At 37.7% G+C, this 72,089-nt stretch overlaps 1 protein-coding gene and 3 long non-coding RNA genes across 4 annotated transcripts; 1 reads left to right on the forward strand and 3 right to left on the reverse strand.

Annotated features, from left to right (window-relative positions):
* Positions 1-12,495: 12,495 nt before the first annotated feature.
* LOC147549037 (uncharacterized) lies at positions 12,496-12,901 on the reverse strand. Its single transcript, XR_015237030.1, has 2 exons — positions 12,776-12,901; positions 12,496-12,651 (listed from the first exon to the last, which is right to left on the reverse strand). It is a non-coding gene; the product is annotated as an uncharacterized LOC147549037 (long non-coding RNA).
* A 2,464-nt stretch (positions 12,902-15,365) lies between these two features.
* LOC147549038 (uncharacterized) lies at positions 15,366-25,847 on the forward strand. The gene is made up of 2 exons (XR_015237029.1): positions 15,366-20,316; positions 21,452-25,847. It is a non-coding gene; the product is annotated as an uncharacterized LOC147549038 (long non-coding RNA).
* LOC147549039 (uncharacterized) lies at positions 18,198-26,348 on the reverse strand. Its single transcript, XR_015237028.1, has 3 exons — positions 24,458-26,348; positions 19,093-19,216; positions 18,198-18,815 (listed from the first exon to the last, which is right to left on the reverse strand). It is a non-coding gene; the product is annotated as an uncharacterized LOC147549039 (long non-coding RNA).
* Positions 26,349-51,714: 25,366 nt separating this feature from the next.
* On the reverse strand, positions 51,715-52,170 carry LOC147549040 (uncharacterized). Its single transcript, XM_086668186.1, has one exon. It carries the CDS (start codon positions 52,168-52,170, stop codon positions 51,715-51,717), a length of 456 nt encoding a protein of 151 aa, XP_086524312.1.
* Positions 52,171-72,089: the final 19,919 nt, after the last annotated feature.

Here is a 72,089-nt window from a genome sequence, read left to right on the forward strand (position 1 = left end):
TCCCTTGAATATCGATGGAACAAAGTGGTATACCACTTAAAGTTCCATATCTTAGGCTTCAGAGCCGACAAATGTATTATCCTTCTAGGGAATATTTATGGAACAATGGGTATGTCACATTAAAGTTCCATTTCTGACGCATCACAGTTGACAAAAGTTTAATTGTGCTTGAACATATTGATGGAACAATGTGGTATATACCACAATTATGTTCCATTTTCTCAGGCATCACAACCGACAAATGTATAATCCTTCCCGAAAATATTGATGGAACAATGTGGTATACCATATTAAAGTTCCATTACTTAGGCATCACAACCGACAAATACATAAGCCTTCCCGAAAATATTGATGGAACAATGAGGTACACCACATTGAAACTCCATTTCTCAGGCACCACAACCGACAAATTTATAATCCTTCCCGAAAATATTATGGAACAATGTGGTATACCACATTAAAGTTCCAGTTCTTAGGCATCACAACAGACAAATGTATAATCCTTCTCGAAATTATTCATGGCACAACGTGGTATACCACATTAAAAGCCCATTACTTGGGCATCACAGCCAACAAATGTGGAATCGTTCTTGAAATATTAATAGTTTAATGTGATATACCACATTTAAGATCCATTTCTTAGGCATCACATTAAAGTTCCATTTCTTAGGCATCACATTAAAGTTCCATTTCTTAGGCATCACAACCGACAAACTTGTAATCCTTCTTGAAAAAAAGGATGGGACAATGTGGCATTAAAGTTCCATTTCCTAGGTATCACAATCGACAAATTTAAATCCTTCCTGAAAATATCGATGGAACAATCTGGTATACCACTTTAAGGTTCCATTTCTCAAGCATCACAACCAACAAATGTATAATCTTTCTCTCGATTTTTTAAGGAACAATGTGGTATACCACATTGAAGTTTCAATTCTTAAGCATCACAACGCACAAATGTATAATTCTCCCTTTAGTATTAATGGAACAATATACGACATAGCACATTAACGTTTCTTAAGCACCACTACCGATAAATGTATAATCCTTCCCACTACAGTATGAAAAAGCTGCAATAGTGTAAATCAGATAAAAAAGATACCCAGGATTGTGGAATCCTTCCATTAATTATTGGTGGACAAATAGAATATATTTACCTGCATAAGGTAATATATAAAACTTCTATAATATAATAATATAACAAGAGGCCAGCGCGGCATCATTTTTTCACGCCATTAAGAATAAAACAGATTTTTGCTTCATTACCTCAAGAGAAATCAATTTACATCTCAAGGTCCAAATCTGATTTCGATAACTCGATCTCATTATCTCAATGTTGAAACATGAGATAACAATAAAATTGAAACCAATAATATGGCAGTTTATTCATGAAGCCTTTTATACTACAGTCCAATTTAATTTCCAATATAAGAGATATTAGTTGCTCTGTGAGTACCGAAATCTAATTTCCTAGGCCTAAAAGAACTTGATTCGGTGAATCCTTCTTGAAGACTAATACAAAAAAATATATGGATAAGCTCGCTGACTCTCCATTATAGAAGAGATATTAGGCGCTAAGCTGGTTCTTGTCTGGAATGATCATCGTATATGATCGAAGCGGTAATTGTATTTACGAATCAGATTGTCTTAGCGACGAACTAATCTCCAGTCTTAATTCCGAACATAAGATGCAAACCCCTCACATATGCTCTTGTAAAACTATTATATAAACAGATTCTCTTCATGTTTCTCAAAGAGAAGGGCATACCTCAACATTAAGTTCCACTAGCTAACTTGCAAAAAAATACCTCAAGGTATTGGTTTGGTCCCACTCTTAAAACAGTCAATTGCATTAAAACCAATCATATATGAGTTATTCTTTAAGCCTTTTATATCCACAACATTTTCTGTCATTGGAGAGAATTTTTTTTTTGAAAACTTGATTGAATATATGGGACAAAAGAGTATTTACACAGAAGCGGAAGAACGAAGGAAGAAAAAATAAGAATTTTTTTCTGTCATAGAAAGAATTGCAACTTGAAAATCAATAAATTGAAGTTCCACTTCTGTTTATACTTGATTTCATACTTACTTCTGTAATACGTGAAAGCAAATACGTGAAAGCATCTGGGTTCTCATTGTCATAAGTCAGATGATTTTTCATAAAAAGCAACGGATCAATTACGATACAAGACATTTCACGTATGAAACTTGAAAAAACTGATCTGGATATTTGAAAATTTGCAGCAAAAGACGAGAAGAAATCTACAAAGATGTCATGAAAATTCTCCTAAATCTTTCGAGTGCAAACTAAATTGCAAATTCCGGTTGAAGCAGTTAACCAATGTATAGCTGTGACAGAGACTACAACTTAGGTGAACTTTTACGCCCGAGTCCTGATAAGAGTTAAATTTCTTAAGCATCCCTGCCGACAAATGTATAATCCTTCTGTCAATTTTTGATGAAAATATATGGTATACCACATTAAAGTTCTAGTTTTTAAGCATCACAACCGACAAATGTATTGTCTTTCCCTCGAATATCGATGGAAGAAAGTGGTGCACAACATTAAAGTTCCATATCTTGGGCATCACAACTGACAAATGTATAGTCCTTCCCTCGAATATCGATGGAACAAAGTGGTATACCACTTAAAGTTCCATATCTTAGGCATCAGAACCGACAAATGTATTATCCTTCCCGAGAATATTGATGGAACAATGAGTATGCCACATTAAAGTTCCATTTCTCACCCATCACAATTGACAAATGTATAATCCTTCTCCAAAATATTGATGAAACAATGTGGTATACCATATTAAAGATCCATTACTTGGGCATCACAACCGACAAATGTATAAGCCTTCAAGAAAATATTGATGGAACCAGGTGGTATACCACATTGCAGTTCCATTTCTCAGACACCACAACCGACAAATGGATAATCCTTCCCGAAAATATTAAGGAACAATGTGGTATATCACATTAAAGTTCTATTTTCTAGGTATCAAAACCGACAAATGTTTATTCCTTCCCAAAAATACCAATTTAACAATGTGGTATACCACATTAAAGCTCCATTTCTTTGGCATCACAACCGACAAATATGTTATCCCTCTCGAAAATATTAATAGAACAATGTGATATACCACATTTAAGATCCAATTGTTAGGCATCAAAACCGACAAATATATAATCCTTCTAAAAAATATTGATTGAACAATCTGGTATACCACATTAAAGTTCCATTTCTTAGGCATCATAACCAACATATGTTTATTCCTTCCCGAAAATATTGATGGAACAATGTGGTTTACCATGTAGACAAATACAACTTACATCGTGACGGTACCAGTGTTGTCTCTCACTTATTTAACAGCTGAAGAATATGACTCATGAAAAACTTGACATGAAACTCAAAATACTAATATATAGTGCATATATTAAAAAAACAAGGGCATACACCATACAACCCACAACATTAAGTTTCACTACGAAACTTGAAAAACCATACCTTCGGCCTCAAACACTACATTGGGTGTGAAACCTAACATAAGAAGTACAAGTTCTAAATAATAAGAACCCATCTTGCTCAGCCAAAAGTAGAATAAAGGAACTTAATGGCGCTTTAAGACTCTAGTGAATGGCTACTGCAGACTTTCAATTAATCAATATGAATTTTTCAGGTTTCACCTAGCAGGCTCTTCAAGTTGTACGAAAAGAACTCTTGTGAAGCCCGTGATAGAGAGAGTTGTATTCGTGACCAAGAGGTATTTACAAAGTAAAATTGTGAAATAAACCAAGCAATCAAGACAAAATTAACTAACCTTTGGTTTGATTATCTGTAAGCAGAATCCACCTACACCTCAAGGTATTGATTTGGTCCGACTCTCAAACACTCGAGAGCATTAAAACCAATCATATAAAATTTATCCATTAAGCCAGTCCACTACATTTTATGTCATAGAATAGAATTGCCGCTTAAAAATCAGTGAAAAGAATTCCTACTTCTGGTTTTTTTTTTTGAAATTTTGAATTAGTAAAGAAAGAAAGAACAATACAGGGGGTGGGGGCGGAGACTGGTGGATCTCCCACGATAACTACCTCCCAATTTCGCACAGCTAAGAATGATATGTGACTAAAACTTAGGCAAATACTTCGCCCAACCAAAAATAATAGCTTTTACAGCATCCACATCTAAACTAGTGTCTGCATTAGCATCTTTGAAAATCTTGTGTTGCGGTCCTTCCAGATGCTCCAATATTTGGAAGACGTGAAAGCAAATACGTGGATAAGCTACGAATCCTAGGTGTCTCAATATTAGAAGAGATATTTGGTGATAAACTTGTGTGGTATGAAGGGACTGTTATAAACGATTGAAGTATGTAGGTGAATAAAATATTCTACTAACACTGTTCAGATCCAGGTATACTGACAGTCTCAGACAATGGCATGAATTACAAAACCAAAGATTAAAGAAGATTTCATAGTTACAAAATACTCAGCCAGAGTATTTTATGAATGATGGATGACTATTGAGATTATTTTACTAGTAGAGATAACTGATTAAGATGCGAGCTCATTTGTCAATCCTATTCTGTTGATATAATTTATGTAGGAAGAGAACTCGTGAGGTATTAAAACATTTTCAAAAATGACCTGCACATTTAAACATTTGAACTCATAATGATGCGAGCTCAGCTGCAAATCTTATCAAGCTATGCAGATATCAAAAAAAAATTTGGGTTCTCATAAAAGGTAACCAATCAATTACGATACAAGACATTCTCAAAAACCCATGTGGTCAAGTTCCATTTCTTAGGCATCACGACCGACAAATGTATAATCCTTCTCGAAATTATTCATGAAACGATGTGGTATACCATATTAAGGTTCCATTTTTTAAGCATCACAACCGACAAATGTATAGTCCTTCCATCGAATATCGATGGAACAAAGTGGTATACCACTTAAAGTTCCATATCTTAGGCATCAGAACCGACAAATGTATTATCCTTCCCGAGAATATTTATGGAACAATGAGTATGCCACATTAAAGTTCCATTTCTGACGCATCACAGTTGAAAAAAGTTTAATTGTGCCTGAAAATATTGATGGAATAATGTGGTATATACCACAATAATGTTCCATTTTCTCAGGCATCACAACCGACAAATGTATAATCCTTCCCAAAAATATTGATGGAACAATGTGGTATACCATATCAAAGTTTCATTACTTAGGCATCACAACCGACAAATATATAAGCCTTCCCGAAAATATTGATGAAACAATGAGGTACACCACATTGAAACTCCATTTCTCATGCACCACAACTGATAAATTTATAATCCTTCCCGAAAATATTACAAAAAATTTGACTAGCCACTAATTGCATCATTTGAACCACCACTGCATTGTAATTACCAACTACAAAAAATTGTAGCTGCATTGTGTATTTTGAAATAAATTAAACGAGCATACAAACACGCTGTATAACAATCAATACCCACTGGTAGAACTATTTGAATTTACAGTTCAAAATATAGAATGACACTTGTGGACTATTTCGAAAACAATAAAAACTTATTACTACTCAAATTAACAAGCACAGGAATACACTTAATATAGCCCCATGTAGACAATAAGACAAATACAACTTACACCGTGATACAACCAGTAAGGTATCTCACTTATGTGATAGCCCATGCAGTTATTACAGAATAATATGACGCATGAAAAGCTTGACTTGAAACTCAAAATACTAATATATAACAGTATAGTACATATATTAAAAAAAACAAGGGCACACACCATACCCTCGACCTCAAACACAAAGTTAGGTGTGAAACCATCTATAAATAATAAGAAACCATCTTTCTCAACCAAAAGTAAAATAAAGGAACTTAATACCTGTTTAAGACTGTCTAGTGAATGTCTTCTGCAGACTTTCAATTAATCAATATGATTTTTTCGAAACTCACCTACAAGTCTCTTCAAGTTGTACGAAAAGAACTCTTGTTAACCCCGTGATCGAGAGAGATGCATTCGTGACCAAGAGGTTTTTACAAAGTAAAATTGTGAAATAAGTCGAGCAATCTAGACAAAATTAACTAACCTTTGTTTCGATTATCTCTTGCCATAAAAAATGACTTTCGCTTGAGTACTTTTAAGCAGAATCCACCTACACCTCAAGTTATTGGTTTGGTCCCTCTCAAAACACTAAGGAGCATTGAAACCAATCATATAAAAGTTCCCAATTAAGCCTTTTATAGTCATTATATTTTCTGTCATTGGAGAGAACTGCAGCTTGAAAATCAGTAAACTGAAGTCCCACTTCTGTTTATACTTGATTTCCTGGTTACTTCTGGAAGACGTGAAAGCAAATACCTGGATAAGCTACGAAACCTAGGTGTCTCCGTATCAGAAGAGATATTTGACAACAAACTTGGGTTGGTCTGAAGGGACGATTATAAACGTTCAAGTATGTGGGTAAATAAAATATTCAACTACCACTGTTCGGAGCCAGGTATATTAATGCAAAATTTGAGCATTCTTCAACAATTAGAGCAACTAAAAGTGAACTATAAACAGTATCAATAGAATGAGTCAGCTACCACAGTAAAGTTTCATTTGTATGGCATCACAACAAACAATTAAAAGACCCTTCCATCGATTATTGGCCGAAATATTTAGTATACCACGTTAAAGTTCCATTTCTCAAACATGACAACCAATAAATGTACAATCCTTCCTCAAAATATTGATGGAAATTTATTGTATACCACATTAACGTTCCATTTTTCAAGCTTCACAACCGACAAATGTATAATCCTTCATGAAAATATTGATAGAACAATGTGGGCAAGTTCCATTTCTTAGGCATCACAACCGACAAATGTATAATCTTTTTGCAATTATTCATGAAACGATGTTGTATACCGTATTAAAGTTTCATTTTTTAAGCATCATTAACCGACAAATGTATAGTCCTTCCCTCGAATATCGATGGAACAATGGGTGTGCAACCTTAAAGTTCCATTTCTTACGCATCACAGTTGACAAAAGTATAAGTATTCCCGAAAATATTAATGGAACAATGTGGTATATACCACAATAAAGTTCCATTTTCTTAGACATCACAACTGACAAATGTATAATCCTTCCCGAAAATATTGATGGAACAATGTGGTATACCATATTAAAGTTCCATTCCTTAGGCATCACAGCCGACAAATGTATAAGCCTTCCCGCAAATTTTGATGGAACAATGTGGAATACCACATTGAAGTTCCATTTTTCAGTCACCACAACCGACAAACGTATAATCTTTCCCGAACATATTATGGAACAATGTGGTATACCAAATTAAAGTTTCATTTCTTAGGTATCAAAACCCACAAATGTTTCCTTCGGTAAAAATACAGATGAATGTTGTATACCACATTAAAGTTCCATTTCTTAGGCATCACAACCGAAAAATGCATAATCTTTCTCGAAATTATTCATGGCACAATCCACCTACACCTAAAGGTATTGGTTTGGTCTCACTCTCAAAACAGTCAAGAGCATTAGAAGCAATCATATAAGAGTTATTCAGGAAGCCTTTTATATCCACAACATTTTCTGTCATAGGAGAGATTTTTTTTTTTTTGAAAACTTCATTGAATATATGGGAGAAAAGAATATTTACACAGCAGCGGAAGAACGAAGGAAGAAACAATTAGAATTTTTTTCTGTCATAAGAGAGTTGCACCTTGAAAATCAATAAACTGAAGTTCCACTTATGTTTATACTTGATTTCCAGGTTACTTCTGTAAGACGTGAGAGCATCTGGGTTCTCATTGTCCTAAGTCAGATGATTTCTCATAAAAAGTAACGAATCAATTAAGATACATGACATTCCGACTATGAAACTTGAAAACACAGATCCAAACATTTGAAAATTTGCAGCAAAAGTCGAGAAGAAAATCTACAAAGATGTCTTGAAAATTCTACTAAATCTTTCGAGTGCAAACTAAATTGCAAATTCTGGTTGAAGCAGTTAACCAATGAATAACTGCGACATAAACTACAAATTAGGTGAACTTTTACACCTGAGTCCTGATAAAGCTTTTGGTGTCCGAGACCCACAAATGGACCGGGATGTGGCCCCTTAAATTTCAACTCCTAATAAAAGGAACCTAGTTTAAATCCGTATAAAGAAGTGCTCGGTTATACGAAGTAAAATTCTAACGAAAATCAAATAATTCTATCAAAATTAACGGACCTGATTTCTTTATCACTGCTTTTTTCTTCCACATCAACAAACAAGACAACTACAAGTCCAAAATGCATGGTTATTTCTTGCCATCAAAATAATTTTTTATACAATTACTCGTACGACAGATCCATTTACATACGAGAATTCAATATTAATTTTATGTGACACAATAATATGAATCGTAAACTCACCCATGGAACATTTTGTAGCCCATTACATTCTCTACTATAGGAGAAAATTGTTCTTTAAAAACCAAGTGACCTCCCAACTTTGGGTTAGCATAATTTAACAACCTTAATATGAATGCAGATATCTGATAAGCTTCGTGACTTAAGGGGTTTCTGTAATAAAATAGACATTACGCGAGAAGCTTGTACTTGTTTGAGGGGATCATCCACACTAACAATATATTAGTTAGAGTCATCCTTGTATAAGGATCTAGGTATTATAATGCAACATACTGGACATTGTGTAATAGTTAGAGCTACAAAATTGAACAATTCACGATTTAGTAGATTACTACCCATCTCGACCAGTTTGTTTTTCTCTTACGAAACAGGGGGACAAAATAATTCCAATTCTAATTTTCGAACTTTTGATGCAAAATTCGTAATGGAGGGTCGGGACTCGAGAGTAGATATTTGAAGATATAACATGCCCTTTATTTTTAACTAGGAAATGAACTCAAGATATGACAAACATACCCCAAAAATCAAAATTACCTGCACAAGAAGCCTCACCTTTCTAGCAAGAGCATTTGCAGCTCTCCTTGTCAAATACTCAGATGTGAGATGAACTCTTCCATTCTGTTAAAATTTTCATCTACGAACGCTGAAAACAAACTGATTCTAGTAGTGGCATCTTTTTAGCCTTGTCAATTCTTTTGAACTTATCAAACTAAATTGCTTACTCCTGTTTAAGCCATCAACCGATTAAGAACTAAAAATAAATGTCAGGTTTCTAGCGATATTCTATGTGATTAGTATTAAGGACAAGCCAATCAAAAATTATTAAACTATGTTCAAGTTTTAACATAAATTAAACAATCTGGCCAAATTAACTAACCTTTTTTTTTCTCCTGAGCTGTCTTTCGTCAACATCAAGAGAGAAGATAAACACAAGGTTAGAATGCATCATTTTCTCTCGTCACCAAAACAAAATTTTATTTGGTTACCTATTAGAGGAAACAATATACATTCCTAGTTCTAAAACTACTACCGAAGTCATAATCTTACTCTAATAAAAGATAATTATTTGGTCATCCGTTAAACCTTTTATAGTCTGATACATTCTACATACTGGAGGAGAAAACTGTTTTATTACACCAATAATATGAATTCCCAGCTTTTAAGAATGTTGACTCAGCGCCTCCTAGAAGACATAATAAGTTTGTTCATCGTAAATAAAATATCAGCCAACGAGTATAAAGAAATAGAGAACAGTACAAGAGGGGTGGGGAGGAGACTGGTTGATCTCTCACGATATCCACGCCTCCCAATTCCGCACAACATCTAAGAATGATATGTGACTAAACTTAGGCAAACACTTCACCCAACCAAAAATAATAGCTTTTACATCATCCACATCCAAGCTAGTGTTTGCATTAACATCTTTGAAAATCTTGTTGTTGCGGTCCTTCTACATGCTCCAATATTTGGAAGACGTGAAAGCAAATACGTGAATAAGCTACGAATCCTAGGTGTCTCCGTATCAGAAGAGATATTTGGTGATAAACTTGTGTTGGTATGAAGGGACTGTTATAAACGATTGAAGTATGTGGGTGAATAAAATATTCTACTAACACTTTTCAGATCCAGGTATATTGATGCAAAATGTGAGCATTCTTTAACAATAAGAGAAACTATAATTGAACTATACACAGTATCAGTAGAATGAGTCAGTTTATTCTTCCTACTGTGAAAAAAACTAGAATAAGTCGGGTGTATAACTTATCAGTAGAAAAGGAAACTTGCAACCTTTTTCCATAAATCTCCTGACAGTCTCAGACAATGGCATGAATTAAAAAACCAAAGCTTAAAGAAGATTTCATGGTTACAAAATACTCAGCCAGAGTATTTTATGAATGATGGATGACTATTGAGATTATTTTACTAGTAGAGATAACTGATTAAGATGCGAGCTCATCTATCAATCTTATTCTGTTGATATAATTTATGTAGGAAGAGAACTCGTGAGGTATTAAAACATTTTCAAAAATGACCTGCACATTTAAACATTTGAACTGATAATGATGCGAGCTCAGCTGCAAATCTTATCAAGCTATGCAGATATCAAAAAACCATCTGGGTTCTCATAAAAGGTAACTAATCAATTACGATACAAGACATTCTCAAAAACCCATGTGGTCAAGTTCCATTTCTTAGGCATCACGACCGACAAATGTATAATCCTTTTCGAAGTTATTCATTAAACGATGTGGTATACCCATATTAAGGTTCCAATTTTTAACCATCGCAACCGACAAATGTATAGTCCTTCGATCGAATATCGATGGAACAAAGTGGTATACCACTTAAAGTTCCATATCTTAGGCATCAGAACCGAGAAATGTATTATCCTTCCCGAGAATATTTATGAAACAATGGGTATGCCACATTAAAGTTCCACTTCTGACGCATCACAGTTGACAAAAGTTTAATTGTGCCTGAAAATATTGATGGAACAATGTGGTATATACCACAATAATGTTTCATTTTCTCAGGCATCACAACCGACAAATGTATAATCCTTCCCGAAAATATTGATGAAACAATGTGGTATACCATATTAAAGTTTCATTACTTAGGCATCACAACCGAAAAATATATAAGCCTTCCCGAAAATATTGATGAAACAATGAGGTACACCACATTGAAACTCCATTTGTCATGCACCACAACCGATAAATTTATAATCCTTCCCGAAAATATTATGGAACAATGTGGTATACCACATTAAAGTTCCATTTCTTAGGTAGCAAAAGCGACAAATGTTTCCTTCCCAAAAACACATATGGAACAATGTGGTATACCACATTAAACTTCCATTTCTTAGGCATCACAACAGACAAATGTATAATCCTTCTCGAAATTATTCCTGGCACAATGTGGTATACGTTAAATTTTCATTTCTTAGGCATCACAACTGACATATGCGTAATCCTTCTTGAAAGTACTGATAGAACATCCACATTTAAGATCCATTTCTTAGGCATCACAACCGACAAACGTATAATCATTCTCGAAAATATTGATTGAACAATGTGGAATACCACATTAAAGTTCCATTTCTTAGGCTTCATTACGGACAAATGTATATTCCTTCCCGAAAATATTGATGGAACAATGTGGTTTACCGCATTAAAGTTCCATTTCTAAGGCATCACAACCGACAAAGGTATAATCCTTTCCCGAAAAATATCTATGGAATAATGTGCTATACCACATTAAAGTTCCATTTCTAAAGCATTACAACCGACAAAGATATAATCCTTCTCGAAAATATGAATGGAACGAAGTGGTATACCACATTAAAGTTCCTTATCTTGGCACCACAACCGACAAATGTATAACCCTTCCCGAAAATATCGATGGAACAATGAGGTACACAAATTGAAACTCCATTTCTCATGCACCACAACCAACAAACTTGTAATCCTTCTTGAAGAAATGGATGGGACAATGTGGTATACCACATTAAAGTTCCATTTCCTAGGCATCACAATGGACAAATTTAAATCGTCCCCGAAAATATCGATGGAACAATGTGGTATACCACTTTAAGGTTCCATTTCTCGAGCATCACAACCAACAAATGTATAATCTTTCTCTCGATTTTTGAAGGAACAATGAGGTATACCACATTAAAGTTTCAATGCTTAAGCATCACAGCGGACAAATGTATAATACTCCCTTGAGTATTGATGGAACAATCTACAACACAGCACATTAACGTTTCTTAAGCATCACTACTACCTATAAATGTATAATCCTTCTCACTATTATGAAGAAGCTGCAATAGTGTAAATCAGATAAAAAAATTCCAATTATTGGGTAAAATAAGATATATACGCCATGTCTTAAGCATCAATACCCAGGATTGTGGAATCCTTCCCTTAATTATTGGTGGACAAATAGATTATATGTACAGGCATAAGGTAATATCTAAAACTTCTATAATATAATGATATAACAAGTAAGAGGCTAGCCCGGCAAGATTTTTTCTCGCCATTAAGAACAAAACAGATTTTTTGCTTCATTACCTAAAGAGAAATCAATTTACATCTCAAGGTCCAAATCTGATTTCGACAACTTGATGTGATTATCTCAATGTCTACTGCTGACTTTCAATTAATCAATGTGAATTTTTCGGGTCTCACCTAGAAGTCTCTTCAAGTCGTACGAAAAGAACTCTTGTTAACCACGTGATCGAGAAAGATGTATTCGTGACCAAGAGGTTTTTACAAAGTAAGATTGTGAAACAAGTGAAGTAATCCAGACAAAATTAACTAACCTTTGGTTCGATTATCTCTTGCCATCAAAAATGATTTTTCACCTGTAAGCAGAATCCACCTACACCTTAGGCCGGCATGATTTTTCCTCGCCATTAAGAATAGAACAGATTTTTGCTTCATTACCTAAAGAGAAATCAATTTACATATCAAGGTCCAAAATCTGATTTTGATAAATCGATGTCATTATCTCAATGTTGAAACATGAGACAACGATAAAATTGAAATCAATAATATGGCAGTTTATTCATGAAGCCTTCTATACTCCAGTCCTATTTATTCTCTAATATAAGAGATATTAATTGTTCCGTGACTCTCCATTATAGAAGTCTCTTCAAGTCGTACGAAAAGAACTCTTGTTAATCACAACGAACAAATGTACAATTCTCCCTCGAATATTGATGCAAAAATATACTAATTAGCACATTAAAGTTTCTAAAGCATCACTACTTTCATAAGCACCATTGTCGATAAATATATAATCCTTCCCACTATTATGAAGTAGGTGCAGTAGTGTAAATAAGAAAAAAAAAACTTTATAATATAATGATATAACAAGTAAGTGATAGAACAATAAAGCAACATGTCTTTAGGTAACGATAGAGGAAACAATATACATTCCTAGTTCTAAAACTACTACCGAAGTCATGATCTTACTCTAATAAAAGATAAGTATTTGGTCATCCGTTAAACCTTTTATAGTCTGATACATTCTACATACTGGAGGAGAAAACTGTTTTATTACACCAATAATATGAATTCCCAGCTTTTAAGAATGTTGACTCAGCGCCTCCTAGAAGACATAATAAGTTTGTTCATCGTAAATAAAATATCAGCCAACGAGTATAAAGAATCAGGTACTACAATGCTAAGAATCAGGTACTACAATGCAGCATACTTTCTTCAAAAAGAAGGGCTGATATCATTAAACAATTACAGGATCAGTTTATTCTTTTTCTGAATCATATTGACTTGGCGACAAAAATGAAAGTCCATTAGGATGATGAATGACCAACATCCCTAGAACATCAGATGGGCTAAGAACCATTGACCAACCTCCATGGCATGGTCCCCTTCCATCAGTTATTGATGAAAATATACGGTATACCACATGAAAATTTAATTCTTAAGCATCACAATGATATAATTCTTTCCTCGACTTTGATGGAATAATATGGTATACCACGTTAAAGTTATGTTTCTTCGGCGTCACTATTCACACATGTAAAATCTTTCCCTCGATTATTGATGGAAATATATGGTAAACCACATTAAGTTCAATTTCTTAAGCATCACAACCGACAAATGTATAATCTTTTTCTCGGTTATTAACGGAACTATATTGTATTGGTATACCACATTAAAATTCCATTTCTTAAGCACTGAAACCGACAAATCTACTATCCTTCCCTCGAGTATGGATGGAACAATGTGGTATACCACATTAAAGATTAAATTCTTAAGCATCACAACCGAAAAATGTATAATTCCTCCCTCGAAAATTGATGGAACAATGTGATATATACCACATAAAAGTTCTATTTTTTAGGCATCAAAACCGACAAATGTTTATTCCTTCCCAAAAATACAAATTTAACAATGTGGTATACCACATTAAAGTTCCATTTCTTAGGCATCTCAACCGACAAATATGTTATCCTTCTCGAAAATATTAATAGAACAATGAGATATACCACATTTAAGATCCAATTCTTAGGCATAAGAACCGACAAATGTATAATCCTTCTAAAAAAATATTGATTGAACAATCTGGTATACCACATTAAAGTTCCATTTCTTAGGCATCATAACCAACATATGTTTATTCCTTCCCGAAAATATTGATGGAACAATGTGGTTTACCATGTAGACAAATACAACTTACACCGTGATGCTACCGGTATGGTATCTCACTTATTTAACAGCCGAAGAATATGACGCATGAAAAGCTTGACTTGAAACTCAAAATACTAACATAGAGTGCATATATTAAAAAAACAAGGGCATAGACCATATAGCCCACAACATTAAGTTCCACTAGCGAACTTGAAAAACCATACCTTCGGCCTCAAATACTACATTGGGTCTGAAACCTAACATAAAAAGTAAAATTTCTAAATAATAAGAACCCATCTTTCTCAACCAAAAGTAGAATAAAGGAACTGAATGGCGCTTTAAGACTCTAGTGAATGTCTACTCATACTTTCAATTAATCAATATGAATTTTTTGGGTTTCACCTAGCAGCCTCTTCAAGTTGTACGAAAAGAACTCTTGTTAAGTCCGTGATAGAGAGAGTTGTATTCGTGACCAAGAGGTTTTTACAAAGTAAAATTGTGAAATAAACCAAGCAATCCATACAAAATTAACCAACCTTTGTTTCGATTATCTCTTGCCACAAAAAATGAATTGTCCTTGATTACCTGTAAGCAGAATCCACCTACACCTCAAGGTATTGGTTTGGTCCCACTCTCAAACACTCAAGAGCATTAAAACCAATCATATAAAAGTTATCCATTAAGCCAGTCCATTACATTTTATGTCAGAGAAGAGAATTGCACCTTGAAAATCAGTGAACTGAAGTCCCACTTCTGTTTTTTTTTTTTTTGAAATTTTGAATAAATAAAGAAATAGAGAACAGTACAAGAGGGGTGGGGAGGAGACTGGTTGATCTCTCACGATATCCACGCCTCCCAATTCCGCACAACATCTAAGAATGATATGTGACTAAACTTAGGCAAACACTTCACCCAACCAAAAATAATAGCTTTTACATCATCCACATCCAAGCTAGTGTTTGCATTAACATCTTTGAAAATCTTGTTGTTGCGGTCCTTCTACATGCTCCAATATTTGGAAGACGTGAAAGCAAATACGTGAATAAGCTACGAATCCTAGGTGTCTCCGTATCAGAAGAGATATTTGGTGATAAACTTGTGTTGGTATGAAGGGACTGTTATAAACGATTGAAGTATGTGGGTGAATAAAATATTCTACTAACACTTTTCAGATCCAGGTATATTGATGCAAAATGTGAGCATTCTTTAACAATAAGAGAAACTATAATTGAACTATACACAGTATCAGTAGAATGAGTCAGTTTATTCTTCCTACTGTGAAAAAAACTAGAATAAGTCGGGTGTATAACTTATCAGTAGAAAAGGAAACTTGCAACCTTTTTCCATAAATCTCCTGACAGTCTCAGACAATGGCATGAATTAAAAAACCAAAGCTTAAAGAAGATTTCATGGTTACAAAATACTCAGCCAGAGTATTTTATGAATGATGGATGACTATTGAGATTATTTTACTAGTAGAGATAACTGATTAAGATGCGAGCTCATCTATCAATCTTATTCTGTTGATATAATTTATGTAGGAAGAGAACTCGTGAGGTATTAAAACATTTTCAAAAATGACCTGCACATTTAAACATTTGAACTGATAATGATGCGAGCTCAGCTGCAAATCTTATCAAGCTATGCAGATATCAAAAAACCATCTGGGTTCTCATAAAAGGTAACTAATCAATTACGATACAAGACATTCTCAAAAACCCATGTGGTCAAGTTCCATTTCTTAGGCATCACGACCGACAAATGTATAATCCTTTTCGAAGTTATTCATTAAACGATGTGGTATACCCATATTAAGGTTCCAATTTTTAACCATCGCAACCGACAAATGTATAGTCCTTCGATCGAATATCGATGGAACAAAGTGGTATACCACTTAAAGTTCCATATCTTAGGCATCAGAACCGAGAAATGTATTATCCTTCCCGAGAATATTTATGAAACAATGGGTATGCCACATTAAAGTTCCACTTCTGACGCATCACAGTTGACAAAAGTTTAATTGTGCCTGAAAATATTGATGGAACAATGTGGTATATACCACAATAATGTTTCATTTTCTCAGGCATCACAACCGACAAATGTATAATCCTTCCCGAAAATATTGATGGAACAATGTGGTATACCATATTAAAGTTTCATTACTTAGGCATCACAACCGACAAATATATAAGCCTTCCCGAAAATATTGATGAAACAATGAGGTACACCACATTGAAACTCCATTTGTCATGCACCACAACCGATAAATTTATAATCCTTCCCGAAAATATTATGGAACAATGTGGTATACCACATTAAAGTTCCATTTCTTAGGTAGCAAAAGCGACAAATGTTTCCTTCCCAAAAACACATATGGAACAATGTGGTATACCACATTAAACTTCCATTTCTTAGGCATCACAACAGACAAATGTATAATCCTTCTCGAAATTATTCCTGGCACAATGTGGTATACGTTAAATTTTCATTTCTTAGGCATCACAACTGACATATGCGTAATCCTTCTTGAAAGTACTGATAGAACATCCACATTTAAGATCCATTTCTTAGGCATCACAACCGACAAACGTATAATCATTCTCGAAAATTGATTGAACATTGTGGTATACCACATTAAAGTTCCATTTCTTAGGCTTCATTACGGACAAATGTATATTCCGTCCCGAAAATATTGATGGATCAATGTGGTTTACCGCATTAAAGTTCCATTTCTAAGGCATCACAACCGACAAAGGTATAATCCTTCCCGAAAATATCGATGGAATAATGTGGTATACCACATTAAAGTTCCATTTCTAAGGCATCACAACCGACAAAGATATAATCCTTCTCGAAAATATGAATGGAACGAAGTGGTATACCACATTAAAGTTCCACATCTTGGCACCACAACCGACAAATGTATAATCCTTCCCGAAAATATCGATGGAACAATGAGGTACACCACATTGAAACTCCATTTCTCATGCACCACAACCAACAAACTTGTAATCCTTCTTGAAAAAATGGATGGGACAATGTGGTATACCACATTAAAGTTCCATTTCCTAGGCATCACAATCGACAAATTTAAATCGTCCCCGAAAATATCGATGGAACAATGTGGTATACCACTTTAAGGTTCCATTTCTCGAGCATCACAACCAACAAATGTATAATCTTTCTCTCGATTTTTGAAGGAACAATGAGGTATACCACATTAAAGTTTCAATGCTTAAGCATCACAACAGACAAATGTATAATACTCCCTTGAGTATTGATGGAACAATATACGACATAGCACATTAACGTTTCTTAAGCATCACTACTACCTATAAATGTATAATCCTTCTCACTATTATGAAGAAGCTGCAATAGTGTAAATCAGATAAAAAAAATACCAATTATTGGGTAAAACAAGATATATACGCCATGTCTTAAGCATCAATACCCAGGATTGTGGAATCCTTCCCTTAATTATTGGTGGACAAATAGAATATATGTACCTGCATAAGGTAATATCTAAAACTTCTATAATATAATGATATAACAAGTAAGAGGCTAGCCCGGCATGATTTTTTCTCGCCATTAAGAACAAAACAGATTTTTGCTTCATTACCTAAAGAGAAATCAATTTACATCTCAAGGTCCAAATCTGATTTCAACAACTTGATGTGATTATCTCAATGATGAAACATGAGATAACAATAAAATTGAATTCAATAATTTGGTAGTTTATTCATGAAGCCTTTTATACTACAGTCCAATTTACTTTCTAATATCAGAGACATTAATTGCTCTGTGAATACCGAAATCTAATTTCCCAGGCTAAAAGAACTTGATTCAGTGAATCCTTCTTGAAGACTAATACAAAAAAAAAATATGGATAAGCTCGCTGACTCTCCATTATAGAAGAGATATTAGGCGCTAAGCTTGTTCTTGTCTGGAATGATCATTGTAAATGATCGAAGCATAATTGTATTTACGAATCAGATTGTCTTAGCGACGAACTAATCTCCAGTTCTAATTCCGAACTTAAGATGCACACCCCTCTCACATATGCTCCTGTAAAACTATTGTACAAACAGATTCTCTTCATATTTCTCAAAGAGAAGGGCATACACCATATAGCCCACAACATAAAGTTCAACTAGCTAACTTGCAAAACCATACCCTCGGCCTCGAACACTATGTTGGGTGTGAAACCTAACAAAATAAGTACAATTTCCAAATAATAAGAACCATTTTTCTCAACCAAAAAAAAAGAAAAGGGAATTCCTCTATAAGACTGTCTAGTGAATGTCTACTGCTGACTTTCAATTAATCAATATGAATTTTTCGGGTCTCACCTAGAAGTCTCTCCAAGTCGTACGAAAAGAACTCTTGTTAACCATGTGATCGAGAAAGATGTATTCGTGACCAAGAGGTTTTTACAAAGTAAGATTGTGAAACAAGTCAAGTAATCCAGACAAAATAAACTAACCTTTGGTTCGATTATCTCTTGCCATCAAAAATGATTTTTGACCTGTAAGCAGAATCCACCTACACCTTAGGCCGGCATGATTTTTTCTCTCCATTAAGAATAGAACAGATTTTTGCTTCATTACCTAAAGAGAAATCAATTTACATATCAAGGTCCAAAATCTGATTTTGATATATCGATGTCATTATCTCAACGTTGAAACATGAGACAACGATAAAATTGAAATCAATAATATGGCAGTTTATTCATGAAGCCTTCTATACTCCAGTCCTATTTATTCTCTAATATAAGAGATATTAATTGTTCCGCGAAGAGATATTAGGCGCTATGCTTGTTCTTTTCTGGAATGATCATTGTAAATGATCGAAGCGATAATTGTATTTACGAATCAGATTAGCTTAGCAAGGAACTAATCTCCAGTTCTAATTCCGAACTTAACATGCAAACCCCTCACAGATGTTGTTGTAAAACTATTGTACAAACTGATTCTCTTCAGATTTCTCAAATGTTCTTTAACTGGAGAAGACATGTGTAATCTTTACGGCTATTCAGTAATATATCTCTTACTATCCGAAAGAAACTTGTTAAAATTGTTAAGCATTCCACAATTACTGATGGTAGGGTAATGTCCTTGATCGTACTAGTAAGCAGCATAAGAACAGAAAAATATTTACCACAATTTGATTAGCCACTAATTGCATCATTTGAACCACCACTGCATTGTAAGTACCAACTACAAAAAATTGTAGCTGCATTGTGTATTTTGAAATAAATTAAACGAACATACAAACACGCAGTATAGCAATCAATACCCACTGGTAGAACTATTTGAATTTACAATTCAAAATATAGAATGACACTTGTGGACTATTTCGAAAACAAGAAATACTTATTACTACTCTAATTAACAAGCACATGGATACACTTTATATAGCACCATGTAGACAATAAGACAAATATAACTTACACCGTGATACAACTAGTAAGGTATCTCACTTATATGATAGCCCATGCAGTTATTACAGAACAATATGACGCATGTAAAGCTTGACTTGAAACTCAAAATACTAATATATAATAGTATAGTACATATATTAAAAAAACAAGGGCATACACCATACCCTCGACCTCAAACACAACGTTAGGTGTGAAACCATCTCTAAATAATAAGAAACCATCTTTCTCAACCAAAAGTAAAATAAAGGAACTTAATACCTCTTTAAGGTGTCGTTTGGCAACACTAAAATAAGTTACTTTTTTGCTTATTTAAGTATAAAAGTCAAAAAGTTAGTTTGGTACGTAAAAATTATCGACTTCATTTAAGTTAAAATTTGACTTTTTCTGGAAGTTAAAATTTTTAGCTTTTGACTTCAAAGTAAAGTAATTTTTTTTTTTGAGACATGCATGAATTTTACTTGACGAATTTTTTTTGTCTATCTCAGCTCCACTACCACAACTAAACTTCTACCATACCATTCTACCCACACCACCACCTTACCTCAACTAGCACCACCACACCTTAACCACTACCTTCGTACCACCACCACACCTCGACAACAACCACCTCGTAGCTCCACCACCACCACTGTACCTTCACCGCTACCGCCACCACCACCATACCTTCACCACCACCACGGTACCTCCATCAGTACCACCTACATCTCTTATCCACCACCTTTACCACCATCACCATACCACCACCACCATAACTCCGTCACTATCACACACGTACCTTATCCACCACCACCAACGTATTTCCACCGTTACCACCACCGTACTTCCACCACCACCATACTTCCACCACCGTCGCCACTATCATACCTCCACCACCACCATAACTCCGTCACTATCACTCACATACCTTATCCACTATCACCACCGTATCCCAACCACCACCGTACTTCCACCACCATCGCCACCATCATACCTCCACCACCACCGATGCCACCATTATACCTCTCTACCACCGCCACCATTATACCTCTCTACCACCGCCACCATCAAACCTCTCTACCACCACCATCAAACCTCTCTACCACCACCACCACCAGCAAACCTCAACCACCACCACAACCCATAACCATACCTTCTAGCACCACCACTACTACCAATATCACCACTACTTCGTATACAAGACTAATCGTGGAAATCTTGAATAAATCCAAATTAAAATCAAGTATCTCTATGAGAAAGAAAAAAAAAATTATCAAAAGCAAATTGAGTTACCAAACTAACTTTTTGACTTATAAGTAACATTTTTGCCAAATATACTTTTAAATTTTTGTTACTTTTTTAAAGCAAAAGAACTTCTACTACAAGCAAAAGTACTTCTACTTCTGGTTGCCAAACGACACCTAAGACTGTCTAGTGAATGTCTTCTGCAGACTTTCAATTAATCAATATGAATTTTTCGAGACTCACCTACAAGTCTCTTCAAGTTGTACGAAAAGAACTCTTGTTAACCCCGTGATCGAGAGAGATGCATTCGTGACCAAGAGGTTTTTACAAAGTAAAAGTGTGAAATAAATCAAGCAATCTAGACAAAATTAACTAACCTTTGTTTCGATTATCTGTTGCCATCAAAAATGACTTTTGCTTGAGTACTTGTAAGCAGAATCAACCTACACCTCAAGTTATTGGTTTGGTCCCTCTCAAAACACTCGAGAGCATTGAAACCAATCATATAAAATTTCCCAATTAAGCCTTTTATAGTCACTATATTTTCTGTCATAGGAGAGAATTGCACCTTGGAAATCAATAAACTGAAGTCCCACTTCTGTTTATACTTGATTTCCTAGTTACTTCTGTTAGACGTGAAAGCAATACCTGGATAAGTTACGAATCCTAGGTATCTCCGTATCAGAAGAGATATTTGGCAACAAACTTGGGTTGGTCTGAAGTGACGATTATAAACGTTCAAGTATGTGGGTGAATAAAATATTCAGCTACCACTGTTTGGAGCCAGGTATATTAATGCAAAATCTGAGCATTCTTCAACAATAAGAGCAACTAAAAGTGAACTATAAACAGTATCAATAGAATGAGTCAGCTACCACAGTAAAGTTCCATTTCTGTGGCATCACAACCGACAAATATATGGCCCTCCCTCGATTATTGGCCGAAATATTTAGTATACCACGTTAAAGTTCCATTTCTCAAACATGATAACCAATAAATGTACAATCCTTCCTCAAAATATTGATGGAAATTTATTGTATACCACATTAACGTTCCATTTTCAAGCTCACAACCGACAATGTATAATCCTTCCTGAAAATATTGATAGAACAATGTGGGCAAGTTCCATTTTTTAGGCATCACAACCGACAAATGTATAATCTTTTTGAAATTATTTATGAAACAACGTTGTATACCGTATCAAGTTTCATTTTTTAAGCATCATAACCGACAAATGTATAGTCCTTCCCTCAAATATCGATGGAACAATGGGTATGCAACCTTAAAGTTCCATTTCTTACGCATCACAATTGACAAAAGTATAAGTATTCCCGAAAATATTAATGGAACAATGTGGTATATACCACAATAAAGTTCCATTTTCTTAGACATCACAACCGACAAATGTATAATCCTTCCCGAAAATATTGATGGAACAATGTGGTATACCATATTAAAGTTTCATTACTTAGGCATCACAACCGACAAATATATAAGCCTTCCCGAAAATATTGATGAAACAATGAGGTACACCACATTGAAACTCCATTTCTCATGCACCACAACCGATAAATTTATAATCCTTCCTGAAAATATTATGGAACAATGTGGTATACCACATTAAAGTTCCATTTCTTAGGTAGCAAAAGCGACAAATGTTTCCTTCCCAAAAACACAGATGGAACAATGTGGTATACCACATTAAACTTCCATTTCTTAGGCATCACAACAGACAAATGTATAATCCTTCTCCAAATTATTCATGGCACAATGTGGTATACGTTAAATTTTCATTTCTTAGGCATCACAACTGACAAATGCGTAATCCTTCTCGAAAGTACTGATAGGAAAATGTGATATACCACATTTAAGATCCATTTCATAGGCATCACAACCGACAAACGTATAATCATTCTCGAAAATATTGATTGAACAATGTGGAATACCACATTAAAGTTCCATTTCTTAGGCTTCATTACGGACAAATGTATATTACTTCCCGAAAATATTGATGGAACAATGTGGTTTACCGCATTAAAGTTCCATTTCTAAGGCATCACAACCGACAAAGGTATAATCCTTCCCGAAAAATATCGATGGAATAATGTGCTATACCACATTAAAGTTCCATTTCTAAAGCATTACAACCGACAAAGATATAATCCTTCTCGAAAATATGAATGGAACGAAGTGGTATACCACATTAAAGTTCCTTATCTTGGCACCACAACCGACAAATGTATAATCCTTCCCGAAAATATCGATGGAACAATGAGGTACACAACATTGAAACTCCATTTCTCATGCACCACAACCAACAAACTTGTAATCCTTCTGGAAGAAATGGATGGGACAATGTGGTATACCACATTAAAGTTCCATTTCCTAGGCATCACAATGGACAAATTTAAATCGTCCCCGAAAATATCGATGGAACAATGTGGTATACCACTTTAAGGTTCCATTTCTCGAGCATCACAACCAACAAATGTATAATCTTTCTCTCGACTTTTGAAGGAACAATGAGGTATACCACATTAAAGTTTCAATGCTTAAGCATCACAACGGACAAATGTATAATACTCCCTTGAGTATTGATGGAACAATGTACAACACAGCACATTAACGTTTCTTAAGCATCACTACTACCTATAAATGTATAATCCTTCTCACTATTATGAAGAAGCTGCAATAGTGTAAATCAGATAAAAAAAATTCCAATTATTGGGTAAAATAAGATATATACGCCATGTCTTAAGCATCAATACACAGGATTGTGGAATCCTTCCCTTAATTATTGGTGGACAAATAGATTATATGTACCGGCATAAGGTAATATCTAAAACTTCTATAATATAATGATATAACAAGTAAGAGGCTAGCCCGGCATGATTTTTTCTCGCCATTAAGAACAAAACAGATTTTTGCTTCATTACCTAAAGAGAAATCAATTTACATCTCAAGGTCCAAATCTGATTTCGACAACTTGATGTGATTATCTCAATGTCTACTGCTGACTTTCAATTAATCAATATGAATTTTTCGGGTCTCACCTAGAAGTCTCTTCAAGTCGTACGAAAAGAACTCTTGTTAACCACGTGATCGAGAAAGATGTATTCGTGACCAAGAGGTTTTTACAAAGTAAGATTGTGAAACAAGTCAAGTAATCCAGACAAAATTAACTAACCTTTGGTTCGATTATCTCTTGCCATCAAAAATGATTTGTCACCTGTAAGCAGAATCCACCTACACCTTAGGCCGGCATGATTTTTCCTCGCCATTAAGAATAGAACAGATTTTTGCTTCATTACCTAAAGAGAAATCAATTTACATATCAAGGTCCAAAATCTGATTTTGATAAATCGATGTCATTATCTCAATGTTGAAACATGAGACAACGATAAAATTGAAATCAATAATATGGCAGTTTATTCATGAAGCCTTCTATACTCCAGTCCTATTTATTCTCTAATATAAGAGATATTAATTGTTCCGTGACTCTCCATTATTCCGTGACTCTCCATTATAGAAGTCTCTTCAAGTCGTACGAAAAGAACTATTGTTAATCACAACGAACAAATGTACAATTCTCCCTCGAATATTGATGGAAAAATATACTAATTAGCACATTAAAGTTTCTAAAGCATCACTACTTTCATAAGCACCATTGTCGATAAATGTATAATCCTTCCCACTATTATGAAGTAGGTGCAGTAGTGTAAATAAGAAAAAAAACTTTATAATATAATGATATAACAAGTAAGTGATAGAACAATAAAGCAACATGTCTTTAGGTAACGATAGATGCGCTTAATTAGTTGCAAGAAAGGAAGACAACAACAACAACAACTTTGTATAAAAAAATGATAGTCAAGACTTTGAATTCACCGGGTACTATCAAGAAAATCTTGTTCCTCCAAGTACAAGAAACTATGATGGGCAATGTTTAGGTTTATATGCGGTCTAGATAAAACGAATCGCATAAAAAGACCACAATGTTTAGGTTTTTACTCGATTTAGGTTTTTATGTAAAAGACCTGAGATTTGAGAATTGAACTGGTAATTCCAGAAATGATTCGGTTATGATCCATGAAATAGACGGAAGAGAAACAAAGCGATTGATTCAGAAGAAAGATAAAAGAAGAAATTGATAACCGCTATCATGATAGGAAGTTTCATTGATTAATAAAAATAAACAAGCAGATAATATCAAAAGATCAAGATAGACAACCAAACTCTGTAATTTAGACTATAACAAGATGCAGATCAGCAAAGATTGAGCCTATAGGAAAATAAAGATTATACTATTAATCCAAGACTCAGAGCACAGATACAAAAGAATTCTTACTTCAACATGCAAGAATTATACTTTCCAACCTAAATTAGAGATGGACATGGTACTGCCACAGCAGATAATGGAAGAACACAAAATATGTTAGAGGAAATAAGATTTACCTAAAGAAGAAAACAGTAGGTCGATAAAAGCCCTAAATATACTACGACCTAAATCTAAGAGAGGATATGATAAGCACAATAAAGGAAAACAATAAAGAAAAAGATCTAAATATTTTGGATTAGAGTACTTCCCTGGTTTGCACAAATCCTATGCTTGTCGCAATACTCTCCTTCTCACGGTTGATGCTTGCTACAAGTTGTTCCAAGTTGAATTCCTTAGCCTGTTGGAGACTGATTACACCTTTAGATTAGATATTTCCCCAATCTGAATAGGATTATTTAACTAAATGTGATGAAACCTAGATCTAGGGTTTGGGAGTTTATTACTATGAACAATAATTGGAGTTAGGAGATGGAATTGCTGGAGTCTACCAAAAGGTGAGGTTGTAAGGTTTAGAGATTTTTTGGTATTTGTATGAAGATTGGTGTTCACTGTAATGGATTGTTGGGTGGATTGAGATGGAAACCTAGGGCTACTGTAGAAAGGAAAGAGGGAAAAATCCCATTGAGTTGTTCTTCTATTTTCAGACTTCTTGATCGAAAGATCTTTTAGGGAGTCGTTCTTCTATTTTCTTTACCAGATTTAAAGAGAGAGAAACCGAGATCTTTTAAAGGACCTTATTGAAACAAAAGGTTTAAAGGCGCCTCTTATAAAGTTTAAAAGAAATTTGTAATGGAAACAGGTGCCTTTAATACTTCTAGAGGTGTCTTTAAAAGTACAAAACAGACACTAACGGATCTGATTATTTAACTTGACTAGGTATATCTCGTACCTCCATCACAGCGGAACTTGTTAGATGCATTATGTAGGTAGTAAGTACGAAATTCTAGTACATTATGTTGGTATTGGTATAAAACACTTCTTTATGATAGGGCTGCCTATACCCGTCTCTGCCCTTGTTTTTCGTTCTTGCGATTTTTTTTAAATAACAAAATTATTTTCACTTATACGGCGCTTGATTATTTTTACTTGGTTTATTCATTCTAAAATTTGAAACGGATCAATCAACTGGTATTATCATTATCTTTAATTTAATTACATAGTTACATTAAAATTTCTCAATGTAAGTTTCGCGTTTCCTTATGTGCATTTCGTGTTGTTTTCTAATTTATGTTTTACCCACAACAATACCAATATGATACATTAAAATCCTAAATATTCAGAATGGTAATTTTTCGTTCTGAAAGAGGGGATAAAAAATGTCAATATAAATCATCTAACACAGATTTTCACATGTAAAGTTGAGACTCTTTGTTTTTTTTTGTTGAAATTTAGATGCATTAAACTTCAAAACAGTTTACAATACAAAATATAGAAATCAAAATTACAAAAATGAGGAATTGCATGATACATCTTCGATCCATAAAACATTCATCATTTTGTAGCTTGCAAGTCCGACAACACATTTTGAAAATGGTATGCAATTTAATCTTAGAAGTTCGTCTGGTTGAATGAGAGATGAAACTTATACCTAGCATTCTGTAACACTGAAGATATATAGATTAAACAGACACCCAAAGTTCCAAGAATAAACGAGGATGTCTGCAAGAAAAAACCAAAAAATGATTCCAAGTTATCACGCCAGTATTCTCTAAACAAAGAGACCATACCCGTTTGAGTCCTAATGAAAAGAAACAAATCAAACACCTAGTAATTGGGGCCGTTGTCATAGCATGAGTATAAATACCGAACTAAGCAAACAAATGATCGCAAAAGAATTGCGAATAAAGGTGGAAGTGAAAATGTTAAGGAGTTTGGATAAAGAATTAGATCTATACGATAACCAAAGGCAAAAGTAATCGACAAAAAGTGAGATGTGAGATAAGAAACAAAAAGTGCGAGACAAAGGTGGAAACTAATATCTGAAATATAGTGCCCTCAAGGGTCGAGGGTAAGTTAAGATGAATGCTTTGAATGACTGTTCTGATCGAGAGGCAAAAGTTTCGGGATTCATCTCATGATCCAATGGAAGGCGTTTCTTCCCAGATTTTGAGAGCGATCTGATGGTCCTAATCGCAGCCGACAAGTAACCTTTGGAACTAAGTGATTCGTCACTTCTTTCTTCTAACAGATGCGTCCCTAAAACCCAACAGACGTGTCCCTTATGAATGTATCTCTTCGAAACCTATTTATAGGACCCAAATGAACTCCAAATCTCATTCTGTTTTTTCCAGAGTATCCAGCATTGTTAGAAGATGATATTAGAGTGTCTAAAAGAAAGATTTAGCAGAGTTTTGAAGAAGTTTCATAAGCAAGAAGTTTGGTCCATTTGCATTAAGTCAAAGCTTAGTATACTTTCAAGTTCGACTGCTTTCTGATTCGAAGTACCATTGAATCGAAAGGTTAATCGTTGTATCTTGGGAGCAAACGCCGGTAACTTTTTGGTACTATACAGGGCATCAATTGTCTTAAGGAAAGAGGAATACCTCGCCTCGATTAAAAATCTTCGTCGTCTTATCCTTTGATTTTTCTTGTTCTTTTTAGTTTATCTGAGTTCTTAATCAAAGACATTTTGATATTTTAAAATCAGAAGTGTGTTGCTTTTTAAGTAATAAATCGGTAAACACAGAAGGAATATAATTCCTCTTTCTGATCTTAAATCGATAGTGAGATTCGACTGCGAATCATCTGTTCTGGATAACATACCTTATCAGTTAGAAATACGAAAGATATTAAGTTGTTCTATTCCTTAGTTTTTCTCCATTGATTTGGAAATATTAGTTTTTCTCCATTGATTTGGAAAGAAAGTGTTTTTTGATTAATTTACTAATAAAATCAAAGGAGTAATCAGTTTCACCAAGTGATTCGGTTATAGACTCGCTGAGTCAACTCGTTGAATCGGTACACCTAAACCAACAATCTTAAGACAATTTATTTTACTTCGGTATACTGAACTAATTTTCTGTGTGAGAGAGAGAAATAGAGATAGATGGCAACAACAGGTGAAGCCACAATGAAAAGTGTTGGTCCTGCCCATGCCAAAAAACCAGAGAAGTTTAAGGGCATCGATTTTAAGCGATGGGCGCAAAAGATGATGTTTTGTCTAAGCACTTTAGGGTTAGTAAAATATCTGACTGAAGACCAACCGATCCTTCGAGAATACGGAGATATCCAACATATTTCGGCCGTAGAGGCCTGAAAGCATAGTAATTTTTAATGTAAAAGTTATATTCTAAATTCGTTGGATGATGGCCTTTATAATGTGTATTGTGTCATTGATAATGCAAAAGAATTATGGAACACACTAGACAATAAATATAAAGTCGAACTGCAGGAGTGAAAAAATTTATTGTTGGAAGGTTTCTGGACTTTAAAATGGTTGACTCTAAAACATAACCCAAGTTCAAGAATTCCAAATAATTCTTCAGGAACTAAAGGCCGAATCATTGGTAACAAATGAAGTCTTTCAAGTCCGAGCAATAAATATTGAAAAGTTGCCTCTGGGTTGGAAAGACTTCAAGAATTACCTTCGTCATAAAAATAAAGATATGAGCCTTGAAGAACTCATCCTCAAACTTCGAATAGAAGATGATAATCATACTGCAGAGAAGAAGACAGAGAAGTCTTCAAATGATCCAAAAGTAAACGTCATCGAAGGGGGACAAAAACTAAAGAGGAAACGCTCGGGTCGTGAAGTGGGCTCAGGAAAGCCGACGAAGAAGAGTTTCGACGACAACTGCTTCAACTGTGGCAAGAAGGGGTTCTAAAAATGACAAGATCAACAAGAGAAAGAAAGCTAAGCATCCGGCTTCTCTTGTTGAAGATGAAGATGTCCAGAACCTGTGTGCAATGGTTACTGGATTCGAAGACGTGGCTGAAAAGTTTCAGAATATGAACCTGTGTGTCGTTATTTCTGAAGTTAACCTAGTTTGAAATCCAAAAGAATGGTGGATCGACATTGGGGCCACGAGGCACGTTTGTGCAGATAGAGCCATGTTTTCCACTTATACGAAACTTGAAGAAGGCGAGACACTGTTTATGGGAAACGCCGCTACAACTCAAGTTCAGGGAAAAGGGAAAGTGGTCCTGAAGTTCACTTTAGGAAAAGAAGTAACCCTAAATGGCGTCCTCCATGCACCAGACATTCGAAAGAATCTTGTGTCTGGATCGCTCCTTGGCAAGAACGAATTCAAACTTGTATTTATTTCCGATAGCTTTGTTTTATCCAAAAATGGAATGTATGTGGGAAAAGGGTACTTATGTGGAGGGCTCTTTAAATTGAATCCTGCAACTATAACTCCAAATATTATTAATAAAGAAAAAACATTAGCTTACGTTGTTGATTCTTGTAATATTTGGCATGAAAGACTAGGTCATGTTCATTATTAACTCTTTGAGAAAGTTAACGCACATAGACTTAATCCCAAAGTTTGATATTAATTCTTCGAAAAAATGTCAAACGTGTGTAGAGTCTAAATTGACAAAGACTCTTTTTCATTCTGTGGAAAGAAATATAGAACCATTAAAGTTAATTCAAAGTGACAGATGTGATTTAAAAATGGTTCAGACTAAAGGAGGTAAAAAGTATTTTATCACCTTCATGGACGATAGTACAAGGTATTGTCACGTTTACTTGCTAAGAAGTGAAGATGAAGTAGTAGAGAAATTCAAAATCTATAAGAATGAAGTTGAAAATCAACTTAATCGAAAAATTAAGATTTTGAGAAGCGATGGAGGCGGATGAAGGGGAATAACCTAGTGTATCTCATACGCCTAATTGTCTATTAGTGTTGGTAGCGGAATCTCAAACATCATATGTTTAACACTAATTCCAGGATCTATACATGAACATACCAATGAACTAGATTGGAAAGAAGATTACCTCTTAATCGCTTTCCCACGAACTAAATTCCGATCAGTATTCGGAAGATAAGAGCTCCAAGTGTAGCTCCTCTACTTGAGACACCGAATAATGACTTGAACTCCCTCCTTTCAGTCAGCTAGGACCTTCTTGAAGGTTGAGATGAAGAACTCCTTCTTCTTGACTAGATACTTGAGAAAACTCCTTTTCTCTCTCTCTCTCTGAGATGTATATTCTGAAACTCTTTCAGTTGACCCTCTCAGTTGTTGAGAATTCAATCTCTCTCTTTAGGTTGTATAATTAGGTATATATAGAAATCCCTAGAAGAGGTATTAGACTCAAACTAGGATTCCATAAACCTAATTATTAGGCAACACCCAAAATACCCTCCATTGGGTCACTTAAGTGTGGCCGGCCAACATAGCCCTTTATGGGCTTCCTTGGCCGGCCCACTTAGGGCCTAGCCGGCCATCACATGGCCGGCTCCCTAAAGCCATTCCGGGCCTCCTTCTTGGGCCCGGACATGTTTATCTCTTTCGGACTTCTCCGAATCTTTCTGGACTTACCAATAACGGATCCAATCCACTTATTTGCCATTTCCCATCTAGTCAATTCTCTCCGTTCAAATCATTATTCTGTTGTGTAACCCTTGTAGGATCCGGTCTATGTTAGCCTCGAATCAACTCTTGATTCGACGATCGTAGTTGGCTTCTAGCTAAGCATTACGACCCCTAATTGGACCGGACTAATGATCTTCCGAATAAGGTCATTAAGATCCTAATAGCCAAATTGTACGCATTGCATCCTTGGTCGAAGGACACTCCTTCGGAAGGATACCATTCCTTCAGACTTCAGGCACCATATCCTTCAGTCTCCCACTTGTACTTAGAACAAGTGCAATGCTCGATTCCCATGTTTTTTCGTATCTCATCTGATATGTCATATTCATCAGACTCTCTTGATCCCGAGAACAACTTCCAATCCAAACGATTAACTCTTAATCCGTTTGAGCACGGCCATGCATTTTTCCAGTTGTTTCTCATCAAGTGGCCCAGCGATACTTTATCCTGATTTTACTCAGGAAAACATAATCCATTCTTGTACTCCCACTCAATTTCATGTCTATCCTGTCTCCCCCAGTATGCCGCTTTTATAACCACTTTTTACGGATGGCGTTTGACGGTACCAAAGTTCGACATTCCTTCCATAAACTGAGTGAGTACTCATGTTTTGAGGAATCTCTCCAATTTGCTTAAATGAGAGTTATGACATCTTATAACTTCAACTCTTGAAGTACTCTCATTCGGCGGGTTTCCAGTGTATCAACTATACACCCATGAAGTTGACCTTTGAATACTCCTATTCCCATAGCCCAAGAAACAGCGCTATCTTGTCAATCACTCATGCTAGTCTTCATAAGTCATTATTGTCCAACTAATGACCTGGACTAGGGATAGTAGGATGATGTGCTTCCATGTTCACTTAGTAGGGTTTCTTTCATTAGATCACGTATCTAATAAACCTACCTGGAACACTCCATCCTTTTGGACTGTCGTCTAAATTCTAAACCACAATTTAGATGACGAAATAAACCCAGTTTATTTCGGATAACAAGAGTTCGTAAAACTTGAGCACCCGCGTGAACTCCTTCACGTTCTCAATTTTACAAGTCTTTTTAGGATTCTCCTCCTGGATCCTAATTCCTTAGACCCGAGCATCTCATGATCGTTCTAAGGTGACAGTTTAGTTTCCTTTTCACTTCGCTTTGTAATTATCTTGCTTTCGAACTCTTCGTAAGCTGTTATGATAATATCAGTTTTTCTCCCACTGAAATTAGTACTTCCCAAGTTCTAATTTTACTTTCTTATCTAGTAGAGTTAAGCAACGACTCCCAGCATGGAAAACTCTTTCCCATCTGTTAGCCCTTCCTAAAAGATTCCTATCTTTATTTTCGGAAGATTACTTTTATGACTTTCTTCAATCTTCTGACTTGTATGGGCGACGACATCTTTTCGTACTCCAAGTACTTTTTAGATGTACGGGTAAACAACAATCATCTCATGATCGTTCTTATGTTTTCTAACATAAGTGTCTCTCCTGTGTTTATCACGGGAGTTGGGTAGAATTTCTCTCCAAGAGAACTTCTCATTCAGACCTCTCCAAAACTCCTTTTGAACGAGTCTTTATCATCTCAGGTCTATCTCCATAGACTTTTGATGCCCATGGTTAATTCACCCTCGTCTTCTTGTCCTTTCTTGTATGTCTCCTACATACAGGACCTGAAACAACTCTTGTTTCACTCCCACTTACCTTCTTGTCTCACAAGATTTAACCATTCTTACTCTTAACTCTTTGGATTTCCGATCCAATTTCAGAGTGGTTTCTGCTATAGTTCTTTTGAATCTTCTCAAGACTCATTGGGGTTTTTGAGCAACCTTCTTAACTCCTTAAAAAGTTTCCAGGCGATCGTCCCTTGAACCATTCAAGTCGACATCCCTTGTCACGTAAGCCGAGTAACTCTTACTCTCTTTCGTTTTAAATCCGAGTAACTCTTACTCTCTTTTGTTTTAAGGCAAGTAACTCCTTACTTCCTCTTGTTGCTCTTTATCGAATCCCATTCGATTTTTCCTCCCACTTGTCTTCTTAGAAGGACCCTCCTTTTAATGAAGACACCATCGAGAGCAACAATCTCATTGTGTTCCGATGTTTGGCGAGAAAACCCCGTTCTTCTTCTTGAAGAACTTATGTCTAACACGCTTTAGACATTAGAATAATTGACCATTTTAGAACTCCTTCTAAAATAATATCCATACCCAGATGGACTCAATTATTCACTATAGCTTTTAGGTTTTTAGTGGTTTGGCAGATACATATTAGACTTTGTGTTTTGGAAGACCGATGACTATCGAACTCATGATCTCATCATATTCTTTAGTCATCCAGACCCACTTCTCGATTTTGGATTTGTTTCTAAAACTTCTCCACAATCAAGTCTTACATCCATTCTAATCACACTAATCGCAGACTTTCATGTCCAACATTGTTTTCTACGATTAACTGAACTCTTGTACTCTTACAAGATTTAGAATGACTAAGTCGGATCATTCGTTAAAATTACTTAAAAGTTAGATAGGCTCTTTTAAGAACATCATAAAATATCTCATATTTTATTCACTCCCATAATCTCATTACAGAGTCAATGTTCTAAAAAGAAAAAGAGATACTAAAACTACTTTAAAGTATTGCCTATCGAGTTTATGATCCTTCTTGAGCTTTTCCAGCAACTCTTGTCTTCTCAGCTTTCGACAGGTTCATCTCCTCTTCAATAAATACTCAGCTCCCTCTCGCTCCTGTCATTCATAATGATAAGAGTCTTTTAGGTATCGCATACCTTGAGGAATGTGTATTTTAATTGAATAACTTTTAATAATTTTTACCTTGACCGGAACTCCCAGCTCCGTCGTTTTGTTCTTCCAAGAATCGCGGGCAATCTCTTAATCGAATATGAGATGTACTACCGCACACAAGACATCTCTTGTTAGGAAGGATAGTTCTGGGTCTTGGTGCTTTCTTGCCCATTCTCCTGCCAGACGGCTTCCTTCTCCTAACGTCTTCCGTTCCCGTATTTACAGTCTCCTGAATTCCTAGAATCTCTTCTAGAGTTTCAGGGGTGCTGAAACCACTTTCAGCAACTTCCAGAATCGCAAGTAGACTTTCGAAAGATACCCGTCCAAACTTATCTTCAAAGTTTGCTACTACATCCTTAAACATTTCATCCAATGAATTCAGGATGATGTCAACCGCCAGTTCGACTGCCATAGGAGATCCCATCCATTCCATGTCTTTGAAGTGATCAATCATCTCCAAAACATGATAACGAACGGGTTTCCCTTTCTCCAGTCGCATTCCCAGTATCACCATTGTGATTCTAAATCTTTCTATTCGACATTGTGTTCCAAACACTTCTCTTAGCCGTCGAATAATGGTGTATGCCTCCATTTCAATGAACATATCTATATATTTTCTTTCCATGGCCATTAGCATTAAACCGGTTACTGGCGCTGACTTCCTTCGAATATCGTCTACTTGCTTACGTTCTTCATCAGAAGAAGTTTCTGAAAGCACGGGGATCGGAATGTCCAATATTTCTGCGCTTTTTCCTAGAACCTTTCTTAGGTTCCTTTCCCATTGAACGAAGTTGGTATCGTTCAATTTCTCAAGTATGGTGTAGAGGTTGAAGATGTTTGTTGTCATAATTAAACTACATGTAAGAAATGCGAAAGTGATTAAACTTGTTATCCTGGCAATTTTTCTTAATTTGCCTATATTATTCTACTTTTGTCGTCCCCTTAGAATAATATAATTCCAAGATCCCATTCCTGTGAAGCTAAGCGTACTTTGGCACTGCCCTTAACTTCACCCTCCTGGGTGAGTAACTCCTTACTGATCATATCTCATATGACTCTTGGTTAACGATTTAAACATTAAATCGTCCTTTAGCCTCGAAATCCAAAACCCTTTTGCTGACTCGTTTGAGAATAACCATTTAGACATGTAGACCTCTTCATAGATCTACCCGTATTGTCCCGAGGTAAAAGATGGCACCCTGCTTTGGCATGACCCACCATCGATGAACAAGGGCTCAACAGGTGTCTTAATCTGGGTAGGCTTTACTCAAAATTCTTTTTGGGACTTATTACGTAATTTATCAAGTTGCGTTACTGTGAACTCTTGCATAACCATTCATGATTTATTACGTAAAAGTTTATGTGGGTTTGCGTAATGATTTGTTAAATCTTAGTATTACCCCTTAAAAGATCCCATCTTTTAAGTTTATTTCTTATTCGCCTATGGTTCGATTGGATTCATATCCAAGAACCTCTATTGACTACTCCCACTTGAACCATGATCTCATCATTCAGTTCGTCAATAGAATCTAAGACCCTATACTCTAAGTATTATTCGGGCACAACTCCTTGCGCTTAGAACAAGAAACGATAATCCTATCTAAAGGTATACTATTCTACGCAATCAAATACATCCATACATACAAAAATATGACAATCATAATAAATAAAGTATGTATCCTAGATTCATTTTTAGGTTTTGCTATCACATAGCTATTCGTGGGAATTTGTGACATCTCTATGTCTAATGTTTCTAAAGTTTCGTATTCTCAATACTCAAACTAAAACATTATGTTTCTTCCTTAATTGTTTCCAAAATCAAAATAAGGAAAAACTCCGTTCGGGTACTCCTCTAACCCGGGTCTATGTCGGAAAAATTATGCTCGGAACCGGGAGAAAAGTCTGAAAAACTCCCTTTCAGATCATGGCCTAAAAGACCCTTGAGTCCCACTCAAAAAGATCTGAGTCAACCCTGGTCAAAGTCCCTTGACTGGTCTTTGGTCAACTCTTGACTAAGCCTGGTCAAGGTCCGGTCCTTGAGACAGCACCTTCCTGCCGTGCTATGTCTCTCGGGCAGATGCGTCCTAGCCCAGCTAGACGCTTCTGTCCTAGGACAGACCATAGACATCTCGGGTGAGATGTCTAGGATGCGTCCTGGTCGCGTCCCAGACGCGTCCAGACCATCCGGTCGCTGCATATGCCTCTCGGATGCTCAATCCGAGAGCTGTTAGAACTCCCAGACGCGTCCCAGACGTGTCTGGTCTCGGGACAGCACATGTGCCATCTCGGATGTTCGGTCCGAGATGCACCCGTGCTCCACAGTCGCGTCCCAGACGCTTCTGTGCACAGACGGAAAGGCCATCCTATCTTGGATGCCTTCTGGACGCGTCCAGACGCGTCCTAGACGCTTCTGGATGCTCCGGTCGCATCCGAGTTGCGTCCGGAAGCTTCCAGTCGCATCCGAGATGCTTCTGGTTGCTCCAGACGCATCCTAGATGCATCCGGACGCCCGTCCAGTATCTCGGTCCTAGACCGAGACTCTAAATAGGTTCCCTCGAGCGCGTCCCAGACGCGTCAGGGATATCCGTGTTGGACTGGGATTCCCAGACGCGTCCTAGACGCTCTGGGATGTCCGAGACCCGAGAGTCTCGGACTCCTAGTCCAGCTCGGACTAGGATTCCCGGTCCTTCACGGACTGGGATTTCCAGTCCGCGTCCCTTTCTGTCTCGGACTGTCTGTCCGAGACGTGCTGGTCCGGCCCGGACGCGTCCTGGACGCGTCCTGGCCGGTCCGGCCAGTAGGGTTTCCAAATTTTTTTGGGAAATCCTGCCGTTCCAACTTCTTTTCCTTTTCTTTCTTTTTGTTCCAGCTGCTGTTAGGTACTGTTTTTGATCAATTCATCAACCAATCTTCATGGTTTTGATGATTTTTATCAAAATTCTAAAACCCTAACACTTGTTTATGAAAACTCTTTTCATAAAACTATGTTTCTAGTGTTTCTAGGTCATGAATCTCATCCAAAACCCTAATTTGATCTCATCAAACTTATGTTTAAATCTCTATTCAAACATTAAAACACTAATATCTAGTTGTTCAAGTATGAATCTAATTCATCTAGTCAAAGATAGTTCATGCAAACGGCTCGTGATGCCACTGAAGGGGAATAACCTAGTGTATCTCATACACCTAATTGTCTATTAGTGTTGGTAGCGGATCTCAAACATCATATGTTTAACACTAATTCCAGGATCTATACATGAACATACCAATGAACTAGATTGGAAAGAAGATTACCTCTTAATCGCTTTCCCACGAACTAAATTCCGATCAGTATTCGGAAGATAAGAGCTCCAAGTGTAGCTCCTCTACTTGAGACACCGAATAATGACTTGAACTCCCTCCTTTCAGTCAGCTAGGACCTTCTTGAAGGTTGAGATGAAGAACTCCTTCTTCTTGACTAGATACTTGAGAAAACTCCTTTTCTCTCTCTCTCTCTGAGATGTATATTCTGAAACTCTTTCAGTTGACCCTCTCAGTTGTTGAGAATTCAATCTCTCTCTTTAGGTTGTATAATTAGGTATATATAGAAATCCCTAGAAGAGGTATTAGACTCAAACTAGGATTCCATAAACCTAATTATTAGGCAACACCCAAAATACCCTCCATTGGGTCACTTAAGTGTGGCCGGCCAACATAGCCCTTTATGGGCTTCCTTGGCCGGCCCACTTAGGGCCTAGCCGGCCATCACATGGCCGGCCCTATTGCCTTGGCCGGCCATCACATGGCCGGCTCCCTAAAGCCATTCCGGGCCTCCCTCTTGGGCCCGGACATGTTTATCTCTTTCGGACTTCTCCGAATCTTTCTGGACTTACCAATAACGGATCCAATCCACTTATTTGCCATTTCCCATCTAGTCAATTCTCTCCGTTCAAATCATTATTCTGTTGTGTAACCCTTGTAGGATCCGGTCTATGTTAGCCTCGAATCAACTCTTGATTCGACGATCGTAGTTGGCTTCTAGCTAAGCATTACGACCCCTAATTGGACCGGACTAATGATCTTCCGAATAAGGTCATTAAGATCCTAATAGCCAAATTGTACGCATTGCATCCTTGGTCGAAGGACACTCCTTCGGAAGGATACCATTCCTTCAGACTTCAGGCACCATATCCTTCAGCGGAGAGTATGAATCCCCTTTTGCTGAAATTTGTGTCGAAAGTGACATCATTCATCAGACTACTGTTCCTTATACACCTCCACAAAATCGTGTAGCAGAGCAAAAGAATCGAACTCTGAAAGAGATGATGAATGCGTTATTACTCAGTTCTGGATTACCTCAGAACTTGTGGGGGGAGACAATATTGTCGGCCAACTACTTATTGAATAAGTTACCTCAAAAGAAAGCAGGTAAGATCCCTTATGAGTTGTGCAACAACCGAAAACCATCCTTTAAATTCATTAAAGTGTGGGGTTGTCTGGCCAAGGTCCTGGTGCCTTTACCTAAACGGGTCAAAATAGGACCAAGGACAATAGACTGTATTTTAGCTGGATATGCAGAAAACAGTAGTGCATATAGGTTTCTGGTTCACAAGTCTGATATAGAAGATATACATATATATACAATCTTAGAATCACGGGATGCCGAATTCTTTGAAAATATAGTTCCATGTAAATCTAGATAAGAGGAAAAATCTCTAAAAAAAAGTTAGAAACGAATTAAATACAGAAATCTCTGAAAGAGATAAAAATCTAGTAGAGGACTTGTCGGAAGGGCCTCGAAAGAGTAAAAGGGCAAGGGTAGAAAAAACATCCAATCCCGATTTTCTAACTTATATGTTTGAAAGTGAGCCTCAGACATACAGAGAAGCTATGTCAACTCCAGAAGATCCTTTTTGGAAAAAGGCAGTGAACAGTGAGATCGAGTCCATCATGAATAACCACACATGGGAGTTAGTAGATCTCCCGATAGGTTGCAAACCATTAGGTTGCAAATGGATATTCAAAAGGAAATTGAAGACAGATGGATCGATCGACAAGTACAAAGCCAGACTTGTGGCTCAAGGATTCAGACAGAGAGAAGGTCTAGATTATTTTAGAGGTGGGAATCGGGCGGGTTCGGTCGGGCTCGGACATAAGAGAGCCAGACTCGGGCGGATCGGGCACAAAAATCTAGAGCCCGCCACTATTAGCCGGGCGGATCGGGCCGAACAGATTCCACATATACACAGCCCGTAGCCCGTCTAAACCCGCCTGCCCGAGCGGGCTGCATCAGATTCGGGCTCGGATTATTTTATTAAAAATAATAATAATATATATAATAACATTTTATATGTAAAAACATAATTACTGTTATAGAAAGAAACACAAAAACAAAAATTTTCACTATAGTAATTTATACATCATTCATCTTTGAGCACATAAAAAAATACATATCATCATCATCATTAAGATAAAAGATTACATCTCATTACTTGAATAGAAAACAACCGCAGAAAAAACAATATAATCTTCATCAATCACAAAAAACATTATATCTCATTACATATCATCATCATCCATCTTAAGTCAAGATCTATTTTACAACCTTAAATAAAAAACAATCACAAAAGCAAAAACAAGAAACAACATATAACATCATTAAATAAAATCAGAAAAAAAAATTGTGAACTACTGTTTATAGAAGATAAAAGAGAAAGAGACAGTAACTAGTAACTACATGGATAGTAATGGTTCTTCAAATATTATAAAAGATAAAAGAGAGAGACAGTAACTTCAATGGAGGCAGAATTTTGGTTATGGTTTAATGGAAGCAGGAGTTTGGTTATGTTTTAATGGAGGCAGGAGTTTGGTTATGGTTTGACGGAGTTGTGGTTTAATGGAGGCAAGAGGTTAGAGAGAGAGAGAGGGAGATAGCGGAGAGAGAGAGAGGCGGAGATAGAGAGGGGCTGTGGCGATTAGGGTTAGGGTAATGGTGTTTCATCTGTTCCTCAAATAGAAGAGAAGACATAACTATATATATAGTGGTCCTTTCAGGGTTTTTTATAACAACGACTGAGATCACTCTTAACAGTATAATCTCAGCAGTATAAATTAATTTCGTGCGGGTTAATTCGGGCGGGCCTATCGGGCCGGACGCCGGGTAAGTGGCTCTGTCCGTGACCCGCCCACTATAACCCGATCTAACGGGCCGGGTAAGCCCGGCTCGGACTTTTTTCGGTCAACGGATTCCCAAGGATCGGGCGGATAGGGCCAGGCCTCGGGTTTTCAGACTGTTTTCCCAGCCCTAGATTATTTCGACACTTACTCACCAGTTACTCGAATCACGTCAATAAGATTGCTAATTGCGATAGCATCTATCCACAATCTAGAAATACATCAGATGGATGTAAAGACAACTTTCTTAAATGGACAACTGGAGGAAGAGATCTATATGACTCAACCAGAAGGGTTTGTGGTACCCGGCCAAGAGAAGAAAGTGTGTAAGTTAGTAAAGTCGCTTTATAGTTTAAAACAGGCTCCTAAGCAGTGGCACTTGAAATTTGATCAAGCAATGTTATCAAATGGGTTCAAAATAAATCAGTGTGACAAGTGCGTCTACACTAAGGTCACTGCTAAAGGATGTGTAATCCTATGTATGTACGTAGATGACATGCTTATTATGAGAATTTCGACATTAAAGACTTAGGTAGGGCTGAAGTCATTCTCGGAATAAAAATATTTAGAAGCTCTTCTGGGATAAAATTATCTCAGATTCACTACGTTGAGAAAATTCTAGAAAAATTCAGCAAGAATGATATGAGTTTATCTCGGACGCCGATAGCAGTGGCGTGGCTGAGATTTTGAGGGCCCGGTGCGAACTTTTAATCGGGGCCCTTTATATGATGTAAGAGCACAAAAATATTTACATGCGATATATTAGTAAAATAGTTAAGATTAACGGAAGAAAATATTATTATGACTAAAAACATTATGTAAAAGTATTAATACATGAAAGATTACATAATACTAGTAAGGATATTTAAATTATATTTGATGTAAGTAAATAAATCCAAGAACACAATTTAATCTAATATTTGAAAGATGCAATTATATGAATTAAAGAAGTATTCTTATAGCAAATAAGTATGACGTGGATAACCCAATTCAACACGTAAATCCTATACTTTTTGCATGAGAAATTATTCGGATAACAAAGAAAAAATATGCATATTTTGAAAATCCTATTGTATTTTAGTATATGAGAGAGAGGGAGGGGGAGAGAGAAGAACAAAGAAAAATAAAGATAATAGTAGAGAGAAAAAAGAAATGAGAAACATAGAAATAAAGTTAGATAAAAATATAAAAAACCAAATAGAGAAAGCGATTGGAGAGGCATTTAGAATAGTTATAATATAATAATATGGGCCTTATAAGGTGGGTGCCCTTAGGTATAACATCCTATAAAACATTTGAAAAATATGATTTAGGTTGTATGGGACTCGAACACGAGACCTCGTGGGCGCGTGAATCTGATCCCGACCAACTAGGCTATCGACTTTTGCTTGTACATTGGTCCAACGCTCTTTAGTTTATAGTTAGAAAAGATTTGAAATTACTAAAATGGGACCCTTAAATGGAAAGGGGCCCTGTGCGACCGCACCGGTCGCACCCCCTCTCCCACGCCCCTGGCCGATAGATTCGACTGTGCATTTGATGAAAAATCGTGGTCAAGAAATAAACCTGTTAAGGTACTCACAGATTATCGGAAGTCTAATGTACTTGATGAATTGTACACGTCTAGACATAGCCTATTCTATTAGCAAATTGAGTAGGTTTACTAGCAATCCAAGTAAAGAACATTGGATGGCTATAGTAAGGGTACTTCGGTAGTTGAGACAGACTAAAGAGTATGGGCTATTATATACCAAATATCCAGAAGTATTAGAGGGATGCGGATGCCAACTGGATCTCAGATACTGATGATACCAAGTCAACCAGTGGATACGTATTCACACTGGGTGGGGCTGCCATATCATGGAAATCCTCAAAGCAAACATGCATAGCTCGATCGACAATGGATTCCGAATTCATTGCTCTGGATAAAGCAAGAGAAGAGGCAGAGTGGTTGCGACACTTCTTGGAGGATATTCCTATATGGACTAAGCCGGTGCCTCCAATAAATATACACTGCGATAATAAGGCAACTATTGCAAGAGCACATAGTAAAATGTGTAACGGTAAGTCACAACACATCAATCGACGACATAACACCGTAAAGCAATTACTCTCAGAAGGAGTCATAACAGTAGATTGTGTCAAATCTAAGGATAACCTAGCGGATCCATTTACAAAAGGGTTACCTAGAGAGTTAGTAATTGCTTCATCAAGGGGAATGGGACTTTTGCCTAAAGTAAATGAGTAAAGTCATAACGGAAACCCAACCTATGTGACTGGAGATCCACAGATGTAGGTTCAACGGGAAAACTAAAGTTATATACTGACTCGAACGAAACACTGAAACAGATTTATCTCTTACCCATTCCTAGGATGAAATCAGTGTTGTCTGTAATGAGAAGTTACGCGTTAAGTTTTTAATGAATTTGAAAACTTAGAACTTGATTTCAACGTGAGGTATAGCAGGATACCTTATTACGGATAACCTATGTGTGTGCGAACTGATGCCGGTTTTATGAGAAGGTCGTAATGGCCGACTTCTCTAGAGCACACATGAAAACCAGGTTGTTCAGGGCCGAAATGAACACAACCGAGAACTTTTGAAAGTAAGAAACTAGTTGTGTGATAGTTACTTGTTGGTTTACAACTCATTGGACCCAGTTCAAGACATAGTTCACTAAGGTCTTTGTAAACCCGATGGTTACTCACGACGGAAGATTCAAAACTGCAAGCTATCTATCCCGATGCAGTGAAATTCTGCCTTTAAGCTCTGTCAATGTCAGTGTATCAGTCTAGTAAGTCTGCATGATAGAAATCTCGAATATTCATTCATGTGGGAGATTGTTGGAATCGGAGCCGATTTCAGATTGGTTAAAGTCGTCAAACTCAGAAAAGAAGCATGTCATTGCGTTCATCTCGTCGAACTCTTAAGTTCAGATACAAGAATCACTCAAATCCGATTCTGGATGAATGAGATATTCAAGTCTGAAGTTTGTTCGATGTTTGGTTAATTTAGAGACTAAGTCGCAATAAGGAAAAGTTGGTTTGGGGACCATTTACCCTAAGCGAACAAGCCCAGGTCAGACGGCTGACGTTCGCTCCCCCCAAATACGCAAGATCCTACGGATCTGGTTAAGCCCGTGTCGGGCACCGAGTGGGACATCTCCTGAACCTCAATCTAACGGTTGATTTCCTTCAGTTGTCGGGCTAAGTTTCGGGATTCATCTCATGATCCAGTGGAGGGCATTTCTTCCGAGATTTTCAGAGCGATCTGATGGTCCTAATTGCAGCTGACAAGTAACTATTGGAACTAAGTGATCCGTCACTTCTTTCTCCCAACTGATGCGTCCCTAAAACCCAACAAAAGTGTCCCTTATGAATAGGTCTCTTCGAAACCTATTTATAGGACCCAAATGAACTCCAAATCTCATTCTGTTTCCAGAGTATCCAGCATTATTAGAAGATCATATTTGAGTGTCTAACAGAAAGATTTTGCAGAGTTTTCAAGGAGTTTCATAAGCAAGAAGTTTGGTCCATTTGCAATAAGTCAGAGGTAAGTATACTTTCAAGTTCGACTGCTTTCTGATTCGAAGTACCATTGAATCGAAAGGTTAATCGTTGTATCCTGGGAGACAAACGTCGTTAACTATTTGGTACTATACAGGGCGTCAATTGTCTTATGGAAAGAGGAATACCTCGCCTCGATTAAAAATCTTCTTCTTCTTATCCTCTGATTTTTCTTTTTCTTTTTAGTCTATCTGATTTCTTAATCAAAGACATTATGATTTTTCAAAATCAGAAGTGTGTTGATTTTGAAGTAATAAATCAGTAAACACAGAAGGAATACAATTCCTCTTTCCGATCTTAAATCGATAGTGAGATTCGACTACGAATCATCTGTTCTGAATAGCAGACCTTATCGGTTAGAAATACGAAAGATATTGAGTTGTTCTATTCCTTAGTTTTTCTCCATTTATTTGGAAAGAAAGTGTTTTTTGATTGATTTACAAATAAAATCAAAGTAGTAACCAGTTTCACCAGTGATTCGGTTATAGACTCGCTGAGCCAGTTCGTTGAATCGGTATACCGAAACCAACAAAAACAAGATCTTGGAAATAGTTCTAGATCGTTTATCCAGATATGAGAAATGCTACTAAAATTGAGATTTGAGATGAAGAGGTGAAGGTTTTGGGACTTGCAGAGGAAGAAAGAAGATGAGAAAATCGCCCTTGGCTTGGGTGTTTCTGTCTCCTAAAAAAATCCAAACCTCAATGACTCATCGTTAAGACTCTTTGTTTGTAGCATATAAATCTAGCATACCCTCTAATTTGATTTGAAAACTGTATGCTATTTTCAAGTCCGAAATTCAAAAATCACAGAGATATGCATTAATATTTATAGATCATAAAGGCAAGCAACCACCATAAGTACACGAGATTAAGATAAACAAACAAATGAAAAGTTGTGTCTTCTCTTATTTATTTGTAGTAGTTCATCGAGTTTCTCTTTATTGAACTATGATGTTTTGTTACTTGCTTTAAATTTCAAACACAAAGCAGGCTTCGATATTAGTTATTGTAGGACCTGCAAAAAATAATACTAATTAGGACAATGAACAAATTGAAGCTAATAATAAACAAATGTACAAAAAGAAATGGACTTGAAGTTTTACCTGTGAGTTACAACTGACTGGGATAAGCTCCCAATGTTTCATTCAATTTTCCTACAAACTGCAGAAAAACAATTATGTAACGATATAAATGTTGACTAACAAAATGTTTGTCATATACAAGAGTACCCCAAATTTAGTACAGTTTGAATTGATTAAAGAAGAATTTAAATCCTCGATAAACTTCAAAGAGACAAAGCAGATTATTAGAATTTGAAATGAACTAAAGAGAGATTCCCTTCCGCGACTCTGCTCGTCTCTTGAATAGATGTTACTATTCCAGTATCACTACTTCGAAGATATCTTCTTAATAGTTAGATACAATTATTTCTTAACTCAGAATAGAAAATATATGATGTAAAACATTTTCCGAAAAATTTGAAAGAAAATAACAATGAGACACTTAATTTGGCAAACATCTGAATGATGAAACTCCTTCTATTAGCAAGCATAGCAATCAACAAAAACCAAAGAAGTCGAAGGCCTAAATCGTACCAACTTCAAATAACTTTTTTTAATTAATTTAAACTATTGAATACCCTTAGTTGAACAAAGCCGTCAATCTATTATATACAACACAATGTTTTGTGCTGACTGAGACAAATTGAAAGATAAATCCAGCCGTTCGTTGCATTTTCAATAGCATCTTCACCCTTTGATTTATAACTTACCCTAAAAATAACAAATTTATTCACACACAGATTAAATTATACATTACCCTCTTATTAAATCAATGGCCAAAAGTTATTGCAAACAATTGTAACGCCACCACTCATTAAATTTTTACATAACCCTCTCACTAAATCAATGGCCAACAGTTATTGAAAACAATTGTAACGTATATCTCTTTACTATTCATCCCTCTCTCATTCTTCTCTAACAAAATTACCAGTTAAGTGCAGATAATTATAGCGTCCCTCTCTCTTCGTCTTCTGGCACACTCTCTCCTTATTCTCTAACAAAATTTTTCCAATTTACACGAAATTTATTCATTAATCTTCAAATGACTGTATGATTTTATTTTTTCAAGAATGTATATGATGAGAGGGACAAAGTGATGCAAAAGCTTGTGTTTAGTAGCCATAGATGTTGCCATAGTATGTCTTTCAAATAGAACGTTAAAACTACAAATCTTCGATTAATGTTTATCTCATTTTAGATTTTAATTCAGGGACGTCAATTTGCAGAAAGATGAACAAAAAACCAACACATGTTGTTATGGGTACTCGGGTATAACCAAAAGTAGAAAGGCATCGTTCGCTCTCCAGTGTCGATCAGTAGATGAAGGTGAAGGGTTGGCTGCCTTTCAAAGTATTTGTAGGCTCAACATCATGGTTGTCGGTCTTTAATTTTGGAAGGAGACTCTCTAAACATATGCAACTCTTTGAATGGTGTAACAAATTTGGCCCATTGGACAACAAATCATGTTTTGAAACAAATCAGGAAGATATCCTCGGTGTTCGCCTCTATCACTTTTGCTTTTGTTCATAGGAAGTTTAATAGCAAAGCTCATAATCTTGTTACTAAGTCTAGGAAATCGGGTTTATGTTTTACTTCGCGTTTTCCTAATTGTACTTCTCCTCACCCTAACTCTACTTTCCCTCAAACTGAATTTATGGAACAGATGTTATGGTTGTACTAAAAAAATACATATAAGATTCAATTGCCACGTCTCTTTTCTTTCTTCCCCATTTCTCCACTTTAGAGTGAGAAAGAAAAAAAAAACGTTCGTGATTCTTTTTCTTCACAGAATCACAGCTCGGGTACTCTGGTTCCAAATTAACCAGAAACTACTTCTCTACAACAATCCTCAAAATTCTATCTTCATCTTTTCCTCCTAGATTTTTTCTACGCTTCTCTTACACCTATATTTGTTTGATGGTTATTCAAATGTTGTTGGTTGCTTCTACGGGAAACGCAAATGGGGTCTTTTGGAGAAGTTTAGGAGTGTTACGAAGAGAAAAAGTTATGTAAAAAGAATCGGTGAAAAGATTGTTGGTTTATCTTGATATTAATCTTGGTACCAAATATTACATTTCTGGGTAAGAAAAATTCATGACAATTTGCTTGACTTCATTAATAATTTCGTCTACTGTGATTGATACAACTGTCCATGCCCTAGAGCACGGGCTATATCCTAGTTTATATAGAAAGAATGAGAATTTAGGTCAACGACCTCATTTCAAGTTTTTCCTTAGTTAAAAATACAAGTAATATTTAAAACCCACACATTTGTATTCTGTTTGGTTAAAAGCCAACATAATGCAACCACCGCAACTATTTTTTGCAACGAATTCCAACCTTTTGCAACAAGTTGTAAATTATATAAGTTATTGAGGGGGCTGAAGACTAAAAAAATTAAGTGATCTTATTTCACCAAATAAAAAAAGAGTTAATTCATATATGGCCTCCTACTTTGTGACCAGCTTCCTTTATGGCCCCTTTTTTTTCGTAAATTCAAATATGACCCCCTATTTTCAAGTAAATGTCATTACTACCCTTCTTAATTCTAAATTTAAAACATTAAAAAAAAAAAAAAATTCCACCTCACCCTTCTCTCTCTACAACTCACCCCTATCTCTCTCTCTCCAACTCACCTCTCTCTTCTTCAGCGAGGTCGCCGGTCGGCGTCCTTCAAACCTAAAAAAAAAATTCTATCTCCTCTCTCTCTCTAAATTTTTTTTTTTAAATCTCTCCACTCTCTCTCTTTAAAAACTCCGGCGAGGGGAACCCCTTTGCCGGAGTTTTTAGAGAGAGAGAGTGGAGAGATTTAAAAAAAAAAATTTAAGAGAGAGAGAGAGGAGAGAGATTTTTTTTTTTTTTTTTTAGGTTTGAAGGTTGCCGGCCGGAAAATTTTCCGGCCGGCGACCTTAACGGAGAAGAGAGAGGTGAGTTAGAGAGAGAGAGAGAGGGGTGAGGTGGAAATAACTTTTTTTAAATGTTTTAAATTTAAAATTAAGAAGGGGGCTATATAGGAATTAACTCATAAAAAAATTAGGGTTAATAACATATGAAGGTTAAAATAATGGTTATTTACCAAATGGCCCCCTACTTTATAACAAGCTTCACGCGTAGTCCTTTACTTTATCAAAAATACCTAGATGGTTCCTTTTTTCGTTACCGTCACATGTCCGTTAAAGTCAGCTTTCTCTTTTCCGAAACTGCCCTTCCGTGTTGTCATTTCTCTCTCCTTCATCCCACCACCTCTCTCTGCCATGTCATCCCTCTCACCACCTCATCATCTTCTCCGATAAGGTCGAAACATATTTGACCGTGTGATAATAAATTTTACTGGTTAGTGTGGAATATATTTCTTGTAAGTGAAACCCACTTGACCGATAAGGTGGTGAGAGGGATAGCCGAAACTTATGAACTCCCACTTATCAAAGATCCGGGATAGACTCTACGAGAAACCCTAGATATTCAAGAGAGGAAACTTCTCCTTCGGTTTGACGGCAACCGCCTCACCACCGCCACTAATCACAGTCGGCCTAACATCGGCTATAAAAGGCCCCCCACATCGTCCTTCACAGGACACGATCTCTGTAAACCAAAAAGATCACAAGAGACTGAGAGTTCTCATAACTCGCCCCCAAAAGGATCAATCAATATTCATTCTTTTACTACAAAGAGCACCCTGACTGGCTTGAGCGTCAGAGCGATTTTCGAACCCTTTGCAGGTTTCCCCCCTCGGAAATAGACGAACAAGAGCTGGAGCAAGGAGCAAGAACGAGGAGCAGAATAAAGAGAAACAGAGTAGGAAGCAGAGCTGGAAGCAAGAATACTAAGTAGAACAACTCCCAACATAACATGAGAATCATACATAACAGAGGTTGTTGTGCATTAACTCCCTTTTTCATGCTGATCTAATGGAAGGCCAATTTTTGACATCAGCATCTGGCGCTAGAAGGAGGGCATCTCTCCAGCAAAATCATCAATTCAGTAATCCGAATCCTATTCATTAAACTTTTTAGACTAACTATTCCTTCAAGTCCATCAGGAAGGCATGATGTCGGAACACAGCACCATCAGGAATCCAATGACGGAATCACCTCCCCAGAAATCGGGGACCCGAAATCAAAGAACCAGAAAAGAGAAAATCCAGGAGGAAGAAGAAAAGACAGCGGACCTGACCGTACCAGTGCAGATTGACGAAAAGGCCAGCGAGGTGACTTATGTCGGGAGTACCCTGGACAAAGGCGATAAGGAAGATCTGGTTTCCTTTTTTAGGGCACACCGTCATATTTTCGCATTCAGTACCGACGAGGTACCCGGGATAGATCCCGGGATCATCACTCACAAACTCAACGTTACAGAAGGGAGTAGACCCGTAAAACAGAAAAAAAGGAACTTCGCACTACTTAAACATGCCGAGATAGCCAAACAAGTCGAGAAGCTCCTAGTGTCAAGAGTCATAAGGGAAACACGATATCCGCAACGGTTGGCCAACGTGGTGTTAGTAAAAAAGAAGAACGATACGTGGAGAATGTGAATAGACTTCACCGATCTGAACAAAGCCTGCCCGAAGGACAGTTTCCCGCTATCATCCATAGATTAGCTGGTGGATTCCACAGCCGGGCACGAACTACTCAGTTTTATGGACGCCTTCGCGGATACCATCAGATCGCCATGCACTGGGTTGATCAGGAGCACACTGCATTCCTAACTCGCCGAGGGCTATATTGCTACCGACAAATGCCCTTCCGTCTCAAGAACGCCGGAGCTACATATCAACGCTTGGTCAATGGAATGTTTGAAGACCAGCTCGGAAAAACGGTCGAGTGCTATGTGGACGACATGATCGTGAAATATATTTCTGGTAAGTGTGAAATATATTTCTGGTAAGTGTGAAATATGGTTCCACTCAATGTGAAATAAATTTTATTGGTAAGGGTGAAATATATTTCTGGTAAGTGTGAAATATGGTTCCACTCAACGAGATCATCAAAAGAGTTTTGGATACTCGAGGCAAAAGGATGGATTAATCATATAACATGTAATCCATCAACCGAGAGTTATAGGATATGATCAGTGAAGTAGTTCACTCACCTAAATCGATGGGAATTAAGGGTAGGGACCTAGTCCGCTTAATCCTTGAGAGATAGGATCTCAGAATCGCATTATTCAACCAGGGACGGTTTTCTTGGATAATGTGGCAAAAACAGAGTCATTTTGCGAAAATATCGAATGTAATACTTAGCAAAATCATTTTTCTGTTTCATGTAGTTTTACTATGGCAAAAGATAATCTCTTCAACTTATGTTTAATCCTCGATGAGGATAAATTGAACAAGGACAACTTCCACGATTGGGAGAGTAGATTGAGAAAGTTTTTCAGATCTACGAACAAAGAAAGCGTACTAGATACCCCAATTCCAAGGATAACTGCGACCTCAAGGGTTGAGGATCAAAAGCAGGCCGTTGTCCACCATGGAACCTAATCTTCAAAAGAGATTCAGGAAAATAGATGCGCACACAATCATCCGACGGTTGAGGGCCATGTCTTGAAACAGATCGTGGTTGAGGAAGTACGGGACTTCCAAGGCAATCCGGAGAGGCATTGGAATGTCTGAATCGAAGAAAGAACTTCAACTGATTCAGATGAACAAAGGGAAGAAGGAAGGAATTCACGATTCCAACCAAGGTATCTATGTTATCGAAGCTAACTTAGCAAATATAGATGATCCCCCCTCATGGGTTTTTGATACCGGATGCGGTGCTCATATCATCTTTGATGTACAGGGGATTAAGGGAATTAGATCTTTGTCTAAAAAGGAGATGGTCCTACGAGTGGCGAATAGAGCAACTGTTGCTGCGAAAGCTGTAGGAACCTATAGTCTACCTTTAGAAACTGGTCTAGTCTTAGAACGTCATAATTGTTATTATGTACCTTCTATTTCTAGAAACATTATCTCTGTCTCGGCGTTAGACGAAGAGGGATATCACCTATTAATAAAAAACCCGGCGTTGTTCTTTATATAAAGGTGAAATGTTTTATACCAGTGCTAAGTTATACAACGGTCTCTATATGACAAGTATTGAGAATGAAGTCTTTAAGATAGAAACCAAGAGGGTACAATCAGATAATTCAAATCCAAGTTACCTTAGGCACTGTCGTTTGGGTCACGGTCTCTATCTGAATCGCATGAAGAAGCTTCATAAGCATGGACTTCTAGGATCGTATGAACTAGAATCATACGACACGTGTGAATCATGTTTGATGGATAAAATGACAAGGTCCTCCTTTAAAGGAAAGGGAGACCGAGCCAAACCCAACCATAGGGCGAGTGGAATCCGATACATAAATCAGTTAATAAAAGAATAGAAAAAGTAACCATTGGAACTCATACATACGGACGTGCGTGGACCAATGAGTACTCCAGCGAGAGGTAACTTTAGCTACTTCGTCACATTCACGGATGACTTCACTCGTTATGGTTACATATACTTGATGAAGCACAAATCCGAATCGTTTGAAATATTCAAACAATTTCAGAACGAAGTAGAGAATCAACTTGGCAAGAAAATAAAAGTCATCCAGTCCGATCGGGGTGGTAAATATTTTAAGTCAAGAAATCGTGCGAAAAAATTCGTTATATAGTTTGGTGCAGTTTCATGTTGCTACAATTTCGTATGGAATGAAGTTTTAGGACATATGAAACACATTGGATGAAAAAAATCACAACTTGTGCTAAAAAATTCGTTACACAAGTTTGGTGCAGTTTCCAATTGCAGACGTTTCGTTTGCAATCAGAGGTGTCGAAATTGAGGTAAAACCCCAAATAATTCATATGGAATGGAGTTTCAGGACATATGAAACACATTGGATAAAAAAAATAACAACTTGTGCGAAAAAATTCGTTACACAATTTGGGGTAGTTTTTTTTTGCAATAGTAAGCGGGTTAAGGGCCCGCCCCGAACAAAAGAAAGCAAAAGAAAAGCAACAACCAAAAGCAAACTAGTTACATCTTCTTAGCCTAATAGTACCCCTTTTGTCTTCCTCAAGAATGACTGTTAAGGCCGAGGGAAGAGTATTCGGGTCAAGCTCCACAAGAGGGAGCCCAATCTTCATTTTAGAGAGCCAATTCGCAGCCTGATTAATCTCTCGCACCGCATGTTGAACATTGCAAGTTCCAAAAGAATTCAATAAACACTGGATCCTTTGCCAGAGCCACCAAGCCTCCCAAAGAGGGGTCTTACTCTTGTCCAACATCAGACCACACACAATAGAGGAGTCAGAAGCGAGAATAACCTTCCTGAGCCCCACTTTCAAAGCAAGCTTCAACCCCAACTCTACCCCTTGTAGCTCATGAACAATCACACTAGATCGACTAGCCGATCCAGTGGCTGCAGCAATCACAGCCCCCTTTCTGGTCCTAATAAGAGCCCCAAACCCTGTTGCTTCTGAGTCCATTGCTCCATCAGTGTTAATGAGGCAGAATCATGCGCAAGGAGGCTCCCATATGTGTCCCTTCACAAAGGTAGGAAACAAAGGAAGTTCAACATTCCATCTGCTGAGCAGGTCCCTGTTCAAAGAAGAGTTCTCTATTTTTCCCTTCCAGGCCAATAGAATAATCTTAACTTCATTTTTACTCAAGTTTAATATAGAGGAGGGAGGCCTGCCATCACCCTGGAAGATTCTCATGTTCCTTTCTCTCCATATGTGTGACAAGTAGGCAGTGAAGACAAAGGCTGCCCAGCATTCTTTTCAAATCACTACCCTGAATTTGGGTATGAAACCAATCAAGGACCCCCTCCCATGAAGCATAATGTTTCCTCTGGATGCCCATAAGGCCAAGAATACCCTCCCAAACCAGAAGAGAGAATTCACAGCTAAAGAAGAGGTGAAAGTCATTCTCAGCCTCCTTGGAGCATAACCGACAAATGGGATCAACAGTCACTCACCATTTCAGGAGCCTATCACAAGTCCTAAGCCTTTTGTGCATAGCCACCCAGGCAATAAAACCATGCTTAAGAATCACTAAAGGAGAGCAAATAAGCTTCACCCACTGCACCTGTGTTCCTTGAGGTCTGATCTTCATATAAGTGGCTATAAGAGTGTAGGGAAGCTGTCCATACCACCCTGTCTCAGCCCCGCCTATCTCCACAAGAGGGAGACCTTACAAAATCTCCTCTAAGTGCACACTGATATGGTGGGTAATATCCCAGCTACCAGAAGATATGGGCCTCAGCCACCTTTGTATTAGCATGAAGAAGGGAGCTAAATCTAAGATATGCAGGAAAAAAGTCCCAAAGAAGCCCCTTGTGATGCCACACATCCTTCCAGAACGGGGTGTTATTCCCCTTGCCTATCAAATGGAGAGTCAGGCTCTGACCTGCAGTCCTACTGTCCAAAACTCTCCTCCAACACCATGAGAAATCATGAGAAGAAGGCATAAGCAAGAAATCCTTAGACTTAATCAGATTTCTCTTGACCCATCTAACCCATAAGGTATCCTTCCCACTGACAATTTCCCAAACATGCCTCAAGTTCATTGCCTTATTTAGCAACTCAATATCTCTAATACCCAAGCCACCTTCTTCGATGAGACAAATAGAAGTCCAACCAACATAAGCTTTCTTTGCACCCATTTGAAGCCCTGTCCAAAGAAATTTGCTAAAAAGAGAATTGATTTCTTTATACACCCTCTTGGGAAACACAAACACAGAAGTCCAGAATATAAGCATGTTGTTTAACACAACCTTGAGCAGGAGCACTCTGCCAGCAAAAGACAGGAACCTGGCCATTGTATCCTAGTTTGAATCTTATTAAGAAGGGAAATACAATCATTATAAGAAAACCTAGAAGAGATAAGAGGCAGACCAAGATACCTCATAGAGAGCTCCCCTTTTTGAAAACCCAGAATCTCCCTGACTTCATCACCTTGAGCCCCTCCACCAGCCCAAAAAATAGTACTTTTATGGAAATTAGCAGAGAGACCAGTTACTTTGAAGAACTTAACAAGAACATTTTGTGAAGAGGTGGCGGAGCTCACATCCCCCTTCATAAAGACCATCAAATCATCAACAAAACACAAATGAGTCACCATAAGATCCTTGCACTTAGGATGGAGGTGAAATCTGCTAGCTGCCTCCTCTTGAGCTAAGAAAGTGGAGAAGACCTCCATAACCATAACAAATAAGTAAGGGGAGATTGGGCAACTCTGTCTGACACCCTTTTTTTTATAATGATAAGCTGGAGAAGCCCGAACCTAATACAATGATATAAAACTAAATAAAACAGCAAAAAAATCAAATTACAACATTTCATTAGCCCCACCCTTTTTTCATTCTCACTGTCCCTTTAGAGTCCGCATTGACAATGTTGACTAGTTCCACCGGCAGTTGACTGACATTCAAGTGAGTTACTCTCGGTCCGAGCCTCATCTTTGACAAGTGATCAGCAGCTTGGTTTGCTTCCCTATAGACATGAAACACCCGAAAACTCTGAAACTGGCTCTTGAGCCTCTGAACTCTCTTCCATAAACGCCTCGCCTGCCATGATAATTTCTGATTTGGTTTTGCAAGAAGTAACTTGATATTCATCGAATCAAGACCAAGTTCAACATCCTGCAGTCCAGCACTAAGTGCTAACTCCAATCCCAACTCAACACCCTGCAACTCGTGTATAAAAATAGTCTGTCCATCAACCTGACCCGTGGATGCTCGAACAACAATCCCTTCCGAATCTCGAATAATGGCTCCATACCCCGCATCCACCTCGTTCAGAGCACCATCGGTATTAATCATATATCTCCCTGTCATCGGCCGAGTCCATTTACATGAAGTATAAACCGGCTTTTGAAGAGAGATAGTAAGATTCCATCGATCAATGGTCCTCCAATTCTCCTCAGTATCTTCAAACCGTTTGGTAATAGTATTCAGCTTGATCCGCACTTCATCGCAAATAGTATGAATAATCAGCCCTGGTGACATAACATCGCCTCTAAATCCCCACCCGGGCAGCAATGGAAAACCCACCAAAGTGATTAAGACACCACTATAACTCCTCTTCCCAATCAACATCACATACTCTCTGAAATCCCATCTTGCGTTATAGTGATTCCCATATATTTTTTGTAACCGAACAACCAAAGAATAGATGGAAATCCGTTTCTTCATCTCCCCCACAGAAAACACATGTAGTGTCTATAACCATACCGCAACTAGCCAGAAGAGATCTAGTTTTGAGGCGTCTTCGAAAGGCAAGCCACGTGATAAAACAATGTTTGGGTATTCCACCTGGTGACCATACTAAAGAAGTCCAGCTCTGTCGAGTTCCTCTGGGTCGAGTTGCTTCATACGTCTCTTTGAGTATACGTCTCTTTGAGTGTAAACTCTCCAATCTGGCTGGGCATCCAGATCACCTCGTCTCTGAGAGTACTATCCACCACCACCTCTCTAGCCTCGACCGCGATAGTCCCTAACATAGCTGTGATATGAGTAGGAAAAACCCAGCCCGACTGCCCAATAAACTGAGATACCCGTGCATCTAAATGTAAGTGAGAATCATATCTATACCCCTCCGCGAAAGCATCATAAAGAAGACCCCGAGGATGCCATAGATCAGTCCAAAAATTGGTATCATGACCATCCCCCAGAACAGTGCAAATGAGTTGCTTAGCCGTTGGCTTGCTGGCTAGAATCCGACGCCAACACCAGGAACTTCTACTCGAAGCCGATAAAGTCCAGAAGTGTTGGTCTTTGATGAGATTATTTTTCACCCACTCAGCCCACAAAGTCGTCTTACCACTAACCAGGTCCCATATATGACGAAGATTTGACGCCTCGAACAACACCTCGATATTACGAAAACCAAGTCCCCCTTCATCAGTGGGGTAACAAAGGCTTTCCAAGCCAATGGGAGCTCTCTTACACCCCATATCCACGCCAGACCATAGGAACTTACTAAAGATGGAGTTGATGTCATTCATTACTCTCTTGGGAATAACGAACACTGCTGCCCAATATAGTAACATACTATTCAAAACCACCTTTACGAGGAGAACTCGCCCCGCGAACGATAAAAATCGACTCCTCCAAGATTGGATTTGTCCCTTGTTTTTATCAATCAGCGGAATACAATGACTATAGGTGAGACGAGACGATTTAAGAGGTAAACCTAAATAACGGATAGGCAGAGAACCAGTACCGAATTCCAGAATACTAGTAATATCACTCTGACCTTGGGCCGAAAGACCTGCAAAGAAAACCGCGCTCTTAGTCACATTGGCCTGCAACCCCGTCGCCCGATGAAAACCTGTTAACACACCTTTTAGAGATTGAGCCGAACCAGCGTCTCCTCGAAAGAAGACCATGAGATCGTCGGCAAAACAAAGGTGAGTAACTTTCGAAACTCGACACTTAGGGTGTAGCAGGAACCGACCTACTCTTTCCTCTTGATCAATAAGAACCGCGAATACCTCCATCATTAGGACAAACAGATATGGAGAAATCGGGCAGCCTTGCCGTAGACCTCGCAAAGTGAGCCAATTAGTCCTAGCCTTTTGCTTAAGCATGGAGCTTTCAGCAGAGGCCAAGTGGGTATAGGAGATCAAAGCCTCCCTCTCCTGTCTCCGAAGCTCACCATTCATAGGGTCACCATGAAGAGCTCCCTGAACACTATCCTGCTTGATCTTAGCCTGCTCACCTGGCTAGGAAAGTCAGCAAATCTGTCCCTCTTCCATTGGATGAGTCTGGCCTTAAGAGCCTTCAACTTAGTAACTAGGTTGAACATAGGATTACCTTGCACACTTTCATGCCAAACTTCCTCCACCATCTCCTTGAAGTCTGGCTCATCAACCCAACAATTACAAAATTAAAGGTCTCCTCCCCCTCAGCTGAGGACCAGAAAGAGAAACCACTGCAGGGGAGTGATCAGAGGAACTGGGCTGCAAAAATTCAGTCTTAGCCTCAGGGAACAGAAGCAGGCACTCCAAATTAACAAGAACTCTGTCAAGTTTAGCCCACACACCATTCTCCCCTTCTTGCCTATTAAACCAAGTGTAAAAGCACCCAGTAAAAGCACAATCAAACAATTGGGAAGCCTGAGTACATTCTAAAAAGTCAGAGAAATTCTCGGCTCAATCAAACAATTGGTCAGATTCTACTCTGTTTGAGCAATGAGGTCTTGCGGGAAATAGCGACGAAAACTACAGCCGATGGGCTATGGAGTAAGCTGGAGACAAGGTATATGACGAAATCTCTAACTAATCGTTTGTATCTAAAGAAGAAATTATTTAGTTTATAGATGTTAGAAGGGGAATCGTTGAAAGACCATATGGATGAACTCAACCAAGTATTCTTAGATTTGGCAAATATAGATGTCAAATTCGAAGAAGAAGATAAGGCAGTACTATTGCTTGCATCCCTGCCACCATCATATGAAATCTTTGTTGATTCTTTTATGTCTGGAAAAACAACTACAACCTTTGAGGATATTAAAGCAGCATTGAACTCGAAGGAGTTGAAACAGAGGTCAATGGAAGAAAGCAATTCAGGTGATGGTTTGGTGGTAAGGGAAAGGTCGCAGCATGTGGTCGATGGGAAGGGCCGTTCACGGTCTAAATCGAAACCTTAGAAGTACAGATGCTTTAACTGTAAGAAGGAGGGGCGCTTCAAAAGGAATTGTCCTGAGCTTAGGAAGAAGCCAGCTGAGGCAGCAGTCATCGAAGAAGATGATGGTAGTGTCTTAGCAATCATTGTAGAATGAAGCTATGGTTCTGGCGATCAATGCCTGTTTCACAGAAGATCTGGTAAATATTTCACCCTGTACATCTATTGAGTGTAAAACTCCTAATGATGTGTCGTCTGGTTATCCTGCTAATTATGAGAACTTGAGGATCTTTGGTTGTCCGGCTTATGTACATATTAAAGAAGGTAAACTTGATCCGAGGGCTAAGAAATGTGTATTTCTTGGGTATGAGCCTAGAGTTAAGGGTTATCGATTGTGGAACTTAGAAGGTAACACCTGTAGATGCTCGGGAGGGTGTTGGTAAATAGGTGGAGCAGGAAAATCATAGGGAGCGGGTGGAGTTTGAGATAGACACTCCGGAAGAGGTTCAGCCTCAGGTAGACGAGCAAGCTGAGGAAGATGAACCAGAGCTGGTTCATTACAGTGTTGCGAGGAACAAGGGAAGGAGAGACATCTGGGCACCGGAAAGGTATGGGATGGCAGACATGGTTGCATCCACACTTAGTGTGGGGGAAAACATTGATGGAGGTGAACCATGCACCTGCGAAGAAGCTATGAGGAGTGATGAATCAAGGTAGTGGTCTCTTGCCATGAATGAAGAGATTGAGTCTCTTCGGAGGAATCAGGTCTGGGAATTAGCCGAGCAGCCTAAGGGTCAGAAGATTGTTGGTAGCAAATGGGTTTTCAAGAAGAAGGAAGGAATCCCAGGGGTGAAAGATGCATGTTACAAAGCACGGTTAGTAGCTAAGGGGTTTACAAATCGAGAAGGGATAGGCTTCAATGAGGTATTTTCTATTGTTGTTAAACATAGCTCTATTAGAGTGATACTGGCTATGGTTGCTTTGTATGATATGGAATTGGAGCAGCTTGATGTTAAGACTGCGTTCTTACATGGAGAGCTGGAGGAACAAATCTATATGCGTCAGCCAGAGGGGTTTGAGATTCTCGGGAAAGAAGACCAGGTCTGTTTGCTGAAGAAGTCTTTGTATGGACTGAAACAATCTCCTAGGCAGTGGTATAAGCATTTTGACACGTTTATGGTTAAAAACGGCTATGACAGAAGCAGGTATGATAGTTGTGTATACCACAGGAAACTATCGGATGGTTCTTATGTGTATCTACTCCTGTATGTGGATGACATGCTGCTAGCTTGCAAGGATATGTCGGAAATCCACATGTTAAAGGATCAGTTAAAGGGTGAGTTTGAGATGGAAGACTTGGGTGCCTCAAGGAAAATATTAGGTATGGAGATACGGAGAGATAGATCTGATGGGAAACTGTTCTTGTCTCAGAAAACGTATATCGAGAAGGTGTTGGAACGTTTTGGTATGAGTGAGGCAAAACCTGTCGGTTCTCCATTGGCAGCACACTTCAAGCTTTCGGGTGAACAGTCAGCGACAACTGATGACGAGACGGAGTACATGTCTCGTGTGCCTTATGCAAATGCAGTAGGTAGCATTATATATGTTATGGTGTGCACAAAGCCTGATATTTCACATGTTGTTAGTGTAGTAAGCAGATACATGGGCATACTTGGGAAAGGTCATTGGCAGGCTGTGAAATGGATACTGCGGTATCTGGGAGGAACTGCGGAGCTTGGTCTGGTTTACGACAGAAGGGCTGACACTTCTGGTTCGGTAGTTAAATTTGTAGATTCAGATTTTTCGGGAGATCTTGATAGGAAGAGGTCGCTGACGGGCTATATGTTCACACTCGGCGGGAGTGCCATTAGTTGGAGAGCAGTGATGCAGTCGGTAGTAGCTCTGTCTACAAACGAAGCTGAGGACAGGGCAGCAACAGAGGCGATGAAGGAGGCAATATGGCTGAGTGGTTTAGTTCGAGATTTGGGCCTGAAGCAGAAGGTGACAGAGGTCTACTACGACAACCAGAGTGCTATTTATTTGACCAAAAATCAAATGTATCACAAGAGAACTAAACACATTGATGTCAGGTATCACTTTATAAAGGACGTGATTGAACAAAGGAAAATCACGATGAAGAAGGTTCCTACGGCAGAGAATTCAGCGGATATGCTGACCAAGGCCGTTACAACTTTCAAGTTTAAGCATTGCTTAGACTTGATTGGAATTTCCAGATGTTAGCTCTAGCAGGGCTGTAGCGACGATGACTCAGAGGCGCTGAGCTACAATGGTGGCAGATCTAAGTCAAGAGGAGCATATTCAAGTCAAGGTAGAGAATTGTTATAATTGACACGAATATGGATTGGTATCGAACCCGGTTTACGACCCGTCGGTGGCGAATTTTGGACTAGTTATCCGAGTTGATTACTGAGACAAAGCTGGTATGCGAAGCAGGGCTATGAGGCAGAGCTGGACTCCGAGACAGAGCTGGGATGCGGAAGCTAGGCTTATGTCGGTGACTAGTGTTATCTGTGTATAATGTCAGTTGTAGAGAGAGTCGGTGAGGCGGTGGGATTAGGGTTTAGTGACTATATAAACTAAACCCTAAGGAGATATCAATAGACAATCTCATGAATCTCTTGTGTAAACTTGTTTGCTTATCATAGTGGAAATCATCGCGCCGTTGTCGCGGTGGAGTCGGTCTCACTAACCGAACCACGTAAATCTCTTTGTTCTTGATGGGCCTAGAAGGTTACCCTAAAAGGTCTACACCAGCAAGTGCACGGGTGTCAAGTTGTAATATTTCCGGAAAGACCGGTTCGTTCCTCAGAGACTAAGTCAAACTCAATTCTAATCTTAAAACTATGATGATTTCAAAAGTTGATTAATGGTAATTTGATTCAAGAAAATAAAAATAGCAAATAAACTCGAAAGAAAACAAATAAGTTGATATTCAGAAAAGGGGAACCTAGGGTTTTCGAATCCGTCCACGTGACAATCCTAAAGACAATGTATTTGCCTTAGTCAACTAAGTTCTTTGTTTTACTTGGGTTCAATCACATGAATGCTCTAGAATCCGGAAGATGTTGTCATGAAAAGCAATAAGAACTTTAAAAGATATGAAGATTTAATCTAAAAATTAATTGACTTGCATATAAATTGAATTGAGAAAATTCTCGTTATGGACTTCATCTAAAACCCTAGATGGGAAAATTAGTTTCTCATGATAAAGGATGGAAGTTTAACTATATAGAATGTGGGAGAAGTAGAAAATTGAGTTCCTTACTGATTTTGCAGCCAAACAGAGCCTTAAGGAAGTGATTTCCTTCTGTTTTTCCAAGAATTCTGCCAAACGCACCCTCTGGGAAAACGATTTTCTCGTCTTCCCGCAAATGGATTCGCTGTGGGAAAATGGTTTTCTCGTCTTCTTCAACTATCTTTCTCTCTCTAACCTCCTGTCTCCTTCTTTATCTCTTATTTTTATCTCTCTCTCTATGTAATCTCTTTCTCTCTCACTAAGAAAACAGGAAACAAAAAGAAAGAGAAAAATAAAAAATAAAACGAAGCTAATAATTGATCACAACCGAGTCTCTCTCTCTCTACAATCTCTCTTCTTAATCTCTCTGTCTCTCTCTCTAGCTCTCTCTCTTCCTCTGTAATCTCTCTCTCTCACTAAGAAACAAATATTACAAAAAAAATCAAAAATTAAGAAAAACTTAGAAAACAATCGGCTCTCGGTTATGTTTCTCTCTCTACTGTTGTTCTCCCAAAACCGTGATGCCCACCTCTGTTCTTCGTCTGCTCCTTTATAGACCCACAAATAAAAATCGAATCCTCCCCCAAATCCGGATCTGAGATAAACTCGCCAACCCTCTCTATCCGACTATTTCTTCCTCCTTTCTCTTTTGAATTTAAATAATATTTTCTCTCTAAATACCAATCGAGTCCAATCTCATCATTATCTCCAGCTAGCCGAAATCTCTCTTTCTGTTTCTCTATTCTAAAATCCATCCTCTCGGTTTCTCTCTAAAACTGTTTTGAACAGTTTCCAAATGAAGCCGAGAGAAAAAGGAAAATTCTGTTTCAAATATGGCCCCCTGGTGTGAGATCGATCTGGTGTATCGCGAGCTACATAAAGAGGTTGAGACAGTCCAACGGATAGAACTATTGTACACGTGCCACAGTAACTTCCACTGGATCGCGTGTGGAGCATCGAGGGTCAGCTGGGTCTGAACACTGAATCAGTCCCGAACAGCAATCACGTATTTAACCCACCTGTCCCAATATCAATACCGAAAGAATACCGCTCACGACCGGATTATTCCGCCTTCCGCTAGATCTGCACCACGTGTCATCTAGTTGACTGGGTTATAATCTTTGACTCCGATCTTTGACTTGGGCTAACTCTCTCCTCCGGACTCCAATTCAACTCCCGTTTTCGCCGCTGGACTCGTCTTGAATTCTACATTCATCCGAGCATCAAAATTTCCAAAATTAGAAAATGATCAAACTGCCCCTCATGCGTCTTTCTTCCAATCTTAACTGTTCTTCTCGCCGAATTCCATAAAAGACACCTGAGAAAGAAAATCAAACAAATCTTCAGAGTAACCGCTCGAATTGGACTAACTAACCCGAGTTAAGAGATTCATATGGGACATTTTCATGTCTCATCAAACATCCCCAAACTTAGATTTTGCTAGTCCTCGAGCAAAACAGATAAATAAAACTAAAACCCATTTCACCACTTTCGCAGGGAATCACGATTGCACCTAGCACGTGCAATAAGCCGTTAAACCTCTAGGTTACCCAAGAGGTCGAGTTTTATCTCGTGAGGTTTTGCAGTGAATATACCCACAAAATTCAAAAATCAAAAATGCAAAAGGGTCTAAATATGATGTGGACTAAAAATGTTCATTCGGTAGATTTTCGAAAGTTAATAGAAATGAAATCCAAGTCAATCAAACCCTACAAACGCTAAATATCTTTCCACTAGTAATCAAGACTCGAGGTGCACGTGACAAGCCAGTATGAGTATCATTTCGGTTCTGAAAAGACAAGACCTCGATTACTTTCTCAATACATTTCGCCTCGACTGCTGCCTCACGGTCATACACTCAAAAATCAAAGTCACTCAAGAATGGTTCACTCTATGTGTTAGTATGAATATGAAGGAAAACTCAACACATGAAAAAGACGGACTATAATTTTTGTGGACGACTGATCTCAAAGAAGGAAACAACCACTAATACGGGATGGGAAAGCTAACCAACTCTTCTCACCTGATCTACTATCTAACAATGCTTCCTAGAGGTCGTAGACACTAATGATGATGTGACTAGAACTCCTGAGAACTCAACGTCTTAAAATCTTCAAGAACTACTTCAAGGGATAAACACTCAAACAAAACTACACAAACACTTTTTTCTTTCATTTTTTTTTTGCTACTGACTCTGGTAATAAAACTCATAACATACTTTCTTCATGTTATTCTTTCCTTGGGTAAAATTCTATTCACTTTGCTTCATGCCTCATTCCCAAGGTTCTAAATGATGAAGTTCCTCTCTTCCTATAGTTGACACTGTTTTCAAGTTTCTCAGACTACAAGAGTAAAGTTTGCTTCCTGATGACATCCCTAGTGGTTGTAAAATTTGAACTCAGAGATCAACTGAGTTCTAATGAATATTGCGAGGTTGAGTAGCTCTTCATTCTACTCAGAATTAGCTCAGAAGAGATCACTCAAAACAAAAGAAAGGCTCAGAATCTCACATAGGTTAAGTCTCCACTAATGATCGATTAAGTTCTCTTAGAATAGTCTACTCTTCACCTATCTAATACTCGCATGGCTAGTGCACAGACAACTTGAAGACTCGAAATTCATGGAAAAACCTTTAGCAAAAGCATAGTACAACCAACTGGACTTTATAACTATTAACAAGCAAAAACAACTAGACTCACGTTTCCAATCCAAAAATTAAAAATTTTTGAACCCTTTGGAATTTTTGAAATAAGGACTAAAAATTCAATCCCCCATCCCCAAACTTAAACCGAACATTGTCCTCAATGTTCTGAAGACTATGCAAAATAACAGGATTAGGGAAAAGATGTTATCAGATTCAGAAGTCCTATGCATGGGTTGCCTCCCAGAAAGCGCTAAGTTTAACGTCTTCAACCAGACGATACAGATGATTCAACAAACCTTAAGAACAGCTCCATAAACCAATAGGCGAAACATCTGTGGATCTACCCAAGACACGAAGCGTTTAGTGAAGGATAGTCTCACATTTGTGTAAATATGTTGTAGTACCCGTGAGACTATCGTGATCGGGTAAGAATCCCCAAACTTAGACGACAATAAAGTCGTTAAGTTTGGCCATGGACCAGAAAGAGTATAGTCTTGGTAGAAAGGATCTAGGTAGGGATGAGAAACCAATTGAGGTATTGCATAATCTTTTAAACATGCTCCCGAGGGATACGACACAAGAGGATCTAGAGGACTATCAAAGACACCCAGAGTTAAACAAGGGGTTTCTAAAACAGGTACACAAAGTTCTTCCAAAGGAATCACTCGGTTACCAGACTCAAACTCTACCAAAGTTGGTACAGATAAACCCTCTATAATTTGTTTGATTATGATGTCATTAGTGTCCTTAAAGAACTCCAGGTCCTTGACTAAGTCAAGTGAGTCATCATTCTCATTTACTAAATTGAGCAGCCAAGATTCATCATCATCTTTTATGGTGTGTCCATAGCTCAGTGGTGGAGCATTTGACTCATACAATGGAAGTGGTGACTCTAAGGTTGGCAAAGTAATCGACTCAGACACTAACAAGGAGGTAGACTCGGACATGTTGTCTCTTTCATTAATACTACCCTCCTCATCTAAGCATAAAAGTGCCAATAGAGTTTCTAAAGGATCTCTCGACTAAGTTGTTGGTAATGCATCTTGCACTAATAATTCTACCAAGTTCAACCCACTGAACTCATCTATGTCATCAGGGTGAAGTCCCACATCAAAAATATTCATCTCCACTGTCATATTTCCAAATGACAATCTCAAAAGACCACTTCTACAGTATATGACAGCATCTGATGTAGCTAAAAATGGTCGACCCAAAATGACAGGGATTTGACTCTTGGTATCATGAATGGGTTTAGTATCTAAGATGATGAAATCTACAGGAAAGATAAACTCGCCAACTTTTATCAAAACATCCTCTACTATGCCACGTGGTCGTCTGATAGATCGATCTGCCAACTGAAGGACTACAGAAGTGGGTTTTATTTCTCCCAAACCTAATTGTAAGTATACCGAGTAAGGAAGAAGATTGACACTGGCACCTAGATCTAACAGAGCTCGTTCAATCTTATGGTTCCCTATAGTGGAAGGTAATGTAGGGCTTCCTGGATCTTTGTACTTAGGTGGGAGGTTATGTTGGATAATAGAACTCACTTGTTGAGTCAAGAAGACCTTTTTATGCACATTCATCTTACGCTTTCTAGTACATAGGTCCTTCAGGAACTTAGCGTAAGCTGGGATCTGTTTAATTGCATCTAGTAATGGAATGTTAATATTGACTTGTTTAAATATTTCCATTATCTCGTTGAACTGAGACTTCTTCTTTCTCTCTACTAAACGTTGAGGATATGGAGCTATAGGAATGTAAGGCTCAGTAACTACAGGTGGTTCCTCAGACTCAGGAGCCTTCTCGGGCTCATCACTAGAGCCTCTAGTTGGCATAGAAGAGGATTCATGATCTCTTTCACTATCTTCGGGAACTCCTACCTCATTATCAACTACCCTACCACTTCTAAGGGTGGTTACTGCATTGGCTTGACCCATTGGTTGTTTACCTAGTGTACCTTTTGGGGTTTGCTTCGTTTGACTAGGAAAATCACCTTTTTCTCTCTGGCTTAGGGCTTCTAGCTTGGTTTCCAAACGAGTTATAGACTGGCTGGTCATTTGCATAAACTCAATTAGCTAGTTGATTTAGGGTTTCCTTCAAGGAGTCATTTTCTTGAGAAGGGTATTGGGTACTAGGTTGACCATATGGATTCCTGGGAGCATTAAACCCAAGAGGGTTCATCGAACTACTAGGCTGTCCCTGATTTTGACCCTTGGACCAGGAGAAATTGGGATGATTTCTCTAACCTGGATTATATGTGTTAGAATAAGGGTCATACTTTTGATGATTGTCTTGCCTAGAGTTTTGGTAAAGAACATAAGCTTGTTCTTTTTCAGCAGAACTAAGAAATAGGGTACATTTGTTCCCTATATGAGAAGGGTCTCCACAAACGGAGCACGGATAAGAGGTGGATTCATTTCCAACACTCATGACCTGAGTGGGATCCTCCCTGAATGCTTTAGGCTGACCAAGAAGCTCTAGGGCTTCTATTCTTCTAGCCATGGCGGCGAGTGTAAGTTCTAACTTATCAACTCTATAGATGCCACCTTTATTTGGAGTAGGATTTGCCCTAGTAGGAGGTCCTCTAGAAGTTTCCCATTGATGGGATTTCTCAGCTAGATCTTCTAGAAAAGCCATGCAATCATCGACGGATTTATAAGTAAAACCGCCACCACAGAATGACTCTACCATGGATGTTGTGGGATAGTCTAGTCCATCATAAAGAATCTGGACTAGTCTGCTTTTTTCATAACCATGGTGTGGACACTGCAACTCAAGTTCTTTAAATCTCTCAAGATACTTATAAAGAGACTCTCCTTCTTGTTGCACAAAATTATTAAGACTTTGCCTTAAAGAGGTGGTTTTGTGCTTAGGGAAGAATTTTAGAAGGAATGAACTGCTCAATTCTTCCCATGTAGTGATGGAATGAGGTTGTAAGGCATACAACCAAGATTTTGCTTTCTCTTTCAAAGAGAAAGGGAACAACCTAAGTCTCAAAATGTCATCAGGCATATTGGGGAGATTCATAGTCCCACATATTTCGTCAAAATCCCTAACATGGTGGTAGGGGTTCTCGTTCTCAACCCCACGGAAGGTCGGGAGCATTTGAATAATGCTCGGCTTCAACTCGAAGTGAGTCGTGGAGTGGGGTAACTGTATGCTTGATGGTTGACACGTTCTAGTAGGATTCATGTAATCCCTGAGTGTCATAGGTGGATTTCCGCCCCTGGCTTGGTTCAAATTTTCAGCCATAGTGTCACTCAAAGAGAGATGGGCTAGAAGATTACTTAGATGAGTTTCTCTACTAATGAAACGACCTCTCTTATCACGATATCTATCGGGCATACACTAGAGCCCAACGACCAAGGATATTCGAACCAAAGAATCACTACGAGGAACCTTTAGGAAAGCAAACATAATGAGGCTGACTCCACCAAGCAACCTAAACTAAATCTAGACAATAGACAGGTTTGTCAGATTCACCCTATAAATCTAGACAGCTCCTACTTCGTAACAAAGCTTGAACTATAATGTTTATGAGGGTTACTCCGTCCAAGTACTACGATCAAACAACTCTTGGAGACGACCAACGATAAACGTTGTGATAGCCGTCCAACCTGGTAACGTTTCCTCTTCTCGAGGCGACCTTATAAAGAGTTGAGTGAACTTTCCCTTTAGGAATGTCCAAATAAATATTAAGTCCCTGAATCGTTTCAAAGATCCTATGAGCTCGAGATCTTAGGGGCTAATGTCTAAATCAGATTTTAGCTTTTTAGGTGAGGATTGTTGGAAAAAGGGGCTTTAAACCAAATTTGAAGTTGGGCCTTGTATGGAATATTATGTGGGCTTGGAGTTTGAGTGTGGCTTGAGTATTATAGGGTTATCAAATAGAAGTGTGTTGGAACAAAAGTGGGTGCAAGTGTAAAAAAAGTTTGTGTGCTTTTTTGAGATTAAAAAGTATCCTAGTGAGAGAAAGTAAAATGAGATAGAGTTCTTGGTGGTTCTTTTGCAAGAGGATGTGCTACTTTAAAGAGATAATCTAATGGAACAAGACTCTTTAGCTTAATGGTATTTTGTGTTGTTTATGTCAAAAGGTTAGTAGTTATCTATGAGTATTTAACTTTGTTGTAGAAAAGATTTGAGTTCATATTTGAATTTAAGTTTGATGAGATTTAGTTGATTGATAATATTAGGGTTCATTACTTGAGGTTTTTATTTGTGATTAATCTTTTATCATCAAACAACAAGGATTAGGATCGTGAATGTTGTTACCTATGTGGGCAAGGGAACGGTGATGAAATCCGTCTCCTATCTTGTAACTGGGTTAGTGCCCTTACTAGAATGATTACACTAAACAGTCCGGTCACAGCAATTAAGCACACGAATTCACACAAATACCCACTGACAGGAGATTCGTGGGTGTTCAAGAAATTTACCTCCCGTTCAAGACGGCCGATGACCTATGTAGACGACCCGCGAGTGTTCCAACCCGAGGCTTCGTTTTGGTTTTCGGTTACAATTTAATTAAGCCCTCCAATTTAGGGTCAAAACTTTAAAAAATAAAAAATAAATAAAAACTAGAAAGTCTAAAAGTCTCTCTTTCACCAAAATAAAATAAAAAATACTACTCCCTCAGTCCCAAAAAGAATGACCTATTTTGAAAACCCAACTTTTTAAGGGAACATCATTAATTGGAGTTGGACTTTAAAAAATAACATGATTTTTCCAATTGTAACCTCATTAACTTTTGTAATTTACAATAAAAAAGTTAAATTTACTTTTAAATAAAGTTGTCATTAAATTTAAAGTAATGATGGGTATTGTTGGAAAGAGCGAAAAGTTTTTTTCTTTATTTTTAGAAACAGGACACTAAAATGGGACAACCCAAAATAGAAATTAGGTCATTCAATATGGGACGGAGGGAGTAAAAATAAAATGTAAGTTCTTCTTCTTGAGCTCCTCTCCTTGTTGCGCCTTCTCCTTTGTTCCTTAGTGTTTTTTCTACACCAAAAACGGAAAAGCAAGTAAAAGTGTCCAAAAATAAAAACTTACCAAAAATAGAAATAAAATTAGATTAAATTTAAACTAAGTCTCCGGCAGCGGCGCCAAAAACTTGATGGGCCTAGAAGGTTACCCTAAAAGGTCTACACCCGCAAGTGCACGGGTGTCAAGTTGTAATATTTCCGGAAAGACCGGTTCGTTCCTCAGAGACTAAGTAAAACTCAATTCTAATCTTAAAACTATGATGATTTTAAAAGTTGATTAATGGTAATTTGATTCAAGCAAATAAAAATAGCAAATAAACTCAAAAGAAAACAAATAAGTTGATATTCAGAAAAGGGGAACCTAGGGTTTTCGAATCCGTCCACGTGACAATCCTAAAGACAATGTATTTGCCTTAGTCAACTAAGTTCTTTGTTTTACTCGGGTTCTATCACATGAACGCTCTAGAATCCGGAAGATGTTGTCATGAAAAGCAATAAGGACTTTAAAAGATATGATGATTTAATCTAAAAATTAATTGACTTGCATAAAAATTGAATTGATAAAATTCTCGTTATGGACTTCATCTAAAACCCTAGATGGGAAAATTAGTTTCTCATGATAAAGGATGGAAGTTTAACTATATAGAATGTGGGAGAAAAGTAGAAAAATTGAGTTTCTTACTGATTTTGCAGCCAAACAGAGCCTTAAAGAAGTGATTTCCTTCTGTTTTTCCAAGAATTCTGCCAAACGCACCCTCTGGGAAAACGATTTTCTCGTTTTCCAGGGAATGGATTCTCTGTGGGAAAATGGTTTTCTCGTCTTCTTCAACTTTCTTTCTCTCTCTAACCTCCTGTCTCCTTCTTTATCTCTTATTTTAATCTTTCTCTCTATGTAATCTCTTTCTCTCTCACTAAGAAACATGAAACAAAAAGAAAGAGAAAAATCAAAAACAAAACGAAGCTAATAATTGATCACAACAGAGTCTCTCTCTCTACAATCTCTCTTCTTAATCTCTCTGCCTCTCTCTCTAACTCTCTCTCTCTTTCTCTGTAATCTCACTCTCTCTCTCTCTCTCTCTCTCTCACTAAGAAACAAAGATTACAAACAAAAATCAAAAATTAAGAAAAACTTAGAAAACAATCGGCTCTCGGTTATGTTTCTCTCTCTAATGTTGTTCTCCCAAAACCGTGATGCCCCCCTCTGTTCTTCGTCTGCTCCTTTATAGACCCATAAATAAAAATCGAATCCTCCCCCAAATCTGGATCCGAGATAAACTCGCCAACCCTCTCTATCCGACTATTTCTTCCTCCTTTCTCTTTTGAATTTAAATAATATTCTTTCTCTAAATACCAATCGAGTCCAATCTCATCATTATCTCCAGCTAGCCGAAATCTCTCTTTCTGTTTCTCTATTCTAAAATCCATCCTCTCGGTTTCTCTCTAAAACTGTTTTGAACAGTTTCCAAATGAAGCCGAGAGAGAAGGAAAATTCTGTTTCAAATATGGCCCCCTAGTGTGAGATCGATCTGGTGTATCGCGAGCTACATAAAGAGGTTGAGACAGTCCATCGGATAGAACTATTGTACACGTGCCACAGTAACTTCCACTGGATCGCGTGTGGAGTATCGAGGGTCAGCTGTGTCTGAACACTAAATCAGTCACGAACAGCAATCACGTATTTAACCCACCTGTCCCAATATCAATACCGAAAGAATACCGCTCACGACCAGATTATTCCGCCTTCCGCTAGATCTGCACCACGTGTCATCTAGTTGACTAGGTTACAATCTTTGACTCCGATCTTTGACTTGGGCTAACTCTCTCCTCCGAACTCCAATTCAACTCCCGTTTTCGCCGCTGGACTCGCCTTGAACTCTACTTTCATCCGAGCATCAAAATTTCCAAAATCAGAAAATGATCAAACTGCCCCTCATGCGTCTTTCTTCCAATCTGAGCTGTTTTTCTCGCCGAATTCCATAAAAGACACCTGAGAAAGAAAATCAAACAAATCTTCAGAGTAACCGCTCGAATTGGACTAACTAACCCGAGTTAAGAGATTCAGATGGGACATTTTCATGTGTCATCAGTTCTATTCTTAATTGTGTTTAACTATTCCTATTGCTTGTCTTGATTACTCGTATTGTTCACATTAAACCACGATTGGCATAACGAATTCCCTTAAGGGAGATCCCTGGCTGGCCTTATTATGGGGGTGGGTCGGGTAGAGTAAGCCCATTAAGGGCTACTCTGGCCGACCACACCATGGGCAAACCCTAGTTAGGGTTTTCCTCGTATTAAGAGTCCCAGTTAGTTTAAAAACTAACCTGTACTTATCTTTTCTGAGGGACTTTTACGATTCCTTATTTTGAGTAGGACTCTATTAAGGTAATGCCAATATAAAGCCCCATTATGAGTTCAGAAGAGGTATAAAATTTTCTCCGAAGAAAATCATTCTCTTCACACAACTACTGGAGAGAGAGGATTTTAGAGAAAAAATTCTCATTCTATCTATCAAGTCTAAAAGAAGTAGTTCTTCATCTCAACCTTCAAGAAGGTCCTAGCTGACTAAAAGAAGGGAATTCGAGTTATACAATTCGGTGTCTTAAGTAGAGGAGCTCCACTTGAATCTCTTTATCTTCCGAATACTGGTCAGAATTTAGTTCGTGGGAAAGCAATTAAAGGTATTCTTCTTCCTTCTAGTTCATAGTTAGTTCATGTATAGATCCTGGATAACTTAGTGTTAAACATTAGATGTTTGAGATTCCGCTACCAACACTAGTTAGATATGTATTAGTCATGTATTAGATATGTTTTAAAAACTTAACCTAAATCCAGTAATGAATCGAAATGACTGAAAATATTGATGAGATCAATAGTCTCAGCCATAACAAGTCTTCCGAAACGATAGTGTCTAAATACAAGCTGCATACCCACAAGAAACCCAAAACTGCTATAGAAAATAAAAGGATTTCATACAAGTATGGATTTTAGAAGAATTCAAAAACAAGTCCTTCAATTAAAGTCTGAGAATGTCTGACATAGTTTTTCTTCAAAAGGAAGAAACATGAGGTGTTTTCCCTCACAAAACATCGAAACAAAATTGGATTGTTGCTCTCGATGGTGTCTTCCTTGAAAAGAGTTCTTCAAGAAGATAAGTGGGAGAAAAGATTCGAAGCGAGCAACAAAAGAACATAATGGGAGTACGAGAAACTCACCTAGCTTTTTAAGAAGAGTTAAGAAGGTTCTACAATATTGTTCAGAAACCCCATTGAGTCTTCAGAAGACTCACATAAACTACAGCAGAACCAAACTCTGAAAATTGGCTGAAAGTCAATAGGATCAAAAGTAAGAGTTGGTATCTAAACATTCATGAAAGAAATTCAAGAGTTGATTTTCTGAAAAGAATGATTAGATTCTTGTTCGACAAGAGGGAAAGTGGGAGTGAAACAAGTTAGTTTCACGTCCTGTATGTGAGACATACTAGAATTGAAAAACTGTTAAGGAACTGACTCAATAGGACACCTGACGAGGGTAAATAAATAAAGAAATAAATAAATTGGGCATCGAAATAGATGATAAGACTCGTTCAAAAGAAGTTTTGAAAAGTCTAACTAGAAATACTCTTATAGAGAGATTCTACCCATTTCTCATGGATCACTGCTAAGCAAGAAATCAGAATTTGGAAAATACTAATGTCGCGAGACATGAGATCGATTATGAAGATGATCGATGTTTACCCCCAAATCTAGAAATACATCAGTATTTTAATGTCGTCCCCATAAACAACAGAGAAGTTCCTAGGATACTTGGAGTATCTAAGAAAGTGTCTCTGAAAGTAAAAGTTGAAGAAATTCATAAAAGCAATCTTCCGAAAATAAAGATAAGAATCT

Source organism: Eschscholzia californica, unplaced genomic scaffold (assembly GCF_041429995.1).
Source record: "Eschscholzia californica isolate CP2 unplaced genomic scaffold, dmEscCali1.0.p SCAF_3, whole genome shotgun sequence".
Taxonomy (NCBI): domain Eukaryota; kingdom Viridiplantae; phylum Streptophyta; class Magnoliopsida; order Ranunculales; family Papaveraceae; genus Eschscholzia; species Eschscholzia californica.

Bases quoted from the DNA above. Each gene is read 5' to 3' on its own strand.
- LOC147549040 (XM_086668186.1), bottom strand. From the start codon at position 52,170: ATGGACTCAGAAGCAACAGGGTTTGGGGCTCTTATTAGGACCAGAAAG.